The sequence below is a fragment of the Panulirus ornatus genome, chromosome 7 (genome assembly GCF_036320965.1).
Source record: "Panulirus ornatus isolate Po-2019 chromosome 7, ASM3632096v1, whole genome shotgun sequence".
Taxonomy (NCBI): Eukaryota; Metazoa; Arthropoda; class Malacostraca; order Decapoda; family Palinuridae; genus Panulirus; species Panulirus ornatus.
In genome coordinates, this window is record NC_092230.1 from 601,272 (window position 1) to 673,360 (window position 72,089).

Sequence of the window (72,089 nt, forward strand, 5' to 3'; positions counted from 1 at the left end):
AGTACAAGATAGCTGAATACTAGGCCACCCAGTTCTTGTTGGAGTTGTGGAGCGAGATGTGACCTGCTTGTCTCCATGACGCGCATCCTGAACATATGTATTGTACTGTCTTGATTAGTTGGCAAGAATTATGTATCATACTCTCTCGATTCATAGCCTAAAGTGTGTATCATGCTGTCAAGATTCTTACCCAAGATTTATGTATTATACACTCTCGAGCCATAGGCTCAAGTGTGTACTGTAATATCTTGATTCGCAGCCAAGAATTATGTATTATATAGGCTCGATTCATAGACTAAGTGTATCATGCTGTCAAGATTCATAGCCAATAATTATGTATTATGTTCTTTCGGTTCAAACCCTTAAGTGTGTATTGTAATGTCTTGATTCGTAGCAGATTTATGCATTATACTCTCGATTCACAGCCTAAAATGTGTATTGTACTGTCTTGATTTTTAGCTCAAAAGTAAGTACTAGACTTTCCTGAATCGTGGCCTAAACGTGTATATCATTGTTGTTGGAAACTCTTGCATACAGTGTAAGCATCAGAGTCTTGTGCTCTTGTGTTTTTGACTGCATTCTTTAGGTTCTGATTCCCTGATTTCTGTCTGGAGTTCAACAGATTACACATTCTAATATCCTCATTTATTTAGAACCCAACACATTACAAGTACTGACACCTTGATTTGTTTAGAACCCAACTGATAACATCAAGTTCCGATTACCTGATTTCTCCCCACAGGTTTATATGAGCTGTAGTATCTTATTTCATAATACTATAACTTCAGCAGCGTGGCAACCTATCGTTCTATGTCGTACTCCACTCATGCACAACGAAACAGTTTATTATGTTCCTCTCTGAAGGTGAGATAAATCTTAATCTATCCCGCTGCAGTGGCTTAGATTTGATCTTGCTGCAGTGGCACAGAATTGATTTTACTGCAATGGCACAGATTTGATCTTACTGCAGTGGCACAGAGTTCATTTTGCTGCAGTGGTTCACTGATGATTATTTTATTGCAGTGGTCCAGTGTTGATGTTCTTATTGCAGTGGTACAGTGTTGATGATCTTACACACTAATTTAACATACATAGTACGCTATCAATAAGCTAATGTTTGTATCATACAACTTCACTGCCATTTGTGTTGAAACTGTTAGTCATATTTTGCTATTTGTCTTCATTATTCATTTATTTTCATTTATTTCAAACAAGATTTTGCATTCCGGCAAAAACTGTCGTAACGTCGTTTCTAGGGAAATACGTCAGACATCAGAACGTTATGTCGCCAGACTGTGTTGCCAATTTCAAATCAGCAGAGAGAGAAAATGATCCACCGTAATGGACACATTTACATTTGTGACATCACACACGACTCTTAAATGAGTTTGCTAACAATGTGGTCTGCTCAGAATGCCTCCTTAACATTTTTTGAGTTCCATGACCTTAAAATGCAGCGTCTATTTAAATCTTTACAAATGTGTTCAGTTTCATCCCTGAATGTGCACTTTTTAAATGGAACCTGGGTACAACCGCTTTATTAACATAAAAGAGCACTCGAGTGTCGTTGAAAATAAATGTTTAGCATCCAAATAAAAGTCGATTACTGCAGTCATTTCAATTGATTTTACAACTCTTCCGCGTTCAACTTTTAGAATTATTACATTACTTTCGTCACCGAATGGAAACCCCCTTTTGCTATATTAATAAAACAGAGGATGAGTTAGTCGAGGAGAGCAGAGAAAAAGGCGACTCCACATGTGTACTGACATGCAAGAGAGAGTGAAAAGACTGTCTAATATCGAGAGTACGGAACCTGCTTTCATGGAGGTGAAACTATTCCGTTTTCTAAATCTTAATACACAAAGATAACGCATTGCCAATCTGCTAGTAGGCTACTATTAAGGAGCTTTAAAGATATTTGAGGTTTCTAGAAATGTTTTTTCTGAGTACAGTTAGACTTTCTGAATAAGTCCGGAGCTTAAGATAGATGTTATATCATAGGTGTAGGGAAGTCAAGCAGTTTGTCGAGGGTGTTGTAGATGTGTTCGTAATGCTAAACCGTATGACGTCACCCTCTTTTCCCAACTACTGCCTTATTCTCTCTGTATTTTCAGGTTTTCTCTTTTCCTATGTTGGTAGTGTGTTGTGGCTGTTGGCAGTGTGGTGTGGCTGTTGGTAGTGTAGTGAGGATGTTGGTAGTGTAGTGAGGATGTTGGTAGTGTTGTGGGGATGTTGGTAGTGTTGTGGGGATGTTGGTAGTGTTGTGGGGATGTTGGTAGTGTTGTGGGGATGTTGGTAGTGTTGTGGGGATGTTGGTAGTGTTGTGGGGATGTTGGTAGTGTTGTGGGGATGTTGGTAGTGTTGTGAGGAGGTTGGTAGTATTGTGGGGATGTTGGTAGTGTTGTGGGGATGTTGGTAGTGTTGTGGGGATGTTGGTAGTGTAGTGAGGAGGTTGGTAGTGTTGTGGGGATGTTGGTAGTGTTGTGGGGATGTTGGTAGTGTAGTGAGGAGGTTGGTAGTGTTGTGGGGATGTTGGTAGTGTTGTGGGGATGTTGGTAGTGTAGTGAGGAGGTTGGTAGTGTTGTGGGGATGTTGGTAGTATGATGGTGATGTTTAGACTTTTGTATGTTCTATGTTACCGCAAATATCAGGAGCTATGAAGAGACAGAGAGTGCCTTTGCATTTATAACAAGAACAATAACAATCTCAGAATACACTTTCCACGCCTAGTATTACTTGTGTGTTACCAGCACATTTGCGATAACAATAAAGACATAACTGTGATTGTAATGACATGTATGTGTGTGTGTATGTATGTGTGTGTGTGTATGTTTGTGTGTGTGTGTGTGTGTGTGTGTGTGTGTGTGTGTGTGTGTGTGTGTGTGTGTGCGGAAGTGGCCCTGAGGGAGTGAATGATCTTACTCTTTATAATGGGGTAAAGCCTTTACTAGCGCCATTTCATTTGTCCTTTACCTTCCACACCTCCTCCCCCCCCTCCACATTCCCTCATTTACTCTTCTCCCTGGTCTCTAGAAATCCTCGTTGCTCTCTCCCTTATTTATGCACATCCACTTTCATCCTACATTACAAAGACGGTTCTGATTCACAGTGCAGCCTCTTCTCATCAGTCAAAAGACGAGCGGGTACTGCAGGACATTTGCTTTCTCCAGTTCGATTTGTTAATCCCCCTATTGCCTCGAACAATGGTGTTGGCCTAAAGGGAATCGTTGCGAAATTTGAAAGAAAAGAAAGAGGATGAAAAAGCAGGAAGCAGCGAGACGAAGAAGGAAAAAAGTAGGAAGGCAAGGAGAAGAGGATCACCATGATGACGCGGCGTAAAGAAGATTCCCTGCAAGGATATTTCATGGGTCATTAGTGGCTTTGTGGTCTAAAACGATCTCGAAAGTTGGGACGTGGGTTCGACATTAAACGTAGAGTTCGTACGTAAATATATATACTTGCCTTGCTGGGTCTTCATTTTGTTGGATGACAATAAAGTGTTTGAGGTCGAATGATTTTTGCACAAGGGATAATCCTAGCTAATGAATCAATCAAGTTATTTTTGAATTTTGATGCATCCTTGATTTAGATTTGGTTTTTCACAAAAGATATGATGAATTAACTTTTTGTGAGAGACTATATTTCTATGATAATCAAGATCATGCAGAATGATCGTATATTTGGTGCCATATCTCGCAAACATATCTTTGAAGACAACAGAGGAAAAATATTGTTAAAGAATTATTTCAATCTTCAAACTGTATATACTGTTCTTGTCTGATGACCTGGATCCTTTTGTGTATCTCATGGGAGGAACTTTAGTGATCTCAGCCTTACAGTAAATCTATGTAAGCGCAATGAAATATCCTGTCCTGTGGCATAAGATGCAAAACAGGAATGAATCACATGTTGAAATGTTACAAATGAAAACGATGACGTATATGATGAGTTGATAGGTGGACCTTGTTCTCTCGGAGTTCATGCGCAGTAGTTTGGTCGGAGGGAGTCAAACTTGTTGGATTAACGGTTCGGGTTTGCCTGAGGACTCCGCACCTGGGAAAATCCGGTGGAGGGAGGGAGTAGGGTCATTTGTGATGCGGTAGAGAATGATTGTAGAGCCTTACCTTGTCCTGTACTTTTATGATTTTATGAAGGAATTATGTCCTCTTATGAATATGGCTTCTTTTATCCGTAATCGTGTAGTGTGGTTTCATTGCATTACACATGACAGCTAGGAACTGAGTGTGAACGAATAAAGCCATTTTTGTCTGTTTTCCTGGCGCTACCTCGCTGAAGCGAGGGGTAGCGATGCTGCATCCCGTGGGATGCAGCATGAATATGAAGATGTATATATATGTATGTGTCAGTGTATGTGTATGTATATGTATGTATATGTTCGTGTATGGGCGTTTATATATATATATATATATATATATATATATATATATATATATATATATATATATATATATATATATATATATATATATATATATATATTTTTTTTTTTTTTTTTTCATACTATTTGCCTTTTCCCGCAATAGCGAGGTAGCGTTAAGAACACAGGACTGGGCCTTTGAGGGAATATCCTCACCTGGCCCCCTTCTCTGTTCCTTCTTTTGGAAAATAAAAGAAAAAAAAATGAGAGGGGAGGATTTCCAGCCCCCCGCTCCCTTCCCTTTTAGTCGCCTTCTACGACACGCAGGGAATACGTGGGAAGTATTCTTTCTCCCCTATCCCCAAAAGAAGGAACAGAGGGGGGCCAGGTGAGGATATTCCACAAAGGCCCAGTCCTCTGTTCTTAACGCTACCTCGCTAACGCTGGAAATAGCGAATAGTTTAAAAGAAAGAAATATATATATATATATATATATATATATATATATATATATATATATATATATATATATATATATATATATATATATATATATATATATATATATATATATATATATATATATATTCCTTTGAGTCCGCAGGGAAATTGAAACACGATAAGTTACCAAGTGCACTTTCGTGCAATAATCACACATCAGGGGAGACACAAGAGAGAAATATAACAGTCAGTTGATATACAACGAAGAGACGTAGCTAGGACGCCATTTGGTAAACATGCGATTGTCCAAGACAGACAATGAGCGTATCATAAACTTATGTATATGTAAATTATTATTTATATTTTTATTTTGCTTGGTCGCTGTCTCCCGCGCTAGCGAGGTAGCGCAAGGAAACCGACGAAAGAATGGCCCAACCCATCCACATACACATGTATATACATACACGTCCACACACGCAAATATACATGCCTATACATCTTAATGTATACATATATATACACACAGACATATACATATATAAACATGTACATAATTCATACTGTCTGCCTCTATTCATTCCCATCGCCACCTCGACAGACATGGAATAACAACCCCCTCCCCCCTCATGTGTGCGAGGTAACGCTAGGAAAAGATAACAAAAGGCCCCATTCGTTCACACTCAGTCTCTAGCTGTCATGTAATAATGCACCGAAACCACAGCTCCCTTTCCACATCCAGGCCCCACAGAACTTTCCATGGTTTACCCCAGACGTTTCACATGCCCTGGTTCAATCCATTGACAGCAAAATGAATAAATAAATAAAAACATATATATATATATATATATATATATATATATATATATATATATATATATATATATATATGCCTTACATCCTCGATAAAACGTGAACGTGTAGAAAGAGAGGAAGGTGATTGGTTCTCAGTGAATGTAGGTTTGCGGCAGGGGTGTGTGATGTCTCCATGGTTGTTTAATTTGTTTATGGATGGGGTTGTTAGGGAGGTGAATGCAAGAGTTTTGGAAAGAGGGGCAAAAATGAAGTCTGTTGTGGATGAGAGAGCTTGGGAAGTGAGTTAGTTGTTGTTCGCTGATGATACAGCGCTGGTGGCTGATTCATGTGAGAAACTGCAGAAGCTGGTGACTGAGTTTGGTAGAGTGTGTGAAAGAAGAAAGTTAAGAGTTAATGTGAATAAGAGCAAGGTTATTAGGTACAGTAGGGTTGAGGGTCAAGTCAATTGGGAGGTAAGTTTGAATGGAGAAAAACTGGAGGAAGTAAAGTGTTTTAGATATCTGGGAGTGGATCTGTCAGCGGATGGAACCATGGAAGCGGAATCATAGGGTGGGGGAGGGGGCGAAAATCCTGGGAGCCTTGAAGAATGTGTGGAAGTCGAGAACATTATCTCGGAAAGCAAAAATGGGTATATTTGAAGGAATAGTGGTTCCAACAATGTTGTATGGTTGTGAGGCGTGGGCTATGGATAGAGTTGTGCGCAGGAGGGTGGATGTGCTGGAAATGAGATGTTTGAGGACAATGTGTGGTGTGAGGTGGTTTGATCGAGTAACTGATGTAAGGGTAAGAGAGATGTGTGGAAATAAAAAGAGCGTGGTTGAGAGAGCAGAAGAGGGTGTTTTGAAATGGTTTGGGCACATGGAGAGAATGAGTGAGGAAAGATTGACCAAGAGGATATATGTGTCGGAGGTGAAGGGAACGAGGAGAAGTGGGAGACCTAATTGGAGGTGGAAAGATGGAGTGAAAAAGATTTTGAGCGATCGGGGCCTGAACATGCAGGAGGGTGAAAGGCGGGCAAGGAATAGAGTGAATTGGATCGATGTGGTATACCGGGGTTGACGTGCTGTCAGTGGATTGAATCAGGGCATGTGAAGCGTCTGGGGTAAACCATGGAAAGCTGTGTGGGGCCTTGATGTGGAAAGGGATCTGTGGTTTCGGGCATTATTGCATGACAGCTGGAGACTGAGTGTGAACGAATGAGGCCTTTGTTGTCTTTTCCTAGCGCTACCCCGCACTCATGAGGGGGGAGGGGGATGGTATTCCATGTGTGGCGAGGTGGCGATGGGAATGAATAAAGGCAGACAGTGTGAATTGTGTTCATGGGTATATATGCATGTGTCTGTGTGTGTATATATATGTGTACATTGAGATGTATAGGTATGCATATTTGCGTGTGTGGACGTGTGTGTATATACATGTGTATGGGGGTGGGCTGGGCCATTCTTTCGTCTGTTTCCTTGCGCTACCTCGCAAACGCGGAAGACAGTGACAAAGCAAAATAAAAGAAAAATAAATAAATATATATATATATATATATATATATATATATATATATATATATATATATATATATATATATATATATATATATATATACATATATATATCAAATGTGAATAAGAGCAAGGTTATTAGGTACAGTAGGGTTCAGGGACAAGTCAATTGGGAGGTAAGTTTGAATGGAGAAAACCGGAGGAAGTAAAGTGTTTTAGATATCTGGGAGTGGATTTGGCAGCGGATGGAACCATGGAAGCGGAACTGAATCATAGGGCTGGGGAGGGGGCTTAAGTTCTGAGAGCGTTGAAGAATGTGTGAAAGTCGAGAACGTTATCTTGGAAAGCAAAAATGGGTATGTTTGAAGGAATAGTGGTTCCAACAATGTTATATAGTTGCGAGGCGTGGGCTATAGGTAGAGTTGTGCGCAGGAGGATGGATGTGCTGGAAATGAGATGTTTGAGGACAATCTGTGGTGTGAGGTGGTTTGATCGAGTAAGTAATAATAGGGTAAGAGAGATGTGTGGTAATAGAAAGAGTGTGGTTGAGAGAGCAGAAGAGGGTGTTTTGAAATGGTTTGGTCACATGGAGAGAATGAGTGAGGAAAGATTGACTAAGAGGATATATGTGTCAGAGGTGGAGGGAACGAGGAGAAGTGGGAGACCAAATTAGAGGTGGAAAGATGGAGTGAAAAAGATTTTGAGTGATCGGGGCCTGAACATGCAGGAGGGTGAAAGGCGTGCAAGGAACAGAGTGAATTGGAACGCTGTGGTATACCGGGGTCGACGTGCTGTCAATGGATTGAACCAGGGCATGTGAAGCGTCTGGGGTAAATCATGGAAAGTTCTGTGGGGCCTTGATGTGGAAAGGGAGCTGTGGTTTCGGTGCATTATACACGACAGCTAGAGACTGAGTGTGAACGAATGTGGCTTTTGTTGTATTTTCCTAGCGCTACCTCGCGCACATGCGGGGGGAGGGGGTTGTTATTTCATGTGTGGTGGGGTGGCGATGGGAATGAATAAGGCCAGACAGTATGAATTATGTACATGTGTATATATGTGTATGTCTGTGTGTGTATATGAATGTATACGTTGAGATGTATTTGTATGTATATTTGCGTGTGTGGACGTGTATGTATATACATGTGTATGTGGGTGGGTTGGCCATTTCTTTCGTCTGTTTCCTTGCGCTACCTCGCTAACGCGGGAGACAGCGACAAAGTAAAATGAATAAATAAATACATATATATATATATATATATATATATATATATATATATATATATATATATATATATATATATATATATATATATATATATATATATATATATATATATATATATATATCATTTATTATATCTATTATACTTTGTAGCTGTCTTCCGCGTTAGCGAGGTAACGCAAGGAAACTGAAGAATGAATGACCTAACACACCCAAATACACATATATATACATAAACGCCCACATTTCAACGTATACATACATATACATACACAGACATATACATATATATATATATATACATGTACATATTCATACATGCTGCCTTCATCCATTTCCGCCGCCGCCCCGCCACACCTGAAATGCACCCCCTCTTCGCTCGTGCAGTACTCGAGGAGTGGAGCGAGGCAGTACTGGGGAGGGAATGAAGCAGTACTTTGGGAGGGAGCGAGTCATTGCTGTGAGGCAGCACTGAGGAAGGGGAGTGAGGGCATACTGTGGGAGGAGAGTGATTGTCGGGGAAGGAAAGGGAGATACCGTGCCTGGCTCTAGGCGACTTTCTCCACTGGTATGCTGGCATACGGCCGCCGCCCCGCCCCGCCCCCTCACCCTGCAATTCCTCCTCCAGCCTTGCTTCACGCTGCCCCTCCTCACCTTACCCAACCTCTCCTTACGCTGCTTCACTCGTCTCATCCTTCCTCTCCCAGTCTTATCCCACTCTGTCCTGCAACATTCTTCTCTGTTCTGCTCCATCTTGCCTTGCCAAGCCTCACCCAGCCCCGCCTGCAATGATGTCAGCACTTGAAAGCTTTAAGTACGCCAGAGTGATCCGGGTGTCAGCAGAGGAGGGAGCAAGCAGGAGGGGGCGACAAAGAGATGGAAAGCTGGAGTAACCGATGCTTTAGGGTACCGGAGCCTGATTTTCAGGAAGGTGAGAGCAGTGTATTGGGTAGAAAAACTGAACCAGTGTCATGTATAGGAAGGGGATTGTCTGCAGGCGACGCACTCTCATCACGCTTTACTGAGGTATGTGAGGTGGTCATGATAAACGATAGATATGTATATGTGATTCAAGTGTGGATGGAACTCTCTAATTTCGGTACAGTATACATGAGAGCTAGAGAATAGACGTGTCCAAATGACGCTATTGATTGATTGTCCGTGACGCTCCCTAGATAAGGCCCCGATAACTCAAAGATTCTGATATACCATCCTTCATTATCCTTTTAGGTCTCCTCTTCTTTGCTCACTCCCCTCCTGACGCAGATCCCCTTCGTCATCCTTCCCTTTTCATCCTTACCATATGACCAAACTATTTCAGCACACTCTGGTCTGCTATCTTGATCAGTCTGTGGTTACAACTATACCTCGCTCTGTTAATGTCATTCCTAACTCGACCAAGTTTTCTTAACACTACATATCACCCTCAGGCCTTTCACTTCCAACACGTCTACCCGCTTCCATTCTTTTACTTTCGAAGTCCAAAGACTCACATCCATGCAACACCGTAGGGACACTTATTCCTTCAAACATACCCATCTTTAGTCTTACAGAGACTAACGTCTCCTTTCACGGAAGACTTTCGTCCCATCTCCCACCCTATGACTCACTTTATCCCCCATGATTCCATCCTCTGCCACGTCCACTCCCGTGTACCTAAAGCACTCAACTTCTACCATATCTTCCCATATATTCGTATGCTCAAATGATTATGTACCAAACCCCTGCTGTAATTAATATCTTTAGTTTTCTTCACATTTCTTGTCAAGTTTCTCCTTCCACACACTCCCCCAACCCTTGTCACCAGCTTCTGGAGATTTTCTCTCTAGTCTGCCACTGTATCTCTGTCATCTGCTAAAAACAAGTGTTTCACGCTCCACACTTCCACACGCAACATAAAGTAGACCCGCCCCTCGAAAGACCTTCGTATTTTACCTTTCTTATTATGCCATCCATAATCAAAAGTATTCTTATAAGTGTTCACCGTTAATGAACCTCTGTGACTGACAAATGTGGCCACATCTTGGATAAACAATACAGTTCTTGTCTCTGAACACATGGCCAAAATTATCATGGAAGAGTTCAGGCAAGGGCGATAAAATTAATTAGATAACCGTATAGATATGACACACCCTTGATGCAGACCCACCTTCACTAAGAAGCACTCACCCTGTTGCTCGTAGAAATCAAACATGCCTTAACTTTCTTGGTAAAAACTACCCATTACTTATAGTAACTTTACAAGTACCCTAAATGTTTACAGCACCCCCACAAGGCCTCTTTTGCAATCTTATGATATGCTTTCTTCACATCCGTAAATGTCACATACAGTTCATTCTCTCTCTCTCTCTCTCTCTCTCTCTCTCTCTCTCTCTCTCTCTCTCTCTCTCTCTCTCTCTCTCTCTCTCTCTCTCTCTCTCTCTCTCTCTCTCTCTCTCTCCCCCCATGTATTTCTTTTACAATTTTTCCTTTTTTTATAGCAAGTACCTGGTCCATGCACTTTGTACCTACCCTTGAAGATACATTTTTCCTACCCAGTCTGATGTTCTGTGCATGCTACCACACTCTCAGCCACCACTCTTCTATACACCTTACCAGGTTTGGTCGACAAAATCATACCTTTTCAATTCAAGTATTCACTGGTATTACCCCTGCTTTTATATAATTTCAATGTATAAGCATTCTCTCGGTCCTCAGGCACCTAAACTTGGACACACAAATGTATGCACCTTTTCTCTCTAAGAGAGTATTCCCACCTACATTCTTATTTTATCATACAACTTCTTAATCTTTTCTCAATCATCATTTGTACCAGTGACCTCATCTTCCTCAATCATTCCCTTAATTGCCACATCACCCACTCTTGCATCAGATCTCCCAGCACCAAGATTCGGCGTGTATGTATATATGTCTGTATACAAGTGGATGGGTCTTTCTTCATCTGTTTCCTGGCGCTACCTCACTAACTCGGGAAACGACAATCAAGTATAATTATCATTATTATCATTATCATTATTATTATTATTATCATTATTATTATTATTATTATTATTATTATTATTATTATTATTATTATCATTATTACCATTATCATTGTTATCATTATTATTATTATTATTATTATTATTATTATCATTATTATTATTATTATCATTATTATTATTATTATTATTATTATTATTATTATTATTATTATTATCACTGTTATTATCATCATTACCATTATTATTATTACTATTATTATTAATATTACTGTCATTATTATCATCATTATCATTATCATTATTATAATCATTTTTTTTTATTATTTTTTTTTTTGTCGCTGTCTCCCGCGTTTGCGAGGTAGCGCAAGGAAACAGTCGAAAGAAATGGCCCAACCCACCCCCATACACATGTATATACATACGTCCACACACGCAAATATACATACCTACACAGCTTTCCATGGTTTACCCCAGACGCTTCACATGCCTTGATTCAATCCACTGACAGCACGTCAACCCCGGTATACCACATCGCTCCAATTCACTCTATTCCTTGCCCTCCTTTCACCCTCCTGCATGTTCAGGCCCCGATCACACAAAATCTTTTTCACTCCATCTTTCCACCTCCAATTTGGTCTCCCTCTTCTCCTCGTTCCCTCCACCTCCGACACATATATTCTCTTGGTCAATCTTTCCTCACTCATTCTCTCCATGTGCCCGAACCATTTCAAAACACCCTCTTCTGCTCTCTCAACCACGCTCTTTTTATTTCCACACATCTCTCTTACCCTTACGTTACTTACTCGATCAAACCACCTCACACCACATATTGTCCTCAAACATCTCATTTCCAGCACATCCATCCTCCTGCGCACAACTCTATCCATAGCCCACGCCTCGCAACCATACAACATTGTTGGCACCACTATTCCTTCAAACATACCCATTTTTGCTTTCCGAGATAATGTTCTCGACTTCCACACATTCTTCAAGGCTCCCAGAATTTTCGCCCCCTCCCCCACCCTATGATCCACTTCCGCTTCAATGGTTCCATCCGCTGCCAGATCCACTCCCAGATATCTAAAACACTTCACTTCCTCCAGTTTTTCTCCATTCAAACTCACCTCCCAATTGACTTGACCCTCAACCCTACTGTACCTAATAACCTTGCTCTTATTCACATTTACTCTTAACTTTCTTCTTTCACACACTTTACCAAACTCAGTCACCAGCTTCTGCAGTTTCTCACATGAATCAGCCACCAGCGCTGTATCATCAGCGAACAACAACTGACTCACTTCCCAAGTTCTCTCATCCCCAACAGACTTCATACTTGCCCCTCTTTCCAAAACTCTTGCATTCACCTCCCTAACAACCCCATCCATAAACAAATTAAACAACCATGGAGACATCACACACCCCTGCCGCAAACCTACATTCACTGAGAACCAATCACTTTCCTCTCTTCCTACACGTACACATGCCTTACATCCTCGATAAAAACTTTTCACTGCTTCTAACAACTTGCCTCCCACACCATATATTCTTAATACCTTCCACAGAGCATCTCTATCAACTCTATCATATGCCTTCTCCAGATCCATAAATGCTACATACAAATCCATTTGCTTTTCTAAGTATTTCTCACATACATTCTTCAAAGCAAACACCTGATCCACACATCCTCTACCACTTCTGAAACCACACTGCTCTTCCCCAATCTGATGCTCTGTACATGCCTTCACCCTCTCAATCAATATCCTCCCATATAATTTACCAGGAATACTCAACAAACTTATACCTCTATAATTTGAGCACTCACTCTTATCCCCTTTGCCTTTGTACAATGGCACTATGCACGCATTCCGCCAATCCTCAGGCACCTCACCATGAGTCATACATACAGTAAATAACCTTACCAACCAGTCAACAATACAGTCACCCCCTTTTTTAATAAATTCCACTGCAATACCATCCAAACCTGCTGCCTTGCCGGCTTTCAGCTTCCGCAAAGCTTTTACTACCTCTTCTCTGTTTACCAACTCATTTTCCCTAACCCTCTCACTTTGCACACCACCTCGACCAAAACACCCTATATCTGCCACTCTATCATCAAACACATTCAACAAACCTTCAAAATGCTCACTCCATCTCCTTCTCACATCACCACTACTTGTTATCACCTCCCCATTTGCGCCCTTCACTGAAGTTCCCATTTGCTCCCTTGTCTTACGCACTTTATTTACCTCCTTCCAGAACATCTTTTTATTATTATTATTGTTATTATTATTTTTATTATTATTATTATTATTATTATTATTATTATTATTATTATTATCATTATGATTATTATCATTATCATCATTATTATTATCATTATTATTATTATTATTGTTATTTTCTTTCTTTTCTTTTCTTTCGTACTATTCGCCATTTCCCACGTCAGCGAGGTAGCGTTAAGAACAGAGGAATGGGCCTTTGAGGGAACATCCTCACCTGGCCCCCTTCTCTGTTCCTTCTTTTGAAAAATTGAAAAAAACAAGAGGGGAGGATTTCCAGCCACCCGCTCCCTCCCCTTTTAGTCGCCTTCTACGACACGCAGGGAATACGTGGGAAGTATTCTTTCTCCCCTATCCCCTATTGTTATTATCATTATTATTATTTTTTTTATTATACTTTGTCGCTGTCTCCCGCGTTTGCGAGGTAGCGCAAGGAAACAGACGAAAGAAATGGCCCAACCCCCCACATACACATGTATATACATACGTCCACACACGCAAATATACATACCTACACAGCTTTCCATGGTTTACCCCAGACGCTTCACATGCCTTGATTCAATCCACTGACAGCACGTCAACCCCGGTATACCACATCGCTCCAATTCACTCTATTCCTTGCCCTTCTTTCACCCTCCTGCATGTTCAGGCCCCGATCACACAAAATCTTTTTCACTCCATCTTTCCACCTCCAATTTGGTCTCCCTCTTCTCCTCGTTCCCTCCACCTCCGACACATATATCCTCTTGGTCAATCTTTCCACACTCATTCTCTCCATGTGCCCAAACCATTTCAAAACACCCTCTTCTGCTCTCTCAACCACGCTCTTTTTATTTCCACACATCTCTCTTACCCTTACGTTACTCACTCGATCAAACCACCTCACACCACACATTGTCCTCAAACATCTCATTTCCAGCACATCCATCCTCCTGCGCACAACTCTATCCATAGCCCACGCCTCGCAACCATACAACATTGTTGGCACCACTATTCCTTCAAACATACCCATTTTTGCTTTCCGAGATAATGTTCTCGACTTCCACACATTCTTCAAGGCTCCCAGAATTTTCGCCCCCTCCCCCACCCTATGATCCACTTCCGCTTCCATGGTTCCATCCGCTGCCAGATCCACTCCCAGATATCTAAAACACTTCACTTCCTCCAGTTTTTCTCCATTCAAACTCACCTCCCAATTGACTTGACCCTCAACCCTACTGTACCTAATAACCTTGCTCTTATTCACATTTACTCTTAACTTTCTTCTTCCACACACTTTACCAAACTCAGTCACCAGCTTCTGCAGTTTCTCACATGAATCAGCCACCAGCGCTGTATCATCAGCGAACAACAACTGACTCACTTCCCAAGCTCTCTCATCCCCAACAGACTTCATACTTGCCCCTCTTTCCAAAACTCTTGCATTTACCTCCCTAACAACCCCATCCATAAACAAATTAAACAACCATGGAGACATCACACACACACACATTATTATTATTATTATTATTATTATTATCATTATTATTATTATTATTATTATTATTATTTATTGTATGATATATTACATACAAAAAGAAAACATATTACAAACATAAACTAGAGGTACATAACCATAAAAAAGGAAACAACAATGTACAGCACTTTCTTGAAACTTGTAAACACAGGATGTGAGTATGTGTTCATTGAGTGGTTAAAGCCTTAGTTTACAACGAATTACACAGCTCTTTAGTTGAAAATATAAACACAAAAAACAATGAAAGGTTAAAGTACATAAATCTTTGGCTATTTACAGTAGAATCGACTCCTGTGGATATCAAGACTCCCCAGAAATATTGCTGATGAATCATTGGCTTTGCCTTTAAACAACCGGAGCGCAGCCTTGAATCTACAGGAGCCCCATAATAACGGTCCTGGAGATATTTTGGTGAGTGCATGTCAGTCCTGCGAGTCGGGGAGGTGACAGGAAGAGGCGTCAAGAATGGTTAAAGGAAAGGAAAAATTAAGGGAAAGAAGGAAGATTGTAGATGATCAACATACTGGCATAAGGGGGAGCCTTTAAGACAAGAAGAGGGCAGTAGCGGTCTTGTCTTGAGCCAACAGCAGAGTTGGGAGGTCCTGGACGCAGTGTTGTGAACGCCAGAGTATGATGTCTCTCTTAAAAGATCTCTTAAGTGTTTACCGATCAACAACCGGTGAGTAAATGTGGAAATTTAACGTGTTAATGGTATGTTCTGAGGCTTGAATATGGAATACAGGCGCCGGGCCCATTACTGTTCTAGTGTAAGTGTGAAGCTTATGATCCAATGGTGGGTAGGGCTGTGACCACTCTTGGGTCTACACGAGATCGAGACCATCGCCAGTGGGGTCGAGTAGCCATGGGTAGTTGTGTGGGCAATCCATGCAGGTGAAAAGATTGAGGGTCTCCCCTCGGAGTTCCCTGCTGGTCAGCTGGCACGTGTTGGGCAGGGAGCAGTAGGGAAGACCTTTCACATCGCATTTCTCCTTCCACTCTGCGAGGTCCCTGATGCCGGTGACGTCTGTGGGACTCTGCATCCACTGGATCACCTGCAACATATTGACGAAGTACACGTCGTTCTGATTCGTCTTCTCGTCGATAAATTTGCTTAAGGCTTTCTTAAAGTCTCTGTTGCTCTCTAGCCACGCAGCGTGGAAGTGTAGGCCTAGCGGTGCCCTGTTGGTGTTGTAGTGCCGCTGGAAGTTATGCTCCAGGAAGCTTGCGAACTGCTCCCCCGTGCGAATGTTGGTGCAGGAGCTGACGAAATGGCAGCCGGGAAGGTCCTCGTCGAAGAGCGGGTCGTCGCGACGATCTAGTTCGTTCATCACCATCTCCCACACCGGATGGGACCTGGACGGGCAGTTCTGGGAGTTGCCATGGCACTTGTGTGGCATCCGAAAGTACATAGTGTAGGGCCAGAGTGGCACCCTATTCAGCGGTGCGGTGATAGACGCGTCATAGATGAACAGCTGGTCCGTCATCATCTCAAACTGAGTGTTGCCGCCTACGCGCAGGTACGGTGCACGAACCCCGATGATGGAGTTGTCGGTGATGTTGGCGAACCTCTCGATTATAAGCCTGGCGCCGGCCATTTCGGTGAGCCAATCGTCATAAGTGCCATAGGACCAGTAGTCGGGGTCCTCCCGGTTACTGATGGAGAACACGGCGATCTCATGACCCTTCCGATGCAGCTCTTGCACGGCGGAGTAGTTCGTGTACCTGTGCGAGACAAAGAACGTGCCCTTGACCTGACATCCATTCGCGTTCTTACGCTCGTCAGAGAAGATCTCTTGATATAGGTCGACGTTGTCTACGTTGACGGCGCCGGAGAAGGTAATGGTGATCATCTGAGGTGTCTGGGTCGGCTCCAAGTTGCCGGGAATCCGTGTGCCGTCCGACGAACAGAAACAGTCCGGCAAAACGCACTGTTGCTTGTCGCACGGCGGAGCTCGGTTTGGGTCCTCCTCCACACCTAGAGATAGACAGATGGATAGAAAGATAGATAGATAGATAGAGAGATAGTAAGCAATTAATACACTTTTGCACCGTGGTGCAAAGGGAACCACCACACTACCACACTTGAAACCTCAGGTTCGATCCTAAATTCAAGTTGATATGTTGTATTCACAAATGAACTTGTTCCATTATATCCGACGCTGAGCAACTTTGGTTAACATTTCCCATAAGGTTCATGAATGATAATACAGTGAACTGGTATAGAAACCGACATCCTTAAAGAGGTATCTGCTTATAGAACAGTATTATGTAGAATTGTTTTGTATAAGATACATTCTACGTCACAATATATGTCATTCAGTATTTCTCTGTCAGCGGCCTGTATGCTCACCGACAACCAGCTCAACACAAGATATTAGTTAGGTCAGTTGCAAACCATATCACCCACTAGAACCAAATCACCATTCGTTAGTTGCCAATGGGACTTTCTGATAGCCAATCAGATACCAGAACACCCACGAAGGGCCAATTATATGTCAGAGCGCTGAGACCCAATCAAAATTCAGAATACTCACAGAGAAGCAAGGATTATCATAACTAATGAGTTACAAGCCAAAATACTCACAATTAACTAATTACAGGACATACGATTCATTATGAGACAATTATAGATTAAAATACCCATTAGCAACCAATCACAAGCCACCATGTATACACTCAGTCAATCAGTACTAATCCGAAGAATCAGCATTAACCAGTCAGAAACCAGACAACACACTGATAGCCAATCAAAACCCCTCATGCATTCGGCTAATCACCATACATTCGGCCAATGACGAGAGCCAATCACAGGCCAGCTATCATACTCACTGCAGGCGTTCTCGTCGGACTCGTCGCCGCAGTCGAAGTTGCCGTCGCAGAAGAGGTCCTGGGCGATGCAGACGCCGTCTCCGCAGGCCAGCTGGCCCTCAGGGCAGAGGGGCTCGTCCGTGTCCAGCAGGGGCTTGACCTTTGGCGGTTCTTCAGGTGCGGACGGAGCAGGGAAGAGAAAAATGTGGGAGATTAGAAAGTGGTCATTATACGTAGCGTCTTGGGCTGGGATGAGGAAGATTATATAGTGGCTATTTTCACTCGTTTTGGTGAAGCAGTGGGAGTTCTTAACCGGTGATGTTAAAAAACGTTAGATGAAGACTTTGTTGTCTGTGGCAAATACAGGGTTAACTGTCGATTAATTGGGTTAACTGCCAATTGATTGCGTTAACTCTCGTCTTACTGGGTCAGCTGTCGATTGCTTGGGTTAACTGTCGATCTACTGGGTTAATTGTCGATCATTATAGTGAACATTTGATGGTAAACATGACATGAGTGTGGTTAGCGCCTATGAAGGGTTGGTTCTACGCCCTTATCCTTCCTAACACCCTCTCCCTCGCCCTCCGATATACTCATTCCCTTAGTCTACTGTCCCTCTACTCACGCCATCATCCGCACAGGCTCCCTTCATTTATCTCTACACCTACTAAAGCCATCCTCCCTCCACTCACTCCGTAATGCTTTCCTCCACCAACACCATGATCTCTACCCACTTTATCATCCACTCTTCCACTCACATCCTCATCATTTCCTTCATCTACACCCTTATTCTCACCTCCACCCACATCATCATACGCCCTTCCATCCACTCTCACTTCTTCCCTCCAGCCACTCCTGCTTCCTTCCTCCACCCACTTCTACTTCCTCCCTCCATCTACTCCCACTTCCTCCCTCCATCCGCTCCCACTTCCTTCCTCCATCCGCTCTCACTTCCTCCCTCCATCCGCTCCCACTTCCTCCCTCCATCCGCTCCTACTTCCTCCCTCCATCCACTCCCACCCAGGGAAAGTGCCTAAGACTGGAATCATCCTAATGTATAAAAAACTTTCAAGAAAGGAATAGTGGATAAGAAAGAGGAAAAATGCACTTCAAACTAACTAACTACTCTGCTTCTAGCTTAAGTTCGCTTTAGGATTTCATCTTCCGCAAGGCTTTCATAACCTCTTCTCTCTTAACCAAATAATTCTCCTTGACCCTCTTACTTCGCTCACCATTCAAACCATAACACCCTACATCTGCCGGTCTATCATCAAACAGATTCAATAAACCTTCAAAATACTCACTCTATATCCTTCTCACTTCATCACTACTTGTTATCACTTCCCTCCTTACCCCTTCACCGATGTTCCCATTTGTTCTCGTCTTTACCATGTTATTTATCCCCTTCCAAAACATTCTTTTTATTCTCCCTAAAGTTTAATGGTACTCTCTCACCCCAACTCTCATTTAGCCTCTTTTTAAACCCTTGCTCCTTTTCCTTGACCTCCTGCCGCTTCCTCTTTTACATCTCCCAGTCATTTGCACTCCTTCCTTGTAACTATCGTCCAAACGTTTCTTTCCTCTTTCACTAACAACTTTACTTCTTCATCCCACCACTCACTACTATTTCTAATCTGCACACCTCCCACCTTTCTCGTGCCACAGGCATCTTTTGCACATGTCGTCACTGCTTTCCTAAATACATCCCATTCCTCATTCCCTAAATACATTCCTCATCCACTCTTCTCACGTCATTTGCTCTCACCTTTTTCCATTCTGCAATCAATCTCTCCTGTTGCTTCCTCACACAAGTCTCCTTTCCAAGCTCACTTACTCTCATCACTCTCTTCTCCCCAACATTTTCTCTTCTTTTTTGAAAACCTCTATTAATCTTCACCTTCGCCTCCACAAGATAGTGATCAGACATCCCTCCAGCTGCCCCTCTCAGCACATTAACATCCAAAACTCTGTTTCACACGCCTATCAATTGACACGTAATCTAGTAATGCCCTTTGACCATCTCTCCAACTTACATACGTAAACTTATGTATATCTGTCTTTTTAAACCAGGTATTCTCAATCATCAGTCTTTTTTTATCACACAAATCCATTCACAACACAACACTGAATACCCCATGTACACCAATTATACCCTCAACTGCCACATCACTCACCATCGCAATTAAATTACCCATCACTAATACCCAGTCTCGTGCACCAAAGCTGGTGACAAACTCACTCAGCTGCCCCCAAAAGACTTGCCTTTCATGATCTTTCTTCTTATGACTGGGTGCATAAGCACCAATAATTGTCCATCTTTCTCCTTCCATTTTCAGTTTGAGAAATGGGTGGTAGCCTGAATGCAGAAGAGACAGTATAGCTCGTACATGCCTGAGGAGTTTGGTACCGGGCGGAAATATTTCTAGTGTAGTGGATTTCTAGGTCAGGTTGGGTATAGGAGGTGGACATATGTATGTTGAGTCATGATGATGCGAATCATGTTTTGTCAAGGTAGTATTTGCAAGGGGTAGTGAGTAAGGATGAGGGGATCTGATAGTATATATTGCTTAAGCTTGATATAGAGCTAAGCTTTTCATCTGTACCTGGAGGTTGGTAGATAGTTATGAAATAGTTTGGGTGGCTTGCAAATAATCATGTGTCAAGCATGTTGAGGCGGAAATGTACTAGATCATCATACAGGTGTTAAGTGTTTGTAGTTGCTCAGCAAACAATGAACGTTTTGAGTGTTCTGTTTTGTGTGGTTTGTAGGTTTATATATACTTTTGAAAGATGGATGACAAAACAGGTGATTGGTAGATTAGGGTGGATCAGGGAATTTCTTTATGGACGGCACCGACGGATTGTTTTTCTTTGCCCAAAGCTGTTTGCGATAAGTATTCTATGGGTGTTTAGCTTGTTTATGGCCTTTGTGTTGATGTTTGTAGTGTGAGGAGTAAATGCTTTACTGAGCGGGAGTGGCTGTTTATCCAAGGCTATGAGAGGATGCAGGCTAGATCTAAGAGTGTCAGGAGTTAGGAGATTTTCAGTTAACTAATGAACATTCAAGCAAGGCTTATCCAAAGAAAATGTGAAGTACCGTCATTACAGAGAAGTGACAAAATAATAAAACTCTACAGAAAATTCCTCACTGGTGGAGTACCAAGAATTCATAAATATTACACGAAAAAAAAAACAAAAGACGTTAAAGTTTACCTCACAGCATCGAAAAGTCACCTCTCCTGGCAATATTGTCAGTTTTGCGCAGAAGGCTACTCGTCCCTTTATCATATAAGGTTTAATGGTTTTTTATACATGCGACTTATAATCATCAATCTCGTAAAGTGGGCATAGCACTATGTTGCTTTCGTGATACCTAATACGATGATCAGATCAGCCGGTGTGTGGCAACACTGACTGGGGTTATTGCCAACGCCGCTGGTCACACCCACATTCCCCAATCTTCACATAAATCCTATGGAATTTGATGATAACCTCCAGTACAACACATTTTGTGATAGCTATAGTTACGTATACAAATGTCTTACTATAGTTGATTATATCCTATTCATGTGTCTATCTGTACTTTTATCTCACGCTCGATTTTTTTACTGAAAACTTAGCGATCTCTTTGCGAGGGATGATAGCAAAGAAAGAATATGCCATATGAGCGGACACTGGAAGGCCAAGTGCTAGGAACAGAGAGCCTTAGAAGGTAAGGAATAAGGAAGACTACATAATTCACGTTAAGGAAAATAAAGATTAGAATGAGAAAAATAAGGAATGTTGGAAGTGTGGTACTTCTTGGAAGTGTGGTGTAAGTTGGAGGTGTGGTACATGTTGCAAGTGTGGTACATGTTGATGGGGTGGTACATGTCGTAAGTGTGGTCTAATATATAGTAATATAACATATGGCATCCTACGTTACGCAGTACACAGACGAAAGTCGGTGAGTATCCAGCCACCTTGGAGACAGTTTACCCAGCCCGAGGGCATAACGCTAATATCTTCCAGGAGTCCACGTAAGCCATACCTCGCTGTTACACCGAATGTCTTTATAAAGTGTGCAAGGCTCGTCTCATTGTGAGCCAATATGTCTACAAGAGACACTGATAACTTCAATTCCAACAGGGCACCAGTAGAGGCAACAGTTAGGGTCGTGCCGCGCACCAGTTAAGGTTGTATAACAGTGGGGGTCGTGCTGCGCACCAGTTAAGGTTGTATAACAGTGGGGGTCGTGCTGCGCACCAGTTTGGGACTATATGAACAGTGCACGTACAGGCCGACTTGACTGGAAGATGTTGGCCGTCGCTTGGCGAGGAGCGGCGCACGCCCGGCTCCCTGTACACGTACCTGACAGGAAGGATATGGCTCATCAGCAAGCAAGGATTCCCGTGAGCTCGGACCCCGTACACCCTGTCGTCGATACAACTAAGATCGTCAACTACGTGTAGGAGTAACCAGTTGATGCTCCCGTAAGTGAACTTTTACCAACAGGGACTCGGAGCAAAGCCGCTAGTCAGTATTATGGTGGGCGGCAGGAGGCAGAGCGTATTGCTTGTTCTGAAGTGTTTAATTTCATGAACTAAATTTCATTTACACTTCTTAATTAGAAAGTTTAGGTTAATAATTACAGTTATGTTAGGATGCTGCCATACCATTTCTACCGCTGATTTTACAATTAGATATTGAATGTAAGAATATTCTCGGCCTTTCCTTAGCCTACAGGAAAGTGGTGATCACAGTATGATTGGCAGTCCATTGGCTTAGCTGGGTCATTTATGTTTTCCTAAAAGGTTTTACTTAAACCAGGGCTTATGAGCCCACATGGTAATCTTACTTTATAATCATCAACTGTCAGATGGTACTTATAACATCCACCCTATATTGTGTATCCCTACACACACACACACACACACACACACACACACACACACACGCAAACACACACACACACACACACACACACACACACACACACACACGCAAACACACACACACACACACACACACACACACACACGCAAACACACACACACACACACACACACACACGCAAACACACACACACACGCAAACACACACACACGCAAACACACACACACACACACACACACACACACACACACACACACACACACACACACGCAAACACACACACACACACACACACACACACGCAAACACACACACACACACACACACACACACACACACACACACACACACAACACACACACACACACACACACACACGCAAACACACACACACACACACACACACACACACACACACACACACACACACACACGCAAACACACACACACACACACACACACACACGCAAACACACACACACACACACACACACACACACACACACACACACACGCAAACACACACACACACACACACACACACACACGCAAACACACACACACACACACACACACACACACACACACACACACACACACACACGCAAACACACACACACACACACACACACACACACACACACACACACACACGCATATATATATATATATATATATATATATATATATATATATATATATATATATATATATATATTTTCTACTACATTAGTTCCATGCATTTATCAAAGGCTTAGAACAAGCTCATTAATTTTTTTCTTTAACTAGAGATGAAAATGTTTGTAATTTTTACTACTTCTGGGAAAGTGAATCATTCTTTTACATCTTCACAATTTATGAGTTCTTAAGCATTATTTTCATACAGCAACTAACAGCAACTAGATTTTATGATTAACATTACATAGATATATCTGTGAAATGTTCATACTTTGTCCTGCTTTTCTCATGCATCTACTCTTTCTCATGATAACTATGATAATGTTTGTTTTAATGTATGTTCTAACCCTTATGCTGGGAATCGCCATACTATGATTTGCATAGCAAGTGCTGGAAGTTATTGCATGAACACTAGCATTGGCTATGTTTACTTTGAACAACTTCCAATACTAAGTGTCTCTTGGTCACTATAGGTGCTTATTCCAGAGACTACCATTTTTCTGGGAGTAATTCTGATGTAAATATATATACAGATAAATGTAAGTACTATCTCTGGATTCAGGGGAGAAAGAATGCTGCACACATACCTCCTACATGTCAAAGAAAGTAGATACGTTGGGCGGGAGTGGGAGACTGGAAATATTCCCAACCTTTATTACATCCCATGAGAACGAACAGGGACAAGTCAGATGAAGATCCTTATTCTTTTTGATTTCTCATTATTTATGGTAAGTTAATATTCGTTACCTTTCGATTATTATATTTGCAAATGAATATATGGGAGCGGGGGGCTGGAAATCCTCCCCTCTCGTTTTTTTTAATTTTCCAAAAGAAGGAACAGAGAATTGGGCCAGGTGAGGGTATTCCCTCAAAGGCCCACTCCTCTGTTCTTAACGCTACCTCGCTAATGCGGGAAATGGCGAATAGTTTGAAAGAAAAAAGAAAATATATATATATATATATATATATATATATATATATATATATATATATATATATATATATATATATATATATATATATATATATATGTGTGTGTGTGTGTGTGTTTGTGAGTATGTGTGTGTGTGTGTGTGTGTGTGTGTGTGTGTGTGTGTGTGTGTGTGTGTGTGTGTAAGTGTGTGTTTATTATCTACTTATTTATACTTAATCGCCGTCTCACAAGTTACAGAGGTAGCGCAAGGAAACAAACGAGGAATGACCCAACCCACCCACATACACATGTATATCCATAAACGCCCACACACGCACATATACATACTTATACATTTCAACGTATACATACACGTACATACACAGACATATACACATATACACATGTACATATTCACACATGCTGCCTTCATCCTTTCCAACCGCCATCCCGCTACACATGAAATGGCACCCTGAATCCCCCCAAGCGGGCGCGAGGTAGCACTAGGAAAAGACAACAAAGGCCACATTCGTTCACACTCAGTCTCTAGCTGTCATGTGTAATGCACCGAAACCACAGCTCCCTTTCAATACACTCTCTTCTGCTCTCAACCACATTCTTTTTATTACCACACATCTGTCTTACCCTTTCATAACTTGTATATATATATATATATATATATATATATATATATATATATATATATATATATATATATATATATATATATATATATATATATATATATATACATATGTATTTCCTGGGAATATGAGAGAAAGAATACTTCCCACGTATTCCCGCATTCCCCACGTGTCCTAGAAGTCGACTAAAGGGGACGGGAACGGGGGACTAGAAACCCTCCCTTCCCTGTATGTTAAATTTCTAAAAGGGAAAACTAAAGAAGGAGCCACTCAGGGGGTGCTCATCCTCCTCGAAGGCTCAGATTGGGGTGTCTAAATGTGTGTGTATGTAAACCAAGATGAGAAAAAAGGAGAAATTGATAGTATGTTTGAGGAAAGGAACCTGGATGTTTTGTCTCTGAGTGAAATGAAGCTCAATGGTATAGGGGAAGAGTGGTTTGGGAATGTTTTGGGAGTAAAGTCAGGGGTTGGTGAGAGGACAAGGGCAAAGGAAGGAGTAGCACCACTCCTGAAACAGGAGTTGTGGGAGTATGTGATAGCGTGTAAGAAAGTAGACTATAGATTGATATGGGTAAAACTGAAAGTGAATGGAGAGAGATAGGTGATTATGGGTGCCTATGCACCTGGACATTAGAAGAAAGATCATGAGAGGCAAGTGTTTTGGGAGCAGCTGAATGAGTGTGTTAGTGGTTTTGATGCACGAGACCGGGTTATAGTGATGGGTGATTTGAATGCAAGGGTGAGTAATGTGGCAGTTGAGGTAATGATTGGTGTACATGGGGTGTTCAGTGTTGTAAATAGAAATGGTGAAGAGCTTGTAGATTTGTGTGATGAAGAAGGACTGGTGACTGGGAATACCTGATTTAAAAAGAGAGATATACATAAGTATACGTATGTAAGTAGGAGAGATGGCCAGAGAGCGTTATTGGATTACGTGTTAATTAATAGGCGCATGAAAAAGAGACTTTTGAATGTAAATGTTCTGAGAGGTGCAACTTGAGGGATGTCTGATCATTATCTTGTGGAGGCGAAGGTGAAGATTTGTAGGGGTTTTGAGAAAAGAAGAAAGAATGTTGGGGTGAAGAGAGTGGTGAGAGTGTGTGAGCTTGGGAAAGAGACGTGTGTGAGGAAGTACCAGGAGAGACTGAGTACAGAATGGAAAAAGGTGAGAACAAAGGATGTAAGGGGAGTAGGGGTGGAATGGGATGTATTTAGGGAAGCAGTGATGGCTTGCGCAAAAGATGCGTGTGGCATGAGAAGCGTGGGAGGTGGGTTGATTAGAAAGGGTTGTGAGTGGTGGGATGAAGAAGTATGATTATCAGTGAAAGAGAAGAGAGAAGCATTTGGACGATTTTTGCAGGGAAAAATGCAAATGAGTGGGAGATGTATAAAAGAAAGAGGCAGGAGGTCAAGAGAAAGGTGCAAGAGGTGAAAAAAAGGGCAAATGAGAGTTGGGATGAGAGAGTATCATTAAATTTTAGGGAGAATATAAAGATGTTTTGGAAGGAGCTAAATAAAGTGCGTAAGACAAGGGAGCAAATGAGAACTTCAGTGAAGGGGGCTAATGGGGAGGTGATAACAAGAAGTGGTGATGTGAGAAGGAGATGGAGTGAGTATTTTGAAGGTTTGTTGAATGTGTTTGATGATAGAGTGGCAGATATAGGATGTTTTGGTCGAGGTGGTGTGCAAAGTGAGGGGGTTAGGGAAAATGATTTGGTAAACAGAGAAGAGGTAGTAAAAACTTTGCGGAAGATGAAAGCCGGCAAGGCAGCAGGTTTCGATGGTATTGCAGTGGAATTCATTAAAAAGGGGGTGACTCTATTGTTGACTGGTTGGTAAGGTTATTCAATGTATGTATGACTCATGGTGAGGTGCCTGAGGATTGGCGGAATGCTTGCATAGTGCCATTGTACAAAGGCAAAGGGGATAAGAGTGAGTGCTCAAATTACATAGGTATAAGTTTGTTGAGTATTCCTGGTAAATTATATGGGAGGGTATTGATTGAGAGGGTGAAGGCATGCACAGAGCATCAGATTGGGGCTGAGCAGTGTGGTTTCAGAAGTGGTAGAGGATGTGTGGATCAGATGTTTGCTTTGAAGAATGCATGTGAGAAATACTTAGAAAAGCAAATGGATTTGTATGTAGCATTTATGGATCTGGAGAAGGCATATGATAGAGTTGATAGAGATGCTCTGTGGAAGGTATAAAGAATATATGGTGTGGGAGGAAAGTTGTTAGAAGCAGTGAAAAGTTTTTATCGAGGATGTAAGGCATGTGTACGTGTAGGAATAGATGAAAGTGATTGGTTCCCAGTGAATGTAGGTTTGCGGCAGGGGTGTGTGATGTCTCCATGGTTGTTCAATTTGTTCATGGACGGGGTTGTTAGGGAGGTGAATGCAAGAGTTTTGGAAAGAGGGGCAAGTATGCAGTCTGTTGTGGATAAAGAGAGCTTGGGAAGTGAGTCAGTTGTTGTTCGCTGATGATACAGCGCTGGTGGCTGATTCATGTGAGAAACTGCAGAAGCTGGTGACTGAGTTTGGTACAGTGTATGAAAGAAGAAAGCTGAGAGTAAATGTGAATAAGAGCAAGGTTATTAGGTACAGTAGGGTTGAGGGTCAAGTCAATTGGGAGGTAAGTTTGAATGGAGAAAAACTGGAGGAAGTAAAGTGTTTTAGATATCTGGGAGTGGATCTGGCAGCGGATGGAACCATGGAAGCGGAAGTGAATCATAGGGTGGGTGAGGGGGCGAAAATTCTGGGAGCCTTGAAGAATGTGTGGAAGTCGAGAACATTATCTTGGAAAGCAGAAATGGGTATGTTTGAAGGAATAGTGGTTCCAACAATATTGTATGGTTGCGAGGCGTAGGCTGTGGATAGAGGTGTGCGCAGGAGGGTAGATGTGCTGGAAATGAGATGTTTGAGGACAGTATGTGGTGTGAGGTGGTTTGATCGAGTAAGTAATGTAAGGGTAAGAGAGATGTGTGGAAATAAAAAGAGTGTGGTTGAGAGAGCAGAAGTGGGTGTTTTGAAATGGTTTGGTCATATGGAGAGAATGAGTGAGGAAAGATTGACAAAGAGGATATATTTATCAGAGGTGGAGGGAACGAGGAGAAGTGGGAGACCAAATTTGAGGTGGAAAGATGGAGTGAAAAAGATTTTGAGTGATCGGGGCCTGAACATGCAGGAGGGTGAAAGGCGTGCAAGGAATAAAGTGAATTGGAACGATGTGGTATACCGGGGTCGACGTGCTGTCAATGGATTGAACCAGGGCATGTGAAGCGTCTGGGGTAAACCATGGAAAGTTCTGTGGGGCCTTGATGTGGAAAGGGAGCTGTGGTTTCGGTGCTTTATTACATGACAGCTTGAGACTGAGTGTGAACGTATGTGGCCTTTGTTGTTTCCTGGCGCTACCTCGCACACACGAGGGGGGAGGGGGTTGTTTTTCCATGTGTGGCGAGGTGGCGATGGGAATGAATAAAGGCAGACAGTATGAATTATGTCCATGTGTATATATGTATATGTCTGTGTGTGTATATATATGTATACATTGAGATGTATAGGTATGTATATTTGCGTGTGTGGACGTGTATGTATATACATGTGTATGTGGGTGGGTTGGGCCATTCTTTCGTCTGTTTCCTTGCGCTTCCTCGATAACGCGGGAGACAGCGACAAAGCATGAATACAATAATACAATTATATATATATATATATATATATATATATATATATATATATATATATATATATATATATATATATATTTATATATATATATACATATATAATTTAAAATGAGAAAATGGGTAAAACAAGAGAGAATTGATGCAATCGAAAACAGAAAACTGGCTGTTGTAGAACAGAGAAGCAGCAGTTAGCAGCAGAGATGGAACAAGAGATAGCAGATAAGACGACCACGTATGCTAGATGGAAAAGATGACGAACATGTATCACAAGATATGTCATAGACGGCATTAAGGAACAAGAGAAATTAAAGAAAAAACATGATAAATGAAAAATGGGCTGCGGTGCCCCTCATGTGCACTCACTCTCCAACTTGTCGCAGTTCTTGACGCGCTGCTTCCAGTCGCACACTTGGCGGTCCACGTCGAAGGCTAGGCCAGTCGGACACCTTACCGCCGCTAGCCGGATAGGTCCGTTGTGCCCGCTGCGGTCACATCTGTGGTACAAGGTCACAGGGAAGGCAGGGTCAGGATGGGTCATGACGTAGGGGGGTGGGGGGAGAGAGAGAGAGAGGAGAGATCACACGAAGAAATAAAGGTCAGGAAGAGAAGGGTCACCCCGAAATGATGGGGTTAGAATGGGGTTCTGCAAAGGATTGGAGTCAGGAGGGTTAACTCAAAGGATTAAGGTCACGTTGGGTCAAACAGTGAACTAAGATTACGAGGGGGTGAAACGAGGAAGTGTTTTCTTCACAATTAATCGATAGAGAAAAACTACGAATGGACATTAAGTATATAACAATGGAATATATGATAAAGATTAAAGGATATTTTAAGGTTCATATCATGTAATATGATTATCAAAGCGTACGGGCTTAGAATGGGCTTGGATAGGACGAGCAATGTGGTGGGGTCAAGTGGGGAGAAGCGTCTCGGGCAGTGGGGGTCAAATAAAGTCACGAGAGAGAGAGAGAGAGAGAGAGAGAGAGAGAGAGAGAGAGAGAGAGAGAGAGAGAGAGAGAGAGAGAGAGAGAGAGAGAGAGAGGTACAAGAGGTGAAAAAGAGGGCAAATGAGAGCTGGGGTGAGAGAGTATCATCAAACCTTAGGAAGAATAAAAAGATGTTTTGGAAGGTGGTAAATAAAGTGCGTAAGACAAGAGAACAAATGGGAAGATCGGGGAAGGGGCAAATGGGGAGGTAATGACAAGTAGTGGTGAAGTGAGAGGGAGATAGAGTCGAGAACATTATCTTGAAAGCAAAAATGGGTATTTTTGAAGGAATAGTGGTTCCAACAATGTTGTATGGTTGCTAGGCGTGGGCTATGGATAGGGTTGTGCGCAGGACGGTGGATGTGCTGGAAATGAGATGTTTGAGGACAATATGTGGTGTGAGGTGGTTTGATCGAGTAAGTAATGTAAGGATAAGAGAGATGTGTGGAATTAAAAAAAGAGTGTGGTTGAGAGAGCAGAAGAGGGTGTTTTGAAATGGTTTATTCACATGGAGAGCTTGAGTGAGGAAAAATTGACGAAGAGGATATATGTGTCAGAGGAGGAGGGAACGAGGAGAAGTGGGAGACCAAATTTGAGGTGGAAAGATGGAGTGAAAAAGATTTTGAGTGATCGGGGCCTGAACATGCAGGAGGGTGAAAGGCGTGCAAGGAATAAAGTGAATTGGAACGATGTGGTATACCGGGGTCGACGTGCTGTCAATGGATTGAACCAGGGCATGTGAAGCGTCTGGGGTAAACCATGGAAAGTTCTGTGGGGCCTTGATGTGGAAAGGGAGCTGTGGTTTCGGTGCTTTATTACATGACAGCTTGAGACTGAGTGTGAACGTATGTGGCCTTTGTTGTTTCCTGGCGCTACCTCGCACACACGAGGGGGGAGGGGGTTGTTTTTCCATGTGTGGCGAGGTGGCGATGGGAATGAATAAAGGCAGACAGTATGAATTATGTCCATGTGTATATATGTATATGTCTGTGTGTGTATATATATGTATACATTGAGATGTATAGGTATGTATATTTGCGTGTGTGGACGTGTATGTATATACATGTGTATGTGGGTGGGTTGGGCCATTCTTTCGTCTGTTTCCTTGCGCTTCCTCGATAACGCGGGAGACAGCGACAAAGCATGAATACAATAATACAATTATATATATATATATATATATATATATATATATATATATATATATATATATATATATATATATATTTATATATATATATACATATATAATTTAAAATGAGAAAATGGGTAAAACAAGAGAGAATTGATGCAATCGAAAACAGAAAACTGGCTGTTGTAGAACAGAGAAGCAGCAGTTAGCAGCAGAGATGGAACAAGAGATAGCAGATAAGACGACCACGTATGCTAGATGGAAAAGATGACGAACATGTATCACAAGATATGTCATAGACGGCATTAAGGAACAAGAGAAATTAAAGAAAAAACATGATAAATGAAAAATGGGCTGCGGTGCCCCTCATGTGCACTCACTCTCCAACTTGTCGCAGTTCTTGACGCGCTGCTTCCAGTCGCACACTTGGCGGTCCACGTCGAAGGCTAGGCCAGTCGGACACCTTACCGCCGCTAGCCGGATAGGTCCGTTGTGCCCGCTGCGGTCACATCTGTGGTACAAGGTCACAGGGAAGGCAGGGTCAGGATGGGTCATGACGTAGGGGGGTGGGGGGAGAGAGAGAGAGAGGAGAGATCACACGAAGAAATAAAGGTCAGGAAGAGAAGGGTCACCCCGAAATGATGGGGTTAGAATGGGGTTCTGCAAAGGATTGGAGTCAGGAGGGTTAACTCAAAGGATTAAGGTCACGTTGGGTCAAACAGTGAACTAAGATTACGAGGGGGTGAAACGAGGAAGTGTTTTCTTCACAATTAATCGATAGAGAAAAACTACGAATGGACATTAAGTATATAACAATGGAATATATGATAAAGATTAAAGGATATTTTAAGGTTCATATCATGTAATATGATTATCAAAGCGTACGGGCTTAGAATGGGCTTGGATAGGACGAGCAATGTGGTGGGGTCAAGTGGGGAGAAGCGTCTCGGGCAGTGGGGGTCAAATAAAGTCACGAGAGAGAGAGAGAGAGAGAGAGAGAGAGAGAGAGAGAGAGAGAGAGAGAGAGAGAGAGAGAGAGAGAGAGAGAGAGAGAGAGAGAGAGAGAGGTACAAGAGGTGAAAAAGAGGGCAAATGAGAGCTGGGGTGAGAGAGTATCATCAAACCTTAGGAAGAATAAAAAGATGTTTTGGAAGGTGGTAAATAAAGTGCGTAAGACAAGAGAACAAATGGGAAGATCGGGGAAGGGGGCAAATGGGGAGGTAATGACAAGTAGTGGTGAAGTGAGAGGGAGATAGAGTCGAGAACATTATCTTGGAAAGCAAAAATGGGTATTTTTGAAGGAATAGTGGTTCCAACAATGTTGTATGGTTGCTAGGCGTGGGCTATGGATAGGGTTGTGCGCAGGACGGTGGATGTGCTGGAAATGAGATGTTTGAGGACAATATGTGGTGTGAGGTGGTTTGATCGAGTAAGTAATGTAAGGATAAGAGAGATGTGTGGAATTAAAAAGAGTGTGGTTGAGAGAGCAGAAGAGGGTGTTTTGAAATGGTTTATTCACATGGAGAGCTTGAGTGAGGAAAAATTGACGAAGAGGATATATGTGTCAGAGGAGGAGGGAACGAGGAGAAGTGGGAGACCAAATTTAAGGTGGAAAGATGGAGTGAAAAAGATTTTGAGTGACTGGAGCCTGAACATGCAGGAGGGTGAAAGGCGTGCAAGGAATAGAGTGAATTGGAACGATGTGGTATACCGGGGTCGACGTGCTGTCACTGAATTGAACCAGGGCATGTGAAGAGTCTGGGGTAAACCATGGAAAGTTCTGTGGGGCCTTGATGTGGAAAGGGAGCTGTGGTTTCGGTGCATTATTACATGACAGCTAGAGACTGAGTGTGAATGAATGGGGCTTTTGTTGTTGTTTCCTTGCGCTACCTCGCACACATGAGGGGGGAGGGGGTTGTTATTTCATGTGTGGCGAGGTGGCGATGGGAATAAATAAAGGCAGACAGTATGAATTATGTACATGTGTATATATGCATATGTGTGTGTGTGTATATATATATGTGTACATTGAGATGTATAGGTATGTATATTTGCGTGTGTGGACGTGTATGTATGTACATGTGTATGTGGGTGGGTTGGGCCATTCTTTCGTCTGTTTCCTTGCGCTACTTCACTAACGCGGGAGACAGCGACAAAGCAAAATAAATAAATAAATGAATAGATAAATATATATGTATATATATATATATATATATATATATATATATATATATATATATATATATATATATATATATATATGTATATATATATATATATATATATATATATATATATATATATATATATATATATATATATATATATATATATATATATATTTATATACATATATATGTATATATATATATCCCTTTCCCTGACTCACCTGAAGACATCCCGGCAATCAGTGATGTCAGGGAGTCTGAAGAACTCCTCACTAGCTTTGTCGAGACAAAGCTCCTCCGTTGTGAGCGGCAGGTCGAAGTTGGTTAGCTGTCGCTTCTCCCTGGGTCTGGCTCGGTTCTCTACAGCTCCTGCTGTGGGGAACACAGGCGGGGGTTTATCCTCCACATGTAACGCTGAATAAAAAGTTATATACAAATGTATTAAGTTTATATATATTGGAATCTAAATTCTAAAACCTTGAGAGATTTATCTTGTTCGGAAGATGAAAAGATTCTATTGTAGAAGATAAATATTACGGGTGAAATTGAAGAAGATTGAATATCTTATATTTCATATTGAAACTCTTCTAAAGTAGTATGCATAGATGGTCATTCTCACTTCATGAATGATGATCTCTGGTCAATTTTTTACAAGTAAATTAATTTAAACATTTTTACCATTTAATCTCCAACGCGTTCAGTTCTTCCCCCACCCCACACTATCCCCAACATTCCCTCTATCATCCACAGCAATCCATCCTACCATCTCCAGTCCTGCCTGCTGCAGTACACCGTCCCCAGCACTCCCTCCATCATCCCTAGTACTCACTCGAACCCTCCACCATCACCGTTACTACCTCCAACATTCCCAGCTCTCCCCCCCCCCTCTTCCCACTCACCACCATCCCCAGCACTCCTTGCCAAGCAACGTGGGAGCTGGGTTCTCCCATGGCCCCAGGGAAGGCAGGTGGGGATATAGAGAGAAGGGAAAGTGAAGATGGCCAGGTACCGGGCCATAACCCCCTAGGCTCTGTCTTACCCGATGTTAAGATTCTCTCTCTCTCTCTCTCTCTCTCTCTCTCTCTCTCTCTCTCTCTCTCTCTCTCTCTCTCTCTCTCACATCCAACGACCAGAGAGGTATATTAGCAGTGTTATCCACCTACGCACTGAGTCACCACGTCGATGGGTGTTAAGTATCACTCTTTTGTCCTAAATCGCTGTCTTTTCTTCCTGCCCTCCCACACGTGGCCTGCTAGTCTTCATACCACGTACAGACAAGCGATTCATCACATAACTCTTGAAAACACATAACTCACACGAGTCGTTCCCCCAACTCTAGATTTCACTACGCTGTACGCCACGTGCTAGCCCTGCCGTTTGTTAATATCTCATCGTAAGTACTTATAAGTAATTCTGTTGTTTCCTGTCCAGCAAAAATTTTCTGCTAACATTATGTCTTGTCTCCGTCATCTACATCTCATAATTTTGCTAACTTTTGGTTACTATACACGGATATTTTTAGCTAATTTTTCTTTATGCTTTAGTGCGACTTTCCTTAGCAATACTTGCTACTTTTCCTCTTACTTTATGTATGCTTTTACTTTTCTTGATATCTTGAATTCCCTCGGTGCTTCGCAGGTTCTTTCTTATTCATCTTATCGCTGTTCGAGTAAGCAAGAGTGTGATAAAAGATAAGAAAAAGTCTTTGAAGAAATGTCATACGGCATGTGGGATGATAGATATATAAGGAATGTAAGTAATGACAGGTAAAGATAAGATAGTAAACAAGAAGAAATCGCCATAGATAGTGGAGAGTAGATGAATGAACGAATGAAAAGAATTATTAAGATAACAGAAGCAAATGGAAATTTAAACGGTAAATAAGATGAGTATATAGTAAAGTAGATAATGAATAAGTTTTTAAAGAGAAATTCAGTTTAGAGTAAAGGGAAGGTAGGGTTGAAGAAGTGGGAAAGTAACTGCTTGCTACAACTAAATGAAAATGATAATGATAAAGATAAAAAGAAACCCAACCATGAAAGACAAGACCTGTAAACTAGTGAAGACAGTATAGTTGTCCTCGATAAACAGAATTATTAAGTATAGAATGAAGTGGCTGGAAGAACAGAATGCTGGTAGACAATACAGACGAAGGCGGCAGTTAAGAAAGGAAAGTATGTGTGTAGGCGGCTGACAACAAGCTCTTCCATACTCATGCTTAGAATGAATTAGAGAATTCAATACGCATGGTTAGAATTTGAATGTGTTTGTTTTTTGCTTTCATCTTTCAGTGCTGACTGATTATTTCTATCATAATCAAACTCGTTCAAACTTTCTTTGTTAGAAGAAAGTGAAACTAGTAGTGATTTGGGAGCTATAGTTTGGGGGCTCATTCATAGATGGCAGTCAGAATCGTAATACGCTGAAGGAATCGTAGCAGGCTGCTTTGTACGTGGACGGTTGAAATATAGAGCCAGTTATGCTGGATGAGGGAAAGTGGGGACCCATACAAAGCTAATCATATTTGTAACGATCATAAAATCGAGTGATTATCAAGGAGAAAGTGGATAAACTGTCCATGCATTACAACAGTAGCCCTGTCTTGAGGTTGGACGGTACAAGAACTTTAAACACTATACACATGTAGGAATATAAAACTAACAATTTACATTATCTATATAATTACTGGAATTACGACAAAATGACTATCATCTTTTCATCCGATATAATGATCAGTGAGTAAGGAAGCCGATTTATGTTACTGATGTTGAGCAGTTAAACATTAGTTGTGGGTAGATAAACATGGGTGGTGGGTAGACAAATGTGGATGGTGGGTAGATAAACATAGGTGGTGGGTAGATAAATATTGGTGGTGGGTAGATAAACATGGGTGGTGGGTAGATAAACATGGGTGGTGGATAGATAAACATAGGTATGGGTGGTTAAACATGGGTGTGGGTAGGCGAATATGGGTGGTTGGTGGCTAAATATGGGTGATCGGTGGCTAAATATAGGTGGTGGACAGATGACATAGGTGATGCGTGGCTGAACATGGGTGGTGGTTGGCTAAACAAGGATGGTGTATGTCTAAAACACGAATGGTGTGTGGCTGAAAGTGCGTGGTGAATGGCTAAACATGGTTAATGGGCGCCTGAACATGGGTGGTTGATGTCTAAAAATGAGTGTTATTGGGCGGCAGAGTAAGGGAGGGGGGGAGCCAGAGCGACCAAGCCCTCGCTTCCACTGGATCTGACTGCGTCGACGGGCAATTATTTCTCGCCAAGGCTGGCGTCATCACAAACCCTTATCAACAAAATACCTTACTAGATCACCAACCATGTCCTAACGATACCTAGATTTGGTTCAAAATTGGTGTACTTTCCTAGAGATAAATCTTAACAGAATTACAAAGATTTACCTCTACGTATTTTCCATAAGAAAGCCGATCCTGCACTAGAAGTAAATTCGCCAGCGGAGAGGAGGTGTTTTATTTACGAATCTTAGGCTGGAGCACTTTAACACATTTCCCGCCATGGTTCGTCTTACTCGTGTTGTAATATTGTCTTCTTTCGCCTCAAACACTTAAATGCATTATTTGATTCATAGCCATTTTCTTATAGGTCTTTCCCTTCATTCATATATATATTTTTTTTTTTTTTTTTTTTTATACTTTGTCGCTGTCTCCCGCGTTTGCGAGGTAGCGCAAGGAAACAGACGAAAGAAATGGCCCAACCCCCCCCATACACATGTACATACACACGTCCACACACACAAATATACATACCTACACAGCTTTCCATGGTTTACCCCGGACGCTTCACATGCCTTGATTCAATCCACTGACAGCACGTCAACCCCTGTATACCACATCGCTCCAATTCACTCTATTCCTTGCCCTCCTTTCACCCTCCTGCATGTTCAGGCCCCGATCACACAAAATCTTTTTCACTCCATCTTTCCACCTCCAATTTGGTCTCCCTCTTCTCCTCGTTCCCTCCACCTCCGACACATATATCCTCTTGGTCAATCTTTCCTCACTCATTCTCTCCATGTGCCCAAACCATTTTAAAACACCCTCTTCTGCTCTCTCAACCACGCTCTTTTTATTTCCACACATCTCTCTTACCCTTACGTTACTTACTCGATCAAACCACCTCACACCACACATTGTCCTCAAACATCTCATTTCCAGCACATCCATCCTCCTGCGCACAACTCTATCCATAGCCCACGCCTCGCAACCATATATATATATATATATATATTATATATATATATATATATATATATATATATATATATATATATATCGAGAGTAAGTGAGCTTGGGAAGGAGACTTGTGTGAGGAAGTACCAGGAGAGACTGAGTACAGAATGGAAAAAGGTGAGAACAATGGAAGTAAGGGGAGTGGGGGAAGAATGGGATGTATTTAGGGAATCAGTGATGGATTGCGCAAAAGATGCTTGTGGCATGAGAAGAGTGGGAGGTGGGTTGATTAGAAAGGGTAGTGAGTGGTGGGATGAAGAAGTAAGAGTATTAGTGAAAGAGAAGAGAGAGGCATTTGGACGATTTTTGCAGGGAAAAAATGAAATTGAGTGAGAGATGTATATAAGAAAGAGACAGGAGGTCAAGAGAAAGGTGCAAGAGGTGAAAAAAAGGGCAAATGAGAGTTGGGGTGAGAGAGTATCATTAAATTTTAGGGAGAATAAAAAGATGTTTTGGAAGGAGGTAAATAAAGTGCGTAAGACAAGGGAGCAAATGGGAACTTCAGTGAAGGGCGCAAATGGGGAGGTGATAACAAGTAGTGGTGATGTGAGAAGGAGATGGAGTGAGTATTTTGAAGGTTTGTTGAATGTGTTTGATGATAGAGTGGCAGATATGGGGTGTTTTGGTCGAGGTGGTGTGCAAAGTGAGAGGGTTAGGGAAAATGATTTGGTAAACAGAGAAGAGGTAGTAAAAGCTTTGCGGAAGATGAAAGCCGGCAAGGCAGCAGGTTTCGATGGTATTGCAGTGGAATTTATTAAAAAAGGGGGTGACTGTATTGTTGACTGGTTGGTAAGGTTATTTAATGTATGTGTGACTCATGGTGAGGTGCCTGAGGATTGGCGGAATGCGTGCATAGTGCCATTGTACAAAGGCAAAGGGGATAAGAGTGAGTGCTCAAATTACAGAGGTATAAGTTTGTTGAGTATTCCTGGTAAATTATATGGGATGATATTGATTGAGAGGGTGAAGGCATGTACAGAGCATCAGACTGGGGAAGAGCAGTGTGGTTTCAGAAGTGGTAGAGGATGTGTGGATCAGGTGTTTGCTTTGAAGAATGTATGTGAGAAATACTTAGAAGAGCAAATGGATTTGTATGTAGCATTTATGGATCTGGAGAAGGCATATGATAGAGTTGATAGAGATGCTCTGTGGAAGGTATTAAGAATATATGGTGTGGGAGGCAAGTTGTTAGAAGCAGTGAAAAGTTTTTATCGAGGATGTAAGGCATGTGTACGTGTAGGAAGAGAGGAAAGTGATTGGTTCTCAGTGAATGTAGGTTTGCGGCAGGGGTGTGTGATGTCTCCATGGTTGTTTAATTTGTTTATGGATGGGGTTGTTAGGGAGGTGAATGCAAGAGTTTTGGAGAGAGGGGCAAGTATGAAGTCTGTTGGGGATGAGAGAACTTGGGAAGTGAGTCAGTTGTTGTTCGCTGATGATACAGCGCTGGTGGCTGATTCATGTGAGAAACTGCAGAAGCTGGTGACTGAGTTTGGTAAAGCGTGTGAAAGAAGAAAGTTAAGAGTAAATGTGAATAAGAGCAAGGTTATTAGGTACAGTAGGGTTGAGGGTCAAGTCAATTGGGAGGTGAGTTTGAATGGAGAAAAACTGGAGGAAGTGAAGTGTTTTAGATATCTGGGAGTGGATCTGGCAGCGGATGGAACCATGGAAGCGGAAGTGGATCATAGGGTGGGGGAGGGGGCGAAAATTTTGGGAGCCTTGAAGAATGTGTGGAAGTCGAGAACATTATCTCGGAAAGCAAAAATGGGTATGTTTGAAGGAATAGTGGTTCCAACAATGTTGTATGGTTGCGAGGCGTGGGCTATGGATAGAGTTGTGCGCAGGAGGATGGATGTGCTGGAAATGAGATGTTTGAGGACAATGTGTGGTGTGAGGTGGTTTGATCGAGTAAGTAACGTAAGGGTAAGAGAGATGTGTGGAAATAAAAAGAGCGTGGTTGAGAGAGCAGAAGAGGGTGTTTTGAAATGGTTTGGGCACATGGAGAGAATGAGTGAGGAAAGATTGACCAAGAGAATATATGTGTCGGAGGTGGAGGGAACGAGGAGAAGAGGGAGACCAAATTGGAGGTGGAAAGATGGAGTGAAAAAGATTTTGTGTGATCGGGGCCTGAACATGCAGGAGGGTGAAAGGAGGGCAAGGAATAGAGTGAATTGGAGCGATGTGGTATACCGGGGTTGACGTGCTGTCAGTGGATTGAATCAAGGCATGTGAAGCGTCTGGGGTAAACCATGGAAAGCTGTGTAGGTATGTATATTTTGCGTGTGTGGACGTATGTATATACATGTGTATGGGGGTGGGTTGGGCCATTTCTTTCGTCTGTTTCCTTGCGCTACCTCGCAAACGCGGGAGACAGCGACAAAGCAAAAAAAAAAAAAAAAAATATATATATATATATATATATATATATATATATATATATATATATATATATATATATATATATATATATATATATATATATATATATATATATATAATATATATATATATATATATATATATGAAAGCCTGCAAGGCAGCAGGTTTGCATGGTATTGCAGTGGAATTTATTAAAAAAGAGGATGACTGTATTGTTGACGGGTTGGTAAATTTATTTAATGTATGTATGATTCATGGGTGAGGTGCCTGAGGATTGGTGGAATGCGTGCATAGTGCCATTGTACAAAGGCAAAGGGGAAAAGAGTGAGTGCTCAAATTACAGAGGTATAAGTTTGTTGAGTATTCCTGGTAAATTATATGGGAGGGTATTGATTGAGAGGGTGAAGGCATGTACAGAGCATCAGACTGGGGAAGAGCAGTGTGGCTTCAGAAGTGGTAGAGGATGTGTGGATCAGGTGTTTGCTTTGAAGAATGTATGTGAGAAATACTTAGAAAAGCAAATGGATTTGTATGTAGCATTTATGGATCTGGAGAAGGCATATGATAGAGTTGATAGAGATGCTCTGTGGAAGGTATCAATAATATATGGTGTGGGAGGCAAGTTGTTAGAAGCAGTGAAAAGTTTATATCGAGGATGTAAGGCATGTGTACGTGTCGTAAAAGAGGAAAGTGATTGGTTCTCAGTGAATGTAGGTTTGCGGCAGGGGTGTGTGATGTCTCCATGGTTGTTTAATTTGTTTATGGACGGGGTTGTTAGGGAGGTGAATGCAAGAGTTTTGGAAAGAGGGGCAAGTGTGCAGTCTGTTGTGGATGAGAGAGCTTGGGAAGTGAGTCAGTTGTTGTTCGCTGATTATACAGCGCTGGTGACTGATTCATGTGAGAAACTGCAGAAGCTGGTGACTGAGTTTGGTAAAGTGTGTGAAAGAAGAAAGTTGAGAGTAAATGTGAATAAGAGCAAGGTTATTAGGAACAGTAGGGTTGAGGGTCATGTCAATTGGGAGGTAAGTTTGAATGGAGAAAAACTGGAGGAAGTGAAGTGTTTTAGATATCTGTGAGTGATTGAGAGAGCAGGAGAGGGTGTTTTGAAATAGTTTGGTCACATGGAGAGAATGAGTGAGGAAAGATTGACCAAGAGGATATATGTGTCAGAGGTGGAGGGAACGAGGAGAAGTGGGAGACCAAATCACTCAAAATCTTTTTCACTCCATCTTTCCACCTCCAATTTGGTCTCCCACTTCACCTCGTTCCCTCCACCTCTGACACATATATCCTCTTAGTCAATCTTTCCTCACTCATTCTCTCCATGTGACCAAACCATTTCAAAACACCCTCTTCTGCTCTCTCAACCACACTCTTTTTATTTCCACACATCTCTCTTACCCTTACATAACTTACTCGATCAAACCACCTCACACCACAAATTGTCCTCAAACATCTCATTTCCAGCACATCCACCCTCCTGCGCACAACTCTATCCATAGCCCACGCCTCGCAGCCATACAACATTGTTGGAACCACTATTCCTTCAAACATACCCATTTTTGCTTTCCAAAATGATGTTCTCGACTTCCAAACATTCTTCAATGCTCCCAGAATTTTCGGCCTCTCCCCCACCCTATGATTCACTTCCGCTTCCATGGTTCCATCCGCTGCCAGATCCACTCCCATATATATATATATATATATATATATATATATATATATATATATATATATATATATTCTTTTTTTATACTATTCGCTATTTCCCGCGATAGCGAGGTAGCGTTAAGAACAGAGGACTGGGCCTTTGAGGGAATATCCTCACCTGGACCTCTCCTCTGTTCCTTCTTTTGGAAAAAAAAAAAAAACGAGAGGGGAGGATTTCCAGCCCCCCGCTCCCTTCCCTTTTAGTCGCCTTCTACGACACACAGGGAATACGTGGGAAGTATTCTTTCTCCCCTATCCCCAGGGAATATATATATATATATATATATATATATATATATATATATATATATATATATATATATATATATATATATATATATATATATATATATATATATATATATATATATTCCTATGAGTCCACGGGGAAAATGAAACACGAAAAGTTCCCAAGTGCACTTTCGTGTAATAATCACATCATCAGGGGAGACACAAGAGAGAAATATAACAGTCAGTTGATATACATCGAAGAGACGATGCTAGGACGCCATTTGGTAAACATGTGATTGTCTATGTGATTTTGGACAATCACTGTTTACCAAATGGCGTCCTAGCTTCGGTTTCTTCGATGTATATCAACTGATCGTTATATTTCTCTCTTGTGTCTCCTTTGATGATGTGATTATTACACGAAAGTGAACTTGGGAACTTTTCGTGTTTCATTTTCCCCGTGGACACATAGGAATATATATATATATATATATATATATATATATATATATATATATATATATATATATATATATATATATATATATATATATATATATATATATATATATATATATATATATATGTTCATAAACGCCCATACACGTACATATACATGCACATTCACAGGCATATGCATATATACACATGTACATATTCATACTTGCTTGCTTTCATCCATTCCTCTCGTTACCCCTCCCCACGGGAAACATGAAACGATCATGAAAATGTAAGTGTCTGAAACATGGCGTCTGTCGTGGATGAAGATGACGTATCATATGAAAACATCTCGTGATTTATGTGTATCCACGAGAGACGTTATATTTCAGAGTTACGTTTTCATGATCATTTCATCCTTTACAGACCTACAAAGAGTCACAGTTTATAGGACTGCTTCTTTAAAGTTTGATTTAATATAATGGAGCAAATATTGATATTTCTTTTAACAATGAGAACCGTGTCCAGTATAAGTTATAGTACAAAGAAGTTAGAATATAAAAAGAAACTCCCTTCATCTGAAAAACACATATAAGTTTAAAGGGACTGTTTACAAGAGTACAAACGTGTTCCTTTTATCTCCAGTGTGAAGTAAATTTCTCTAATACATGTACAGTTTCATCGGGTATATTATTTTTTTCTTTCCGTGGTAAGGCTGCCACAAGTGTCGTTCGCCATCCCCTTATGTGTCATGATATTCTTGACGACAGGCTAAGACTATCGCACAGTGCACTTTAATTTATCGCATGTTTGCAGCCTACTGGTCCACACAGTCTGGATGATGATGCACCAAAAGTCTTGTTCATAAAAAGTAAGCAACGCTTGTACTGTTCCCTGGATTTTTAGCCAGGAGACTTCAACGTAACAGTAGATAGTAATCTTAGTAATGACATTTTGTCAAATTTTATTTTCTCCTTCATTAGTTGCTTGAAGCAAGGGTTAGCAGATAACTGTAGTGAAACGATCAATTAGGGAGGACTGTAATGGCATAAAAAAAATCAGATTTCCGATATAATCATCAGGAGAAAATGATTAAAAACCAGCTAAAAAAATCGAACATATTTCCATCATCGACTGACAAGCAAAAATGACCTGCCATTCCCCAGGCCACAAGACTGAAATCTGAAGTACTGGTGTGACCATTTACTTCCTTGTACAGCCACATGAATACAGAAGACTACAGAATGTACAGCAGCAGTGCTTTAAGTACATACAAATGTGCTATAAAAATGTATATAAGCCATTGAAATAACACACGTATATTTTCTCACACTGAATACTTGTGTTCATACTGTATAGGTGTGCTTTAGGAATGTATACAAGTAGCTGTATCATGTACAGTGAGACTTACAGTGTACTCACACACACACACACACACACACACACACACACACACACACACACACACACACATTACGACGTACTGTACCATAACTGGTCACACCGTATACAGCCTTAAGAGCCCCCGAGGTCACAGCGTGACCTGACCATATGCCAGTTGTCATGGGATGTCACTTTGCCACAGAACAAACTTTTCTATACAGCACAATTCATGGTTCATCAACCGTCTCCTACATCCCCCCTCCAGTAATACAAAGTTCAACATAAAAAAAAAAAAAAAAAAAAAAAAAAATGTCTTTGATAAAGAGTTTATGTGTCGTAACTCAGATTGTGTCGAAACTCATGTTGCTATGGCTTTGCTGTGTCGTAACTCGTGATGGTACAAGTTTACCGTGTCGCAACTCACAGTGATATAGGTTTGCCTTGTTGTAACTCACATTGATATGGATTTACTTTGCCGCATGTTTCGGTGCCATGGGTTTAGTTGTAACTCACTGTGCTATGGGCATACTGTGTCGTAACTCACGGTGGTGCGTGTTTACTGTGTCGTAACTCATAGTGTTATGGGTTAATTGTGTTGTAACTTATGGTGCTTTCGGTTTACTGTGCCGCAACTTACGGGCTATGGGTTTACTGTATCGTAACTCACGGTGTTATGGGTTTAGTGTGTCGTACCTTACAGTGATCTGGGTTTACTGGTTCGTGACTTATGGTGCTATGAGTATACTGTGTCGTAAGTCACGGTAGTACGGTTTTATTGTATCGTAACTCACGGTGTTATGGGATGACAGCGTCGTAACTTACGGCCTATGAGTTTACTGTCGTAACTCGCAGTGATAAGAGTTGACAGTGTCGTAACTCGCTGTGATAAGAGTTGAATGTCGTAACCTACGATTCAGTGGGTTGAACTGGGAAGTAACTCACGGTGGTACGGGTTTATCATGTCGCACGTCATGATGCTATGGGTTTAATGTGTCGTAACTCACCGTGGAACGGGTTTACTGTGTTGTAAGTCACAGTGTTACGGGATTATTGTGTCGTAACTCATGGTGCTATAGGGTTATTGTTTTCTAGCTCACGGTGCTATGAGCTTACTGTGTCGTAACTCACAGTGCTATGGGTTTATTGTACGTCGAAACTTACAACTACTTTAGGTTTACCACGTCGTAACTCATGATATTCTTGGGTGTGTTGTGTCGTAACTTCAAACAGGTAACCAAATTTTCCCATTGCATAGCAAACTCTTAAAAGCTTTAGTTTACAGTGTAGTCATCGGATCCTCTACAGTACTGTAATATCTTACGCCAGAAGGTTGTGATATCCTACGCTGTAACAAGGTTGTGATATCCTACGTTGTAACAAGGTTGTGATATCCTACGTTGTAACAGAAGGTTGTGATATCCTACGTTGTAACAGAAGGTTGTGATATCCAGTATTTCATTTACAAAAATTTAGACTAAAGGAACGACAAAATTGGACAGTTTTCGCGCACAGCTGTGTGAAGGCTAAAGAAACGACAGTCATCGTCAGTTGCCACACATCGCCTTGCAAAGACTAAAAGAAGGACAGACATCGACAATTGCCACACACCACCTTGCATACAATCCTTATTCGGGCTATATAATACTCCATTACCTTCAAAGGATTCTTTACATAATGTACATGTCTGATGAAAAAATCAGAATAAAATTAATGACATCATATGGATAGATTTCTACCATACGTCTGAATTCATTAATGCATTCCAATGCATATAAGAATTCACCAAAGCCACATAAAGGCTCGAACTCACGTCCTGTGATTTCAAAGGCGACAGATCGTGTGCTCAGCCAGCACGCACGTTGGGCGTGCTTACTTCATAGCATTGGGAAAATGACCAGACACTCAGTATATTATGCTTAGAATTTCCACTAATTTGTTTAAGCAAGACTAAAGCAGTTTTTTATTCTTTCATGATAACTTACTTTTTTACTGTAGATAGAAAATAAGACTACGTTCCAACGTTCCACAGTGAATTCAACAGCTCCTTTCTGATAGTGAAATTACTACGTGGTGTAACGGTGTGCGTTCCTGACAGTGACGCATTCACGGGCCGCCCAGGGTCGAACCCAGATACATTTTTCATACTTGATCTCCATTAACTTCGTTAGCAAGGTATCGAAAATGCAGCTTTATCGGTTCACACTCAGTCTCTAGCTGTAATGTGTAGGGCACCGAAAACAAAGCTGCTTATCCACAACCAGGCCCTACAGACATTTCCATGGGTTTCCTCGACCGCTTCACATGCTTTGGTTCAGTCCATTGACAATACTTCGCCTCCAGTATATCACATCGCTCCAATTCACTCTATTCCGTGCACGCCTTACACCCTCCTGCATGTTCAGGCGTTAATAAAATGGCCTTGATTAGGGCATTCATCTGTTCGTGCCGTCTCAGCTAACAGTAAAATTAAGTTTTTTATTTCTCCAGTCAGTTAGTCTTAACATCAAATGATAATGATGATGATGATAATGATGATAATGATGATGATGATAATAATAATAATAATGATAATAATGATAATGATAATGACATTGATAATAATAAAAATAATGATGGTAATAATAATAATAATGATAATGATAATGATAATAATAATAACAATAATAATAATGATAATAATAATAATAATAATAATAATAATAATAATAATAATAATGATAATAATAATAATAATAATAATAATAACAATGATAACTAGTAATGATAATAATAATGATGATAATAATAATAACAATAATAATAATGATAATAACGATAATGATGATGGTGATAATGATGATAATAATGATAATGCTAAAAGGTTTGGCATTTTCAAAAGAGCTTATTTTTCTGAGGTTACTAACAGACCACCAGACGAAGTTCCAACAATGACGCACGTTCCTGGGGTGGAACAGAGCTGTTACAGTGCAACTAACTAGCCTCCTGCTAATAACATATTGTCACAAGAGCGTTACGTCAGATGGACACGGCGTTACGCTCTCTCCTTCTTCTGTGACGTAACGCTATGGCCACATGTAGTGCTCACATAGGAAGACTCTGTGGATGATAATTTCGCATAAGTTTTCACCATTACATTTACCCTCGGGCTTGTGGTCTCTTGGTGTTGGTATTGTGCAAACCGAGAACCCGCTCTCTTCGTTTTTCTTTTTTTCATTCCTTTCATCAGTATGCATTTACTTTTCTCCTCTACAGTTTTTCTTAACAGAGCTCTTTGCTCATTTATTGTTCACTCCCTTCTTCATTCGTCATTCACGCTCTCTCTCTCCAGTAACACAAAATTAACAATCATGCATTTGACAAAGTACTGCATGGGAGGTTGATTTAGAGGCTGGATCATCAGGCAGGAATAAAGGGTAGATCCCTGCGATGGACAATACGATACATCATCTTAGTGGAAGGTAGCGAATGACACATAGTAGAGGAGCGTCTTGTACATAGGTTTAGGTTACTGCTGGGTTCTGCTCTAGGATCGTTATCCTTGCTCTTCGTGCATGGCTGGTCTGAACGTATGGACTTCTACCTGAAGATGTTTGCAGAAGATGCATAGGTCATGAGGGAAGCGATAAAGCAGCAAGGATTACTCTCAGCTACAAGGCGACATAAACAGATACCAAATTTGGTCTAATATATGGTTGATGAAGTTCAACCCAAGGAAATGTAAAATAATGAGGATGGGAAGCACCGACAGAATATCATCTCGGTATGAATATCACTTAATATGCCATCGTCCTTAACATGCCGCCAGATTTCCCACTTCGAGGTATAGTTCAGGAGCCCAGCTGTATCCCACTTCACGGATAAGGATATATTCAACAAAATGTTCACATCCCACGCAAGGCCAAATCTCAACTAGAGGGTGGGTCTGAAGTTTGGTCACTGCACAAAGAGCTAATAGAGAGGATCCAGAGAGGGCAACAACGATGGCACGGGGAATCAAAAGAGGTGCATTATATGGAAAACCTAGAGGCCTTAAATTCTTTTTCCTACCATGGAAGAGAGAAGAGTGAGGGTGACCTGATCACAGCCTTTAAGTTCTTAAAACAGATCGATGAATCAGACATCAAACAGCTCTCTGAGAGACTTAGTAATAAAACAACCAGAAGACACAATAAAATGAAGCAAGAAACTTGTTAGGAAGATGTGAAAAAGTCTAGGTTAGTATAAGAGTGGTGTATAAATGAATGAAGACATGGTTAATGCAGACGGTAAATAGAATGTAGAAATTTGTATGATAGTAGAGAATCTTCAAAAGATGGAGCCCCCCACGAGTGAAAACCTTCCTCCCCATACAGTACAAATAAGTAATTACATAATTACACACACACACACACACACACACACACACACACACACACACACACACACACACACACTCACACACACACACACAAAACATGTCACGTGATATGTGAGAACAAAAGATGTCTTTAAACTTTTGGCGATCTCATGATGTGTAACCATTGACATCCTTTCCCAGGAACCTTGTGTGGTTAAGAAAATGACTGATGAACTCTACCTCTAAAGAGAGCAAAAGATAGACAGCGTAAAAGAGACTGTTTTTGCTGGAAGATTTGAAATGAATGTCATGAGCGACCTCTATATGTCTTGTGTCATTATTATCATTGTTTTATCTTTACTTTCATCTACAATTTCGTGAACACAGCAAGCCTAAACTAATAGTTTGGAAGGGCTAATTCTGGCTATGTTTTCAAAGTTATAGAATAACCTAAGAGAATACACGAGCCTGTGTCTCATAATCTAACGAAGCATTTTAGACTGGTTTCTGACGATTCAAGTTAATCTGTCTAGTCGATGAATAAGGTGAATATTGAGTTGATGAACAAGTTGAATATTGAGTCGATGAATAAGGTGCATAACCATTCCAAGAAAAGGAAGAATGTCTATCTGTATTTACGAGATGGACAACAATACTGATTTACACAAACGCTCTGCCTCGTATATCAAATCCATACACATTTTTCTTCTTCCTGTTTTAGTACATTACACACACACACACACACACACACACACACACACACACACACACACACACACACACACACACATATATATATATATATATATATATATATATATATATATATGTTTATGGATGGGGTTGTTAGGGAGGTAAATGCAAGAGTTTTGGAAAGAGGGGCAAGTATGAAGTCTGTTGGGGATGAGAGAGCTTGGGAAGTGAGTCAGTTGTTGTTCGCTGATGATACAGCGCTGGTGGCTGATTCATGTGAGAAACTGCAGAAGCTGGTGACTGAGTTTGGAAAAGTGTGTGGAAGAAGAAAGTTAAGAGTAAATGTGAATAAGAGCAAGGTTATTAGGTACAGTAGGGTTGAGGGTCAAGTCAATTGGGAGGTGAGTTTGAATGGAGAAAAACTGGAGGAAGTTAAGTGTTTTAGATATCTGGGAGTGGATCTGGCAGCGGATGGAACCATGGAAGCGGAAGTGGATCATAGGGTGGGGGAGGGGGCGAAAATCCTGGGGGCCTTGAAGAATGTGTGGAAGTCGAGAACATTATCTCGGAAAGCAAAAATGGGTATGTTTGAAGGAATAGTGGTTCCAACAATGCTGTATGGTTGCGAGGCGTGGGCTATGGATAAAGTTGTGCGCAGGAGGATGGATGTGCTGGAAATGAGATGTTTAAGGACAATGTGTGGTGTGAGGTGGTTTGATCGAGTAAGTAACGTAAGGGTAAGAGAGATGTGTGGAAATAAAAAGAGCGTGGTTGAGAGAGCAGAGGAGGGTGTTTTGAAGTGGTTTGGGCACATGGAGAGAATGAGTGAGGAAAGATTGACCAAGAGGATATATGTGTCGGAGGTGGAGGGAACGAGGAGAAGAGGGAGACCAAATTGGAGGTGGAAAGATGGAGTGAAAAAGATTTTGTGTGATCGGGGCCTGAACATGCAGGAGGGTGAAAGGAGGGCAAGGAATAGAGTGAATTGGAGCGATGTGGTATACCGGGGTTGACGTGCTGTCAGTGGGTTGAATCAGGGCATGTGAAGCGTCTGGGGTAAACCATGGAAAGTTGTGTAGGTATGTATATTTGCGTGTGTGGACGTATGTATATACATGTGTATGGGGGGGGGGGTTGGGCCATTTCTTTCGTCTGTTTCCTTGCGCTACCTCGCAAACGCGGGAGACAGCGACAAAGTATAAAAAAGAAAAAAAAATATATATATATATATATATATATATATATATATATATATATATATATATATATGTATATATTATCCCTGGGGATAGGGGAGAAAGAATACTTCCCAAGTATTCCCTGCGTGTCGTAGAAGGCGACTAAAAGGGTAGGGAGTGGGTGGCTGGAAATCCTCCCCTCTCGTTTTTTTTTTCAATTTTCCAAAAGAAGGAACAGAGAAGGGGGCCAGGTGAGGATATTCCCTCTAAGGCCCAGTCCTCTGTTCTTAACGCTACCTCGCTAACGCGGGAAATGGCGAATAGTTTGAAAGAAAAAAAAAAGAAAATATATATATATATATATATATATATATATATATATATATATATATATATATATATATATATATGTTTTTCCCGCATTAGCGAGGTAACGTTGAGAGCAGAGGACTAGGCCTTTGAGGGAATATCCTCACCTGGTCCCCTTTTCTGTTCCTTCTTTTGGAAAGTTAGAGAGAAAAAAAAAAACGAGAGGGGAGGATTTCCAGCCCCCCGCTCCCTCCCCTTTTAGTCGCCTCTACGACACGCAGGGAATACGTGGGAAGTATTCTTTCTCTCCTTTCCCCAGGGATAATATATACATATATATATATATATATATATATATATATATATATATATATATATATATATATTTTTTTTTTTTTTTTTTTTTTTTGCTTTGTCGCTGTCTCCCGCGTTTGCGAGGTAGCGCAAGGAAACAGACGAAAGAAATGGCCCAACCCACCCCCATACACATGTATATACATACGTCTACACACGCAAATATACATACCTACACAGCTTTCCATGGTTTACCCCAGACGCTTCACATGCCTTGATTCAATCCACTGACAGCACGTCAACCCCGGTATACCACATCGCTCCAATTCACTCTATTCCTTGCCCTCCTTTCACCCTCCTGCATGTTCAGGCCCCGATCACACAAAATCTTTTTCACTCCATCTTTCCACCTCCAATTTGGTCTCCCTCTTCTCCTCGTTCCCTCCACCTCCGACACATATATCCTCTTGGTCAATCTTTCCTCACTCATTCTCTCCATGTGCCCAAACCACTTCAAAACACCCTCCTCTGCTCTCTCAACCACGCTCTTTTTATTTCCACACATCTCTCTTACCCTTACGTTACTTACTCGATCAAACCACCTCACACCACACATTGTCCTCAAACATCTCATTTCCAGCACATCCACCCTCCTGCGCACAACTCTATCCATAGCCCAAGCCTCGCAACCATACAACATTGTTGGAACCACTATTCCTTCAAACATACCCATTTTTGCTTTCCGAGATAATGTCCTCGACTTCCACACATTCTTCAAGGCTCCCAGAATTTTCGCCTCCTCCCCCACCCTATGATCCACTTCCGCTTCCATGGTTCCATCCGCTGCCAGATCCACTCCCAGATATCTAAAACACTTCACTTCCTCCAGTTTTTCTCCATTCAAACTCACCTCCCAATTGACTTGACCCTCAACCCTACTGTACCTAATAACCTTGCTCTTATTCACATTTACTCTTAACTTTCTTCTTCCACACACTTTTCCAAACTCAGTCACCAGCTTCTGCAGTTTCTCACATGAATCAGCCACCAGCGCTGTATCATCAGCGAACAACAACTGACTCACTTCCCAAGCTCTCTCATCCCCAACAGACTTCATACTTGCCCCTCTTTCCAAAACTCTTGCATTCACCTCCCTAACAACCCCATCCATAAACAAATTAAACAACCATGGAGACATCACACACCCCTGCCGCAAACCTACATTCACTGAGAACCAATCACTTTCCTCTCTTCCTACACGTACACATGCCTTACATCCTCGATAAAAACTTTTCACTGCTTCTAACAACTTGCCTCCCACACCATATATTCTTAATACCTTCCACAGAGCATCTCTATCAACTCTATCATATGCCTTCTCCAGATCCATAAATGCTACATACAAATCCATTTATATATATATATATATATATATATATATATATATATATATATATATATATATATATATATATATATATATATTGCAAGAGGTCACAGTGCTGTGCTTGATGTTGTAAATGTATTTAACTACGAAAAAAATGAATCACAAGTTCCCAAGTGCACTTTCGTGGGGAGATACAAAAAATGAGATAGATGATGCAGAACAGTACGTTGACGTACAGAAAGAGACGTAGCTAATACGCCAATGGTAAACAAGCATTACCGGATGGTAGTGTTCGGGTTGGTGATGTTCGGGTCTGGCATCATGCCTGTCATCAATCTTTTATCATGTGGACAGGAAGAGGAACTGTTTATCAATTTTGCCTATGGAAGAGCTATTAAGTCTCTATCGACCTTCGCTGATATTAATGCTACGTTTCTTTGTGTATTTAATAATTCATAGAAGATCGAATGATAGTGGAGTTGCAGTTAATAACTGAATTAGCGTTACTCCAGTCAGTACAATGGTCATAATCTTTAACATGATTAAATAAAGCATTTGATTCTTGACCTGTTCATATACTATATCTGTTGCTTAAGTCTAACATAAAAAGCTTTACCAGTCTGCCCAACATAAAACGTTACAGCTTTTGCAGGGGATTCCATAAACAGCCCGCAGAATTTTCTGGTGACTTTTTGATTAAGATATTCTCTATAGCATTGTTATTGCTGAAGGTTACATTTACCTTAAAGGATTCAAGCAACCTAGGAAGTAATATAAAATCATCACTAAAAGGGGGAACTAGAAGATTCTTGGTATTAAGGAGAGGTTTGGGTTTGACTCTCTAATATGATATCTTTGCCAACTTAAGTGATTTATGAATGAAACATCCAGGATACTTTAACTTGGATCCAATAGAATGCATCTTCTTAAACTCATTATCAATAAATTTCAGAGTGCATATACGTAATGCTTTACGGAAAATCGACTGGAACGATGATAGTTTAACTGTCATGTTGTGCTGAGGAATAATGAATATAAGAATATTAGTGGGTTTTCTGTATATGCTTTTCTTCCCTATGGATCATGCAATCTAGAAATGGTAAATGTAAATTTTCTTATGTTATCCAAACACAAAGAACATCATCATACTTAAACCAAATTGCCTTAGTTGGTAAGATATCCCTTATGAATTTTGCTTCAAAGAATTCCATGTAAAGATTACTTAATACTGATGAAAGGATTTATTGAATTGATAAAATTGAGTATAAAAGACTATTTCAATTCAATAAGGAATATTATGCTCAGAAGTTTGGTATGGCGATGGATATTCCTCTTTCAACAGTAATGAGTAATCTTTACATGGAATTCTTTGAAACAAAATTACTAAGGGATATCTTACTAAGGCACATTGGTTTAGATATGTTGATGATGTTCTTTGTGAAAGATGAGGGAGCAGAATTGAAGGATGTGGATGAATGCAGTGTTGAGTCGTCAGAGTATGAGTGCACTGGATTATCTGTGGAGGAGGGGAAATCGTAGAATAAAAGGAGAAAAAGTATAGGGGAGGACAGAACCTTGAGGGACATCGCTGTTGATGGAGAAAAGAGTTGGGGCTGATCCATCAACAACCACAGAGATAGATCGGCCGGAGAGGAAGCTAAATATGAAGGAGCAAAGTGAGGGAGGGAAGCCAAAAGAGGGGAACTTAGAGCTAAGATCCCAGTGTCACAAACACTTTCAAAAGCCTTAGATATGTCAAGGACAACTACACATGACTCCCTGAAATCTCAGGGATGATGACCAGACATTAGAAAGATAGGAAAGAATATTACCTGTGAATCTCTCCTTACGGAAGCTATACAGGTGATCAGAGAGATTTGCGATTTTCGAGGTGTTTAAGGATATGGGAGTTGAGGAGGGATTCAAAGACTTTGGAGATTGTAGATGTCAAAGCAATAGGACGATAGTTATAGGTGTCAGAACGGTAACCCTTCTTAAGGATGGGATGTATCAACGCAAGCTTCCAAGAAGGAAAAGTTTTGGTTTTTAAACAGAAACGGAGCTGACGAGCAAGCACAGGTGAAAATTCAGTAGTATACTTTCAGTACACTGGGACGGATGCCATCAGGACCATAAGCCTTGCTTGTGTCCAGAGAAAGAAACGCTTTTTGAACAGTTCGAAAAGGGATTACGGGTAGGGTTATAGGATTAGTGAGAGGATTATCAAGGGGTGAAGGAGTGTTAGAGTCATCTAAGGTGATGAGACAGCTATAGTAACGTCAGAGCAGAAAAATCAAGGAAAGGTAGAGCGACAGAAGCTGTTAGAGGTGCCCTTAGCTAAAGACCAGAACGATCTATTAATGGATGACGAGGAGAGGTTATCGCACTTCGTCTTTGCTTTACGGATAACGTACTTGCAAGGATTACAGGCAGTGATACAAGTTGAATGGGAGCCAGAGGAAGAGACGTTTTACAAGCCTGATATGCTTGATCCCTTGCCTGAAAGGCCTCAGTACAGGAACGGTTGAACCGTGGATTGGATGAAGAGGTTGTCTTGGAGGAAGAGGGGATAAATGCTTCCATTTCCGTAAGAATAACATATGCTGTGCGTTTGGCTTTGTGGAAGGTGTTCCGAATATATGGAGCTGGAGACGGACTATTTGGAAGAGATAATGGTGAGTGATTCAAGGTAGGTCTGGGTCATGCGGGTGCGATGTCACTATGGCTACTGAATCTCCTTATGGATGGAGTGGTGTGGGAGGTGAAGGAGAGGGTCTTAGAGAAAGAATTAGGTTCACAGTCTGTTAGGATTGAGGGGGACCTTGAAGGTGTATCGGTTGCTCTAGGGGCAGACGAATGAGGAGCTGCAGAAGTTGGTGTCTAAGTTTAGGAGAGCAGGAGAGTATGTGAGAGAAGGAAGTCGAAAATTAAGTGAATGAAAGTGAGGTAATGAGGTGTAGCTGAGGGTAGAGAGAGAAAGAGTACCCGTTTGAGAGTGAATGCGAAAAGAGAGTACCTGGAGGAAGTGGAGTGCTTTTCGTGTCTTGGAGTGGACGCGACAACAGCGAGAAACAGCGATCATACATCAAATATGAAAATAGATAGATAGACAGATGTTTGGTAATGAGGTGTTCGGATTGGTTATCGTATTAGAAATGAAGAAAATAGCTCCCCATAGTAGAAGAGAATACATGTACTTCCCATGACATTAATCTGGCCAAGAGCTGGGGTTGAGGAGAGAGAGAGAGAGAGAGAGAGAGAGAGAGAGAGAGAGAGAGAGAGAGAGAGAGAGAGAGAGAGAGAGAGAGAGAGAGAGAGAGAGAGAGAGAGAGAGTGGAGGGGGAGTGTCTTTAAGTACGATAATCACATGAAGTGGCCCAACAAGTGGTCCAGTAGTCATATCAAGTAGTGGTGGCGGGTGTGTAGCGGTGAGTGCGTCCAGGTTGCGGTTCCCGTCCTGGGAATGTGTGTCAAGCTTGTTTCACGGTGGTTGATTGACTTGGCTTGCGTGACGTGAGCTCTCTCTCTCTCTCTCTCTCTCTCTCTCTCTCTCTCTCTCTCTCTCTCTCTCTCTCTCTCTCTCTCTCTCTCTCTCTCTCTCTTTCACACACTCACACACACACGCGCACATTGTACGAGGAACAGCCAGCAGCGGAGGAAGAAAACGTATATAAAAAAAAAATATATATATATATATATATATATATATATATATATATATATATATATATATATATATATATATATATATATATATATATATATATATATATATATATATATATATATATATATATATATATATATATATATATATATATATAACAGTAAGAACATGAACAAGGTCTGCGTGACATAAACATAAAACACTTCTGTCATGCATGCCTTCAAAATGACATTTTTATAGACCTTTGTGCATTCACGAGAGAGAGAGAGAGAGAGAGAGAGAGAGAGAGAGAGAGAGAGAGAGAGAGAGAGAGAGAGAGAGAGAGAGAGAGAGAGAGAGAGAGAGAGAGAGAGAGAGAGAGAGAGAGAGCATCTCGATTCTCGATGACAGAATTGATCATCCAATTAATTAGTTAATCATAATTACTAGTTGAGACTCCCATGTTACTCTAATATGTTTTCCAATGTGTTACTCCTTCCATCATCCACTAAGGCGACCAAAGTGTCTCCCAGTGTGGGGTGGAACCTACAACACAAGCCATCCCCTTCCTATCCGACCACTATGACAGTCTCTATATACTGCCGGGAAAACAATATGTCTCTCACATGCTCTAGATGAATTTGTTCTTTTCAAAGACAATTTTGAGATACCCAAAACAGTCGTGAGTCTCTCACTCTTCCTGATACACTTCTACAAGACAATTGTAGAAATGTGTTCCTTAGTCTTGTCTGGTCACACTTTCCAGAGTGATCAATGACCAAAACTTTCAGAGCAAAAGTATCTATTCATTGTCTATTATACTTGATCACCGTTTCCTGCGTCAGTGAGGTAGCGCCAGGAAATAGACAAAGAACGGCCCATCGACTCACACACACACACACACACACACACACACACACACACACACACACACATATATATATATATATATATATATATATATATATATATATATATATATATATATATATATATATATATATATATATATATATATATATATGTATATAAACGCCCACGCACACATATACAAATAAATGCATATACATATCAACGTGTACACATATACTAACAAACAGATGGACATATACATATATAAAACTATCAGAAATTGAAATATGATTAATGAACCAAAAACTTTAGAATTAAAACTATTCGGCCACCAATTTTTCTTATCAAAATTATTAGGTACTGTTTGTTTTTGTGCTAGAATTATAAGACGAGAAAATATTCATGCCAAAATCATTCATGCCAAAGTCATTTGGCTGAAACGTTTCCGTCATAAAGTTCAGACAACTGTATTAAGAACAAAAAACTTTCAGAAGTAAAATTTTGCAACAAGAACTTTGAGACCAGAAAATATCAGACGCAAAAACATCCCGACGGTCGGCCAAGATCCGGGGACTGGGTGGTCAAGCTTTGAAACAGCTACGGACGGACAACCGAGGTGATCAAGTTGAAGAAGTAATTCTTTAATGATATTTTTTCTCTTTACGATCGTTAACACTTTTCCTATTATTGGCAAGATATGTCACGATCTTTTATTGACTTGATTTAAAAGATGAAGTGAAAAGTCAGGTTGAACGTAACTTCAGTTTTTCATATCAGTTCCTGCTTGTTTGATTGCATCATTATCATCCCTCCTCTCCCCTCCTCATTTATCACCCTTTGCTCCAACTGAGGATTAATCTTTTCCCCTTCTCCCCCTGTCCCTTAAACACACAATAAGGTGAAAATACAATCATATCACATATTACATATCTTATGGAAGAACTTTCATTTTGATCACAATATGTCTGTTTCAGTCTTTTTCATTTTAGAATATTTTTCTCTTTATTGTCATTATGAGTGTGAACATAGCATAAAGCATGCTAAGGCTGATATGCTATCACGTCATATAAACTAATTGCAGTGAGTCTGTCTCACTCCGGGCGAAGCCTTGCATCACAAGTCAAGCTCTTCATCGATATGAGACACCTTCTATGACCTAACGTATATGTTCACTGGTAAGGAATATATATACTGCAACATGAGGCAGTATCATATGCCATACAGGGAGGTCACCCGCTCTTGGCCTCCACACACTTACCATGGCAGACAAAATTGATTTTCTACGTCATGTTATTTTTCGTTATAATTCTCTAGTTCTCCGTATCATGCCCTTCATCATTTATGTTCACTAATGTTCACTAGGGCAGAGTTAACATTTCTTCCCGCTTTCTAAACATGAAAGTACAACGCACTCCAGCTCAACACTCGAGTAGTACACTACTGAGTACAACACTGTCGAGTACAACACTGCTGAGTACAACATTGCTGAGTACAATACTACTGAGTTAAACACTGCTGAGTACAGCACTGCTGAGTACAACACTGCTGAGAACAACACTGGTGAGTACAACACTGTTGAGTACAATATTGCTGAGTACAACACTGCTGAGTAAAGCACTGATGAGTACAACACTGATGATTACAACATTGGTGAGTAGAGCACAGCTGAGTACAACACTGCTGAGTACAATACTGCTGAGTACAGCACTGGTGAGTACACTACTGGTGAGTACAACACTGGTGAGTACAACACTCCTGAGTGCAACACTACTGAGTACAACACTACTGAGTACAAAATTGAGGAGTACAACACTGCTGAGTACAACACTGCTGAGTACAACACTGCTGAGTACAATACTGCTGAGTACAATTCTGCTGAGTGCTACGCTGGTGAGTATAACACTGGTGAGGACAACACTGCTGAGTACAACACTGCTGAGTACAATACTGCTGAGTACAATTCTGCTGAGTGCTACGCTGGTGAGTATAACACTGGTGAGGACAACACTGCTGAGTACAACACTGCTGGGTACAGTACTGTTGAGTACAGCACTGCTGAGTAAAGCACTGCTGAGTAAAGCACTGCTGAGTAAAGCACTGCTGAGTAAAGCACTGCTGAGTAAATCACTGCTGAGTTAAACATAGTCAAAACACTGGTGGACTGCGGTTCTGCCGCCGATGTATCTTACACTTGAGTACACTCCAGTGGAGAGAAATGGGCGGTGGGTGCATGGTTAGCATGACTGGGTGGGTAAGTGGGCGGCTGGGGGTGGGCACACGTTCCCGCTACTAATCCTCCAACGCCCCACCGAAAAAAGATGGTCAAATGAGTTCAGGACTCAGAGGGAGGAGAGGCGGTCGGGAGATCCGGGCTCTGACCTTTTATGCCTGTCGCCTGGAGGTCAGGTCAAGAGGTCATAAGGTCACACACACACACACACACACACACACACACACACACACACACACACACACACACACACACACACACACACACACATACACACAAACAAACACATACACACACACACTCACCACTGATGATAGCTGCCACAGCGCTCCATAGTAGCAGAATAACGCGAGCCATATTGTGGGGAGGAACCAGATTAGAAGTCTTACGTCGCTCCACTCATGTGGACCTCGCTATATACTGGGCTGTGCACGCGCATGCGCACTGCTTCCCTTTGGTCAACACTTTCACTAACATTTTGCCACGAACATCGGCTTTCCTCTCCCCCCAACCCCTTGCATTCATCCCCCGAAGTCATCATCTGGTCCAGGGTCCTCCACGATGACCCCGAGGTCATCATCTGGTCCAGGGGCCTCCACGATGACCCTGGGGTCATCATCTGGTCCAGGGTCCTCCACGGTAACCCCGGGGTCATCATCTGGTCCAGGGTTCTGTATGGTGACCCCGGGGTCATCATCTGTTCTAGATTCCTGTATAGGTTCTCAATTCTACGGATACCGTACAATATCATTCTTTGAGGCCTCGTGAGGGTCCTTATGGAGGCCAACCAGGGTCATAGGTCTGCTCCCTACAACCCTCAAAGTCTACTCAAGCCTTTCACATCGGTAGATAACAACAGATGATATACTGAATATAAACAATTATGAAAGAAATTGGTTGATAATTGGTATCAATAAAAGTCGGGTAATTGAACAAAACCATCGTCATGAAAAATGAGGAATCAATTAAAAGACTTTAAATATCAAAATCGAGAAGTTATTGGTTCATTTCAACAATTTTCGTAATCCAATAAGGTATGATTGTGAGGGTGTCATCTTCCTTACCACCATCATTGTGCGTTGGTGGCACCAACAACACTGACACTGACGTTGTTGGTAGAGTTTGGGTACTGGTGTCAAAGACGTTCTCATTATGTTGGTACCGTTGTGTTGTCTGTGATGACATCGTTGGCTGGGTTTGCTACTGTTGTCATTAGAGGTTCTATCCTTTACGTTGGTAGCGTCTCTGTTGTCAGGAGTTTGTGGATTTAGGTCTTGGTACTATATCATCCCACTGCTGTTGTATTTTCCACAAGCATTTTAAGCATGTTCAAATAACATAACAATATCCCTCTGTAGCGACACAGTTCCCTAACTATATATATATATATATATATATATATATATATATATATATATATATATATATATATATATATATATATATATATATATATTACATGACAGCTAGAGACTGAGTGTGAACGAATGGGACCTTTGTTGTCTTTTCCTAGCGCTACCTCGCACGCATGAGGGGGGAGGGGGTTGTTATTTCATGTGTGGCGGGGTGGCGATGGGAATAAATAAGGGCAGACAGTATAAAATTATGTACATGTGTATATATGTATATGTCTATGTGTGTATATATATATGTGTACATTGAGATATATAGGTATGTATATTTGCGCGTGTGGACGTGTATGTATATACATGTGTACGTAGGTGGGTTGGGCCATTCTTTCGTTTGTATCCTTGCGCTACCTCGCTAACGCGGGAGACAGCGACAAAGGAAAATGAATAATATATATGTATATATATATATATATATATATATATATATATATATATATATATATATATATATATATATATTCCTACACGGGAGACAGCGACAAAGCAAAATAAATAATATATATATATATATATATATATATATATATATATATATGTATATATATATATATATATATATATATATATATATATATATATATATATATATATATATATATATATATATATATATATATATTCCTACGATTGCATTCATTGAGCAGTCAACTACGTCGAAACCCCCACTTCACCCCCCCCCCCCCCCCCACACTCCTACCAAGTCCACCTGCCGTACTGCTAGCCGCCCCACTATCATCCTATGGCAAACGAGAGAGACGAGTGACCACATAGAACTGAATTCCGTCAACAATTAGGCTATTAGTAAGTAAAAGTTAACAGCAGGCCAGGTAGTTAGTGGAGGTTAGGGGAAATGAAGATATAGTGGTACGATGGAGGCTGCTTGATGGCAACATACTGGAGACCCACTGGGGACCCACTGGAGATCCATTAGGAACGCACTGGGGACTAGAAATGACGAAAAGCTTTCATGTTGTTTGGTCATATGGGAAGGGGAAGTGGGGCAAAACCCCTAACGCCCCAACACGGTAAGGGGAAGTAGGACAAACACCTCCCTCCCCGCCACCACCACCAACATTTCTTATGGTGTAGAAATTACCATAATCATTGGTGCCAATGTCCTTGTCCTACCATACCTTACCACACTCTCCTCGCCACAGAAATTCCCACGTCTGCCAACTCCCCACGGTCAGTATAAGTTACCCATTTCTCTCTCTCTCTCTCTCTCTCTCTCTCTCTCTCTCTCTCTCTCTCTCTCTCTCTCTCTCTCTCTCTCTCTCTCTCTCTCTCTCTCTCTCTCTCTCTCATACTGGCCTTTATATCCACCCAGAACTTTCGATAAACCAACTACAGTTCTTACAATCCCAGTGCATGTTATGGACGGTCCACTTTAATCTCGGCTTATCCCTGGGGATAGGGGAGAAAGAATACTTCCCAGGTATTCCCTGCTTGTCGTAGAAGGCGACTAAAAGGGGAGGGAGCGGGGGGCTGGAAATCCTCCCCTCTCTTTTTTTTTTTAATTTTCCAAAAGAAGGAACAGAGAAGGGGGCCAGGTGAGGATATTCCCTCAAAGGCCCAGTCCTCTGTTCTTAACGCTACCTCGCTAACACGGGAAATGGCGAATAGTTTGAAAGAAAAGAATATATATATATATATATATATATATATATATATATATATATATATATATATATATATATATATATATATATATATATACATATATATATATATATATATATATATATATATATATATATATATATATATATATATATATATATATATATATATATATATATATATATATATATATATATATATATATATATATATATATATATATATATATATATATATATATATATATATATATATATATATATATATATATATATATATATCTGTAAGGGGAGTGGGGGAGTATGGGAGGGATGGGATGTATTTAGGGAATCAGTGATGGATTGCGCAAAAGATGCTTCTGGCATGAGAAGAGTGGGAGGTGGGTTGATTAGAAAGGGTAGTGAGTGGTGGGATGAAGAAGTAAGATTATTAGTGAAAGAGAAGAGAGAGGCATTTGGACGATTTTTGCAGGGAAAAAATGCAATTGAGTGGGAGATGTATAAAAGAAAGAGACAGGAGGTCAAGAGAAAGGTGCAAGAGGTGAAAAAGAGGGCAAATGAGAGTTGGGGTGAGAGAGTATCATTAAATTTTAGGGAGAATAAAAAGATGTTCTGGAAGGAGGTAAATAAAGTGCGTAAGACAAGGGAGCAAATGGGAACTTCAGTGAAGGGCGCAAATGGGGAGGTGATAACAAGTAGTAGTGATGTGAGAAGGAGATGGAGTGAGTATTTTGAAGCTTTGTTGAATGTGTTTGATGATAGAGTGGCAGATATAGGGTGTTTTGGTCGAGGTGGTGTGCAAAGTGAGAGGGTTAGGGAAAATGATTTGGTAAACAGAGAAGTGGTAGTAAAAGCTTTGCGGAAGATGAAAGCCGGCAAGGCAGCAGGTTTGGATGGTATTGCAGTGGAATTTATTAAAAAAAGGGGGTGACTGTATTGTTGATTGGTTGGTAAGGTTATTTTATTATGTATGACTCATGGTGAAGTGCCTGAGGATTGGCGGAATGCGTGCATAGGGCCATTGTACAAAGGAAAAGGGGATAAGAGTGAGTGCTCAAATTACAGAGGTATAGGTTTGTTGAGTATTCCTGGTAAATTATATGGGAGGGTATTGATTGAGAGGGTGAAGGCATGTACAGAGCATCAGATTGGGGAAAAGCAATGTGGTTTCAGAAGTGGTAGAGGATGTGTGGATCAGGTGTTTGCTTTGAAGAATGTATGTGAGAAATACTTAGAAAAGCAAATGGATTTGTATGTTGCATTTATGGATCTGGAGAAGGCATATGATAGAGTTGATAGAGATGCTCTGTGGAAGGTATTAAGAATATATGGTGTGGGAGGCAAGTTGTTAGAAGCAATAAAAAGATTTTATCGAGGATGTAAGGCATGTGTACGTGTAGGAAGAGAGGAAAGTGATTGGTTCTCAGTGAATGTAGGTTTGCGGCAGGGGTGTGTGATGTCTCCATGGTTGTTTAATTTGTTTATGGATGGGGTTGTTAGGGAGGTGAATGCAAGAGTTTTGGAAAGAGGGGCAAGTATGAAGTCTGTTGTGGATGAGAGAGCTTGGGAAGTGAGTCAGTTGTTGTTCGCTGATGATACAGCGCTGGTGGCTGATTCATGTGAGAAACTGCAGAAGCTGGTGACTGAGTTTGGTAAAGTGTGTGGAAGAAGAAAGTTAAGAGTAAATGTGAATAAGAGCAAGGTTATTAGGTACAGTAGGGTTGAGGGTCAAGTCAATTGGGAGGTAAGTTTGAATGGAGAAAAACTGGAGGAAGTAAAGTGTTTTAGATATTTGGGAGTGGATCTGGCAGCGGATGGAACCATGGAAGCGGAAGTGAATCATAGGGTGGGGGAGGGGGCGAAAATCCTGGGAGCCTTGAAGAATGTGTGGAAGTCGAGAACATTATCTCGGAAAGCAAAAATGGGTATGTTTGAAGGAATAGTAGTTCCAACAATGTTGTATGGTTGCGAGGCGTGGGCTATGGATAGAGTTGTGCGCAGGAGGGTGGATGTGCTGGAAATGAGATGTTTGAGACAATGTGTGGTGTGAGGTGGTTTGATCGAGTAAGTAATGTAAGGGTAAGAGAGATGTGTGGAAATAAAAAGAGCGTGGTTGAGAGAGCAGAAGAGGGTGTTTTGAAATGGTTTGGGCACATGGAGAGAATAAGTGAGGAAAGATTGACCAAGAGGATATATGTGTCGGAGGTGGAGGGAACGAGAAGTGGGAGACCAAATTGGAGGTGGAAAGATGGAGTGAAAAAGATTTTGTGTGATCGGGGCCTGAACATGCAGGAGGGTGAAAGGCGGGCAAGGAATAGAGTGAATTGGATCGATGTGGTATACCGGGGTTGACGTGCTGTCAGTGAATTGAATCAGGGCATGTGAAGCGTCTGGGGTAAACCATGGAAAGTTGTGTGGGGCCTGGATGTGGAAAGGGAGCTGTGGTTTCGGGCATTATTGTATGACAGCTAGAGACTGAGTGTGAACGAATGGGGCCTTTGTTGTCTTTTCCTAGTGCTACCTCGCACACATGAGAGGGGAGGGGGATGGTATTCCATGTGTGGCGAGGTGGCGATGGGAATGAATAAAGGCAGACAGTGTGAATTGTGTGCATGGGTATATATGTATGTGTCTGTGTGTGTATATATATGTGTACATTGAGATGTATAAGTATGTATATTTGCGTGTGTGGACGTGTATGTATATACATGTGTATGGGGGTGGGTTGGGCCATTTCTTTCGTTTGTTTCCTTGCGGTACCTCGCAAACGCGGGAGACAGCGACAAAGCAAAATAAAAAAAAATAATATATATATATATATATATATATATATATATATATATATATATATATACATATATATATATATATATATACAGTTACTCTATAAAAGGGAGAGTAATTGTAAATTTCATATTCTTTAAACAAAAAGAAAGAATCCTGTAATTTGCAGAATTATGACTTGAACTGATGAAGTGTGGTGTTCTGACAGGAGATTCGAGAACTTTCTTCCTGGATGAGGAAGTCGGCCATTATCTTTAGTTGGCTCACCCCAATATATGTGGTCACCCGACAACATCCAATTCACAGTAAGTTGCGGAAGTTGGTATGGCGATAGTCTTCCGTCGCTCATTTCAGTATGTGAAAGAGCCAAGTAATGCTAAAGATGTCCATGTTTGTACTAGTAAAAAGAAATATGGTTTAAACTTAGCATTGCTGGCGTAAGCGACCCAAACAAAACTACTAATCTAAGCTTCCGCTAAGTTCTGTATGGGGAAAATGGTCAGTGAAAATTACAGTGTAAGGATAATATGCCATAAGAGACAGCATTTACGCTGACACTTCTATTAGAATGTTGTAAGAAGCAACTCTCTCTCTCTCTCTCTCTCTCTCTCTCTCTCTCTCTCTCTCTCTCTCTCTCTCTCTCTCTCTCTCTCTCTCTCTCTCTCTCTCTCTCTGTTGCAACTATGGTAAACCAATGGAATCCCTGGATTTTTCTTTACACTATTTGGTGGCTGATTCGAGTGAGAAATTGCAGAAGTTGGTGACTGAGTTTGGAAAAGTGTGCGAAAGGAGAAAGTTGAGAGTAAATGTGAATAAGAGCAAGTTTATTAGGTTCAGTAGGGTTGAGGGACCAGTTGGTTGGTATGTAAGTTTCAATGCAGAAAAATTGGAGGAAGTAAAGTGTTTTAGATATCTGGAAGTGGACTTAGCAGCGGATGGAAGCACGGAAATGAAAGTGAGGCACAGGGTGGGGGAAGGAGCGAAGGTTTTAGGAGCGATGAGAAATGTGTGGAAGGAGAGAACATTATCTCAGAGCAAAATGGGTATGTTTGGAGGAATCGTGGTTCCAGCAATAACATGGTTGCGAGGCATAGGCTATAGATAGGGTTGTACGGAGGAGGGTGGATATCTTGGAAATGGAATGTTTGAGGACAATATGTGGTGTGAGATGGTTTGATCGAGTAAGTAATGAAAAGATAAGAGAGATGTGTGGAAGTAAAAAGTGTGTGGTTTAGACTGCGGAAGAGGGTGTGTTGAAATGGTTTGGACATATAGAGAGAATGAGTGAGGAAAGGTCGACAAAGAGGATAAATATGTCAGAGGTGAAGGGAACAAGGAGAAGCGGGAGACCAGACTGAAGGTAGATAGATGGAATCAAAAAGATTTTGAGCGATCTGGGCCTGAACATATAGGAGGGTGAAAGGCGTGCAAGGAATAGAGTGAATTGCAACGATGTGTTATACCGGGGTCGACGTGCTGTCAATGGACTGAGCAAGGGCTCACTACCACATCTTTGTATGAGGAACTCTCTCCACATCTTTGTTTGAGGAACCCTCTCCACATCACATGTTGTCCTAAGGCACTCAATGTCCAATACATGCACCTTCTTCCGTTCTTTTGCATTTAGGGGGGAGACTTACGCCCATAGAATACCGTCGGAACTACTGTGCCATCAAACATACTCACTCTCCTTTTACAGACATTACAGTAAACCTTGCCTCTCTATTATGCTGTCGTGCATCATATATGACACAATTATCCTTCTCATCATCAAACAGACTCATACTGTAATGTATGTTCGGATATTTTGGATATTGAAGATAATTTGAGAAAACAACAGCAACTGCTCTGAGTTCCTTGTGTTTCAATAATGTCTGTTGACATTCTGGCTGTTATTACATGTGATGATACTGCCACTAGATGGCTGTATGTGTGTGTGTGGGGGGGGGGGGGGTTGTATGATCACTTATTTGCACATAAACTGTCAGCTTTACAGTAGTTGACTACAGTACTTAACGTCTTATAACGTTACCCATCTTTTAAACTCGCTACATTTACTATTGCAAACTTCATCCTTCTCTTCAGTCGGCTCACACGCCCTGGGAATCCTCCCTCCACCTGCCCGTTGTAGTGCTTCGTGTTTGGCTAAGGTGTCAGCAACCTCACTCTCGTGCACCACCCCTCCTCCCCGCGTGAATTGATCACCATCATCGCCAGTGGGATTCACACTTTCAGCACCAAATTTCAAGTCAGTGTGACACTTCGATATGCTTTTGAGTTGTGCTATGATCAAGACACATCTTGAAGGCAATTAGTTCCGTCTGAAGTGTGGAAAGACTGTCACTTACTGTACAGACTTTGGAAGGAAGACAGTAAAAAGATAGAGCAGCAACAATTATTGTTGCTCCACAGAACAATTATTGTACTAAACACAGAGTTATGATTCATGGTATGGTCACGGCTACCCACAGCGTGTCATCGTAACTGGTCAAGAATTTCATAGTTTTTTCAAGCAGGTGGCAAGACATGCATTAGGTTAGCAACAGAACAAGCTCAGCCAGTATGCTACCTACACTCTCCCCAGTACCTCTCCCAGCCAGTATACTACCTACACTCTTCCCAGTATCTCACCCAGCCAGCATACTACCCACACTCTCCCCAGTATCTCTCCCAGCCAGTATGCTACATACACTCTCCCCAGAACCTCTCTCAGCTAGTGTCCTACCTCCCCTAACACTGATAACATGACCCTGGCTGTACCTAAGGCATCTTCCCCAACATTGATGGCATGGCTTAGGCAACGTTGTAAAGTTACCTTCTTGTGGTTGTTTAGTTTCTCTGGTTCAACTGTTTTTCTCGCCAGCTACTGTTCCTCCAGCACATCCTGGCCTCCTGGTAGTCTGCACTGACACCTATCTGTGTCTAAAGGTTATAATGAACTCTGATAAGTGTGTTGATAACTTGTTAAGTTGGCCTGGGAGCAGTAACTGACCCACCTTTATAGCACGTCCCGTCTCCACCTCCTGGGCATGCCATCCTCCTGCAACGTGAAGTCCACCGTCCTTCATCTCAGTCTTGTTCTCCAGTGTTGTGTTCCAGACTCTCTCCAACATCTTGGTCTGTCCAGCACCAAGTGTAAACATATCCTGCTGGTCTGGAGGCTGTCTGGCCTTCCAGTTTTCTGTATCATTAACAATACAGTAATGATAACAACAATACAGTAATGATAACAATACAGTAATGATAACAACAATACAGTAATGATAACAACAATACAGTAATGATAACAACAATACAGAAATGATAACATCAATACAGTAATGATAACAACAATACAGTAATGATAACAACAATACAGTAATGATAACATCAATACAGTAATGATAACAACAATACAGAAATGATAACATCAATACAGTAATGATAACAACAATACAGTAATAATAACATCAATACAGTAATGATAACATCAATACAGTAATGATAACAACAATACAGTAATAATAACATCAATACAGTAATGATAACAACACTACAGTAATGATAACAACAATACAGTAATAATAACATCAATACAGTAATGATAACAACAATACAGTAATGATAACAACAATACAGTAATATTAACATCAATACAGTAATGATAACATCAATACAGTAATGCTAACACACATCGGGTTTCGAGACTAACGCCAGCACCATCAGCCGGTAACATAACATGTCATCAGCCGGTAATCTCTGTGAGGATATGCCATACAGCCAAGGGCTTCACCTACTGCCGTACACGACACTGACCACGAAAGATATGTTGGTCGAGGGTACACACCTGTAGCTCAGCATGTAAAAACCTTTCTTTCCTTTATAGTACTTGGACTGTGTAATAGCACTACATGCGGGTAGAAATACGTCGTCTTCATTTTAGATGTGATAACATTATGTGTCAGGATGTCTTTGAATACTGGTGTGTAGATATGCGGTAATAATGTAGTGTATATAATTGTTCACTAACAGGAAATTATAACTATCAAGAGAGACTATGATTCTTGTTTAATAACATGGAATTTCTGTCTTATTAACAATGCTACGATTTTCTAGCTCCTAAAATCTAGACTGCCAGAGGCTTCAGTGTAAGTAAACAAACGTTATTCTATATCGTTAAAAGAAATTGATTTTTCGTTCCTGCTGGAAAACACGTAGGCTGCTTCAGCCAGTCATACCCCAGATATTTCACACGATATCTTAATGGAATATGGCATTCTTCACGTACGAACAATGACATTGGTTTTGACAATGCATGATATCTATCTGTCTATCTATCTATCTATCTATCTATCTATATATATATATATATATATATATATATATATATATATATATATATATATATATATATATATATATATATATATATATATACATATACATATAATTATGGAGAGAGAGAGAGAGAGAGAGAGAGAGAGAGAGAGAGAGAGAGAGAGAGAGAGAGAGAGAGAGAGAGAGAGAGAGAGAGAGCAAGTTGTCAGGTTCTACATGGCCAAAACGTCCTTATAGCTCATTATCCATGAGTCATGTATGATGTCCTCCGACGCTGCTAACATGTTCACCACCAACTCAACTAGACTGCGGGAGCCCCAAGAAGACTAGGGAAGCTTCAGATGAAGATGATGTAGAGGTGGTCTGGGAGCAGGCATGAATACAGGCCCTGCTCTCACGCGACGCATCACCTCAATGAAAAAAGTGAGAGATTAAGGAGCTCTTGCGTAAGTGTAGAAGCGCATTTTTCACTTTATACATGAATACATACATACATACATACATACATACATGGTAGTCATGGGTGCGGTTCCTTTTTAAAACTACTTCTTGACTGTGTTCACGAGAGCTTGGTCTGGCAGATTCCCTGCCCCGAGGCTTAGGTACAGGAAGTGGTGACGGTCGCCGAGCAGTGGTTTCCCAGTGGCGAACTTCTCATCACACACCATCAGAACTAGCCGGAGTCTCTTCCGAAATTCAGTTCTTTCCTCGTGAATCATTGATGAGGTTCAGACATTCCCCTTCGTGTCTCTCATGGTTATCGGTATCACGTAACATACAGACGCACACACACACACACACACACACACACACACACACACACACACATATATATATATATATATATATATATATATATATATATATATATATATATATATATATATATATATATATATCTTATTATTTACTTATTATACTTAACCGCCGTCTCCCGCGTTAGCGAGGGAGCGCAATAAAACAGACGAGGAATGGCACAACCCACCCACATACACATTTACATACGTAAGCGCCCACACACGCACATACACAGACATATACTTATATGCACATGTACATATCCATACTTGCTGCCTTCATCCATTCTCGTCGCCACCCCCCACTCACGAAATACCATCCCCCCTCCAACGAGGCAGCGCCAGAAACAGACAACAAAGGCCACATTTGTTCACACTCAGTCTCTAGCTGTCATGTATAATGCACTGAAACACAGCTCCCTTTCCACATCCAGGCCCCACAGACCTCTCGATGGTTTACCCCAGACTCTTCATATGCCCTGGTTCAATTAATTGACAGCAGGTCGACCCCGGTATATCACATCGTTCCAATTCACTCTATTCCTTGCACCCTTTCACACTCCTGTATGTTCAGGTCCTGATTACTCAAAATCTTTTTCATTCCATCCTTCCACCTCCGATTTGGTCTCCCGCTTCTCCTTGTTTCCTCCACCTGTAACAAATATATCCTCTTTGTCAATATTTCCACACTCATTCTCTCCATGTGCCCAAACCATTTCAATACACCCTCTTCTGCTCTCTCAACCACACTCTTTTTACTACCACACATCTCTCTTACACTTTCATTACTTACTCGATCAAACCACGTCCCACTACATATTGTCCTCAAACATTTCATTTCCAACAAATCCACCCTCCGCACAGCCCTGTCTATAGCCCACGCCTCGCAACCATATGACATTGTTAGAACCACTATTTCTTCAAACATATCCATTTTTGCTCTCTGAGATAACGTGCTCTCCTTCCACACATTCTTCAATGCTCCCAAAACCTTGGCTCCCTCCCCTACCCTGTGAACCACTTCCGCTTCCATGGTTTCATCCGCTGCTTAATCCACTCCCAGATATCTAAAACACTTCACTTCATTCAGATTTTCTCCAGTTAAACGTACCTCCCAATTAACTTGTCCCTCAACCCTGATGAACCTAATAACCTTTCCCTTATTCACATTCACTCTCAACTTTCTTGTTTTACACACTTTACCAAACTCAGTCACCAACTTCTGCAGTTTCTCACCCGAAGCAGCCACCAGCGCTTTATCATCAGCGAACAACAGCTGACCCACTTTCCAAGCCCTCTCATCCAGAACAGACTGCATACTTGCCCCTCTCTCCAAAACTCTTGCATTCACCTCCCTCACCACCCAATCCATGATCAAATTAAACAACCATGGAGACATCACGCACCCCTGCCGCAAACCGAAATTCACATGGAACCAATCACTTTCCTTTCTTCCTATTCGTACACATTCCTTACATCCTTGGTAAAAACGTTTCACTGCTTCTAGCAACTTACCTCCCACACCATATACTCTTAAGACTTTCCACAAGGCATCCCTATCCATCCTATCATATGCCTTCTCCGGATCCATAAGTGCTACATACAAATTCATCTGTTTTTCCTAAGTATTTCTCACATACATTCCTCATAGCAAACACCTGATCCACACATCCTCTACCACTTCTGAAACCACACTGCTCTTCCTCAATCTGATGTTCTGTACATGCCTTCTCCCTCTCAGTCAATACTCTCCCATATAATTTCCCAGGAATACTCAACAAACTTATTATTTATTCTATTTATTTTACTTTGTCGCTGTCTTCCGCGTTAGCGAGGTAGCGCAAGGAAACAGAAGAAAGAATGGCCCAGCCCACCCACATACACATGTATATACATACACGTCCACACACGCAATTGTACATACATACCTATACATCTCAACGTATACACATACATATACACACAGACATATACATATATACACATGTACATAATTCATATTGTCCGCCTCTACTCATTAACATCGCCCCCTCCCCCTCGCATGTGCACGAGGTAGCGCTAGGAAAAGACAACAAAGGCCACATTCGTTCACACTTAGTCTCTAGCTGTCATGTATAATGCACCGAAACCACAGCTCCCTTTCTACATCCAGGCCCCACACAACTTTCCATGGTTTACCCCAGATGCTTCACATGCCCTGGTTCAATCCATTGACAGCACGTCGACCCCGGTATATCACATCGTTCCAATTCACTCTATTCCTTGCACGCCTTTCACCCTCCTGCATGTTCAGGGCCCGATCAATCAAAATCTTTTTCACTCCATCTTTCCACCTCCAATTTGGTCAACAAACTTATGCCTCTGTAATTTGGACACTCATATTTATCCCCTTTGCCTTTGTACAATGGCACTATGCATGCATTCCGCCAATCCTTGGGCACTTCCATACATACATTGAATATCCTTACCAACCAATCAACAACACAGTCACCCCCTTTTTTACACGAATTCCACTGCAATACCATCCAAACCCGCCTTCATGCCGGCTTATTACACGAAAGTGCACTTGGGAACTTATCGTGTTTCATTTTCCCCGTGGACTCTAGGAATATCTTGATCATATATATATATATATATATATATATATATATATATATATATATATATACATATATATATATATATATATATATATATATGTATATATATATATATATATATATATATAGATATATATGTATATATATATATATATATATATATATATATATATATATATATATGTATATATATATATATATATATATAT

The 72,089-nt window shown here is 41.1% G+C and overlaps 1 protein-coding gene across 1 annotated transcript; it reads right to left on the reverse strand.

Moving 5' to 3' along the window:
* Positions 1-15,186: 15,186 nt before the first annotated feature.
* LOC139749358 (chitin deacetylase 1-like) lies at positions 15,187-58,738 on the reverse strand. The gene is made up of 5 exons (XM_071663097.1): positions 58,657-58,738; positions 33,243-33,393; positions 31,234-31,364; positions 17,962-18,111; positions 15,187-17,107 (listed from the first exon to the last, which is right to left on the reverse strand). The coding sequence occupies exons 1-5, from the start codon at positions 58,706-58,708 to the stop codon at positions 15,954-15,956; spliced, it is 1,638 nt and encodes a 545-aa protein (XP_071519198.1). The 5' UTR covers positions 58,709-58,738; the 3' UTR covers positions 15,187-15,953.
* Positions 58,739-72,089: the final 13,351 nt, after the last annotated feature.

Excerpts from the sequence above, each read along its gene's own strand:
- LOC139749358 (XM_071663097.1), bottom strand. The coding sequence starts at position 58,708 with ATGGCTCGCGTTATTCTGCTACTATGGAGCGCTGTGGCAGCTATCATC. Across the intron at positions 33,394-58,656 it reads TGTGGCAGCTATCATCAGTG|CAGGAGCTGTAGAGAACCGA; the intron begins GTGAGTGTGTGT and ends TGTTCCCCACAG. Across the intron at positions 17,108-17,961 it reads GTCCGACGAGAACGCCTGCA|GTGTGGAGGAGGACCCAAAC; the intron begins GTGAGTATGATA and ends GTCTATCTCTAG.